This window comes from Oncorhynchus nerka, linkage group LG10 (genome assembly GCF_034236695.1).
Source record: "Oncorhynchus nerka isolate Pitt River linkage group LG10, Oner_Uvic_2.0, whole genome shotgun sequence".
Taxonomy (NCBI): domain Eukaryota; kingdom Metazoa; phylum Chordata; class Actinopteri; order Salmoniformes; family Salmonidae; genus Oncorhynchus; species Oncorhynchus nerka.
In genome coordinates, this window is record NC_088405.1 from 61230287 (window position 1) to 61302375 (window position 72089).

General features: G+C 40.4%; 1 protein-coding gene across 2 annotated transcripts; it reads right to left on the reverse strand.

The window, feature by feature from the left end:
- Positions 1-2802: 2802 nt before the first annotated feature.
- Positions 2803-48329, reverse strand: LOC115135744 (androgen receptor-like). 2 transcript variants are annotated; one of them, XM_029670795.2, is made up of 8 exons: positions 46143-48329; positions 35567-35718; positions 31191-31307; positions 13975-14253; positions 13642-13786; positions 8721-8851; positions 8307-8458; positions 2803-7044 (listed from the first exon to the last, which is right to left on the reverse strand). In XM_029670795.2, exons 1-8 carry the CDS (start codon positions 47567-47569, stop codon positions 6886-6888), a joined length of 2562 nt encoding a protein of 853 aa, XP_029526655.1. In that variant the 5' UTR covers positions 47570-48329; the 3' UTR covers positions 2803-6885. The 2 variants fall into 2 exon arrangements, with proteins under 2 accessions (XP_029526655.1, XP_029526657.1); XM_029670797.2 differs by having other exon boundaries at positions 47943-48328.
- Positions 48330-72089: the final 23760 nt, after the last annotated feature.

A 72089-nucleotide genomic window follows, 5' to 3' on the forward strand; every position in this document is an offset into this window, starting at 1 on the left:
TCTGGTTCTCACAGACCTGTAACTTCTTCTTTAAGAGGCTCCTCTGTCCTCCACTCGTTACCTGTATTAATGGCACCTGTTTGAACTTGTTATCAGTATAAAAGATACATTTCCACAACCTCAAACAGTCACACTCCAAACTTCACGCTTTGGCCAAGACCAAAGAGCTGTCAAAGGACACCAGAAACAAAATTGTAGACCTGCACCAGGATGACTGAATCTGCAATAGGTAAGCAGCTTGGTTTGAAGAAATCAACTGTGGGAGCAATTATTAGGAAATGGAAGACATACAAGACCACTGATAATCTCCCTCGATCTGGGGCTCCACGCAAGATCTCACCCCGTGGCGTCAAAATGATCACAAGAACGGTGAGCAAAAATCCCAGAACCACACGGGGGACCTAGTGAATGACCTGCAGAGAGCTGGGACCAAAGTAACAAAGCCTACCATCAGTAACACACTACGCCGCCAGGGACTCAAATCCTGTAGTGCCAGACGTGTACCCCTGCTTAAGCCAGTACATGTCCAGGCCCGTCTGAAGTTTGCTAGAGAGCATTTGGATGATCCAGAAGAAGATTGGGAGAATGTCATATGGTCAGATGAAACCAAAATATAACTTTTTGGTAAAAACTCAACTCGTCGTGTTTGGAGGACAAAGAATGCTGAGTTGCATCCAAAGAACACCATACCTACTGTGAAGCATGGGGGTGGAAACATCATGCTTTGGGGCTGTTTTTCTGCAAAGGGACCAGGATGACTGTTCCGTGTAAAGGAAAGAATGAATGGGACCATGTATCGTGAGATTTTGAGTGAAAACCTCCTTCCATCAGCAAGGGCATTGAAGATGAAACGTGGCTGGGGTTTTCAGCATGACAATGATCCCAAACACACCGACCGGGCAACGAAGGAGTGGCTTCGTAAGAAGCATTTCAAGGTCCTGGAGTGGCCTAGCCAGTCTCCAGATCTCAACCCCATAGAACATCTTTGGAGGGAGTTGAAAGTCCGTGTTGCCCAGCAACAGCCCCAAAACATCACTGCTCTAGAGGAGATCTGCATGGAGGAATGGGCCAAAATACCAGCAACAGTGTGTGAAAACCTTGTGAAGACTTACAGAAAATGTTTGACCTCTGTCATTGCCAACAAAGGGTATATAACAAAGTATTGAGATAAACTTTTGTTATTGAGCAAATACTTATTTTCCACCATAATTTGCAAATTAATTCATTAAATTTTCTCATTTTGTCCGTCATAGTTAAAGTGTACCTATGATGACAATTACAGGCCTCTCTCATCTTTTTAAGTGGGAGAACTTGCACAATTGGTGGCTGACTAAATACTTTTTTGCCCCACTGTATGTACAGGTGCAGTGATCTGTGAGCTGCTCTGACAGCTGGTGCTTAAAGCTACTGAGGGAGGTAAGAGTCTCCAGCTTCAGAGATTTTTGCAGTTCGTTCCAGTCATTGGCAACAGAGAACTGGAAAGAGAGGTGGCCAAAGGAAGAATTGGCTTTGGGGGTGACCAGTGAGATATACCTGCTGGAGCGCGTGCTAAGGGTGGGTGCTGCTATGGTGACCAGTGAGCTGAGATAAGGCGGGGCTTTACCTAGCAGAGACTTGTAGATGACCTGGAGTCAGTGGGTTTGGCGATGAGTATGAAGCGAGGGCCAGCCAATAAGAGCATACAGGTCGCAGTGGTGAGTATTATATGGGGCTTTGGTGACAAAACGGAAGGCACAGTGATAGACTGCATCCAATTTGTTGAGTAGAGTGTTGGAGGCTATTTTGTAAATGACATCGCCGAAGACGAGGATCGGTAGGATGGTCAGTTTTACGAGGGTATGTTTGGCAGCATGAGTGAAGGATACTTTGTTGTGAAATAGGAAGCCGATTCTAGATTTAATTTTGGATTGGAGATGTTTAATGTGAGTCTGGAAGGACAGTTTACAGTCTAACCAGACACCTAGGTATTTGTAGTTGTCCACATATTCTAAGTCAGAACCGTCCAGAGTAGTGATGCTGGACGTGCGGGCAGGTGCGGGCAGCGAATGTCTGCAACAAGTCCATTTGGTGGAAAAATTTGCATATTTTCTTAATGAGTATTTTAGAATTTTCACATGAAAATCTGTTACCAATTGGATGGAAACCTAGATAATGGTGTTACTCAATTTACAAAATGTGTAATTGGTGTTACCATCATTGATGTTACTCCTCTTACTGGTAGCACAATGTTATCATAATGGTTAAACATTTGAAATCATTAAGCTGCCATATTAGTTGATTTAGTATGGGAAGATGTTCCCAAATGCATTTAAATAAAAAATGCAAGAATGACCTAAATGTCTTTCTGAGAAATGTTTAGGCTAATTACTGCCTGCACATGAAGTGTTTATTGGTGAGGTCGGGTTAAAAAAAAATGATGCAGGCGGGTGCTGGTCAATAGCTAATTTCTCATGACAGAACATAAACATAAATGTTGACATCTGTTGGCGATATTTGCTTAATCTGAGATAGGGGAACAAAAATCTTCTGGTGAAGAGCAGCATCACTAATTATTTTGACGAATCAAGTTAGTGCTTGAAGTGGAGGCGGGATTTTAACCAGAATTGTCATAGTGGTTCTGTAGTGGGGATGGTCTGAATCAGCTGTTTCCATTAGCTCATATTTTCATCCCCCAAAATAAACTGCTAGTAGATCACTAGCTGGTGCACAAGATTTGCTTCTGGCTTCAGAGATTTTAGAAAAATATTAGGAAAGTTAACATAAAATAACTTCAGTATGTAAATAAAGTTCACACACACAATACATTTTTGATTGTTTTTAATAATATGCAAAGGAACACAAACAAACTAAACTCGATTTACACTAAGACTTATCTGACACAATTCATATCAATAGCTGTAGGTGAACAATCAATTTACAGATTATGGGTGGGGGGGGGGATTCTTAAATAATGACACATTCACTAGTAGTCACTTCACATGATAAATTGTAGAAATACTACAAACTTTCAAATATTAGGTAACACCATTTTGATGGTCAGGATTGCCTCAAATATCTTTAAAAAGTTATGCAAGTTTGCAGTTTTTAAAAAAATCTCACAAAACACTGAGTACATCGTCAATACTACAGAAGGTAGGTAAAAAGCATTAACAATTGATTTCCCAATATTTTTTTTAAAATCAGTTACATGTACACAAAGTCATTGTACCATTTACACAAATTCAGGCTAATATGGTTTATAAATACATAGAGCTGTGTCCATTTTGACATTTTAATATACTTGTGATGTAATTTACTCATATATAACATTTACATACCAAGCATTACCACTAATAACAACAGTATGAAAACATCAATTCTAGGAACTGGATTTTTTTTAAATAGATTTTGTCATTATGATTCAATGTTGGTCTACCATGGTACATTTAAAGTAAAGTTTATTATGGCAAATTGTTTATTGCTTGGCAGTGCAATCCTGTTCTCCAAGTCAATCTAAAAAGCATGTGAAAAATGTTTTATATGATAAACAAAGCAGTCATAGCATGACTACTGGGTGTATAAAGAGAAATAGCTTCATCTTTGTGATAATTTCCTTAAATCAGAAACGATTTTACCAACTAATTTACCTCGTCATTTACCTCAGAATTCAAGCTAAGTAATGTGGCCTCATTATGGTAGACACAACTGCTGATCATTTTACTTTACAGAAAATTTAATAATTTACACTTAATCTAAAATAATATATGGTACAAAATCTCTATGCTTTTTAAGGCAAATCTATGGCTTTAATATTGAATTACTACACATAGAAATATTTTTTTCTGATTTAAGGTGTCTGATTTGGGATGTTCTTTTGAGGAAAACCTGTAACGAGCATATTTTATTATCAAGATGATTAACAAAGGAATACGACAATACCAATGTCAAGTATGTGCCCATGGCTTTTACAAATTGTCATCTGATGTATTAAAACATTTTCTTATCAATATTCAAATTAATTGTTTTATTGCTTTTATATAGGCATAGCCAATGTCTCTACGACGAGAAAAGATCAGATGTTTTCAGATGGGCAATTGTAACCTAGGCCCGAAATTCAATTAAATCTGCCATAGCAATATTGATGCAGTATCCTTGTTTACACAACTGCTGTCATGCACACGTGTCTGAAAACTGAAAGCACTACCTGCTGTTTCTACCAAAACCATTTTGCCATTTAGTTTATAACGGAAAAGGTATGTTTAGATTTGTGCTGCTGCTTGAATATTGCAATGTGGTTTCATTGAATTGAGATCCATATTATTGCAGTACATTTATAAGAATTATGGTGGTCAACAAGTAAAGTTCCTCACAACACAAGAACAACAACAACTTGAACTTACATTTGTACAAATGCATTTGATTATGGTCTCAATTGACTAATGGTAATATGCGTTAAAGGATTTAAGTCACAATGTATACAGTTGATTTTTATTTTTATGCACAAGCTATTGAAGAAATATATAACAGCACTATAATTGACTGGTTTTCTGCATGCCCAAGGTAGACTGAAGTTCTAATGCTTCCATTTTTGCATGCGTCACATGCATGTGTCTGAGAATGAGTGCAATTGTTGTGAAGGATGCATGTTATTGCCATTTATGGTGATAAAACAACAACAAAAACTACTGCTGTCAAATTATCTTTTGATTCATCCCTGGATATTTTTATGGTGTCAGGCAAAGATAGGTGCAATCAATCACTGCTTCAAATCTGAGAAGCATGTGTATTGTAACACTAATTGATTACAGTAAGTGCTACCTGTTGTAGGTTTGATGTGGTCTATTTAGGGACAAATATTAACAGTCACTTTTCTTCTATAAAGCACTTTCAACTTGGCCTAGGTTTCAGTCTGGAGTCATATATTCTAATTAAGCAGCTATGGTGTTGTTATAAATGGGTAAACACCTGCAAGTAATTGCATAGTGCTTGTGGCTGTCAAACGTAAAGTGTATTCTGACAACCCATTCTTTCCACAGCCTACAGTATTTAGAGCGTCAAGATGCTTCCCAGCAAACTCCATTTAACATTACTGGTTCAGCCAATGTTGAACCACCATTTGTTCAATCAGATGTCGAGGCCATGAACATGTGATCTTTCTGGAGTTTGCTGTTTTCCAGATATTTGCATGAAGATTTCAGCATTTTAAAAGGCATTTAAATGACATTCTAAATATGATAATGCATTTCACCTAGTCTAAAATATGAAACGGTTTGATTTGATGTAGTAATTTAAGATACATTTGGCATATAAAAGCAAAGTCAGGGACTATCCCGTGCTATCATTGAATCCCATAGTTTAGCACCTGTTGCCATTTTTGTTGAGGTATCTGAACAAAAAGACCACACTCGCCTAGTTTAAACATTGTTTGCATGTCATGGATCTTATAACAGAGCTTTTCTTGATTGTTTTTTTGTTGTTTTTCACTACTTTCTGAAACAAGCAAAAGTACAGATTATTGTATAAAAAGACTTGTTTTGGTATAATAATGGTGTTATGTCAGAATGTTTTGCTAGTGCAGAGAATAAAATGTCCCTGTTTGGCACTTAACTGCAAAACCAGAATGAATCATCAAGAAAAGCCGATGTCTTAATAAGAAATAATGTGAAAAATGCGGTAATATTTGACTTGACTCAATCTAAACTAATGAAATGTCAACCTGCTTTTACAGGTAGAATGGCAGGTTGGAGATTACTCTGAACACAATAACTATCATAGCTGCACTGAACTTGCAAAATGTACACCTGGCATGCATTGTTTTCAATAAAGATTGAAGCATTCTAACATCTACAAACACATGGAGCATGAACCTCCATACATCCTGATGTTGAACTAAATAATGCAAATATTCAGGCCATGTTAAACCTTATAAGAGCATTTTCAGCATTGAGAGATTATGGGTATGCTCCGTTTGACCAAATCATTTGGCCACCTGAAACTACATGAAGAGACTAAATGTGCAGCCAAGTTGTAGCAGGTTTCATACTATATGTTTATAGTATACTTTTAAAGATCCACTGCCACTAAATATATCTGAAAAGTTATTATTTGCAATTATCTCACTCTGTGTGTCTATAATTAGTAAGTCACTTTTGGGTGAATTATTACAACATTTCCCATAATCAGATGAAATTATGACGGTACCATTAGAATATATTGTTTGTTCACTGACTAAATAACTAGCAAGAAAGTTGTAAGTACTGTACAGTAGTGATGTATGCATTGTATATATATATATAAACATATATAGATATATGCAATTTAGCTAGTAAATACAGATAGACTATTGTGTATGTATGTGAATATGCTGTAAACGACTAATTCCACATTCCCTTTGGTAGTTGTTTTTTAAATGAACATAGCACAATCTCATGAAAGTTCCAAAAGTAAAGATATGCATAGATATGTTTAACAATTTCTGCATTTGTTAGTTTTATTATTTAGTTTTATTAGTTTTATTTTCATTCAGTCAATGAATGGTATTCTTCTGTTTCTTACATTTGATGTAACCCCACTGGTCTTGTGTGATATTTGTTCTTGAAATACAGGACAGATAGGGCCGTCAACAAGCTGACACCTTGCAACTCTTGAGATAAATGCTAAAACCTTGCTGCCTATTTGAGAAAATGATCTCAATTATGTCTGATAAGCAGCAAAACTACCGTAATGATGTAATGATTTAAAAATGGTACGTTGAGCTATTCGATAAAAAAGAAAAGGAGCTGAGAGTGAGAGAGAAAACAATGGCAGGGAAAACCTACAGAGCCAAGAGCCTTGGCTCTGTAGGGTTATAGAGTCAGCTTGGATCGGATCAGATATTCTCAGGATGATGGCAAATCCTGCTACTTGCTACTTGTGGAAAAGGATTGGTTTGGCCAAGCCTGCCAGGATCTTTGGCACATGCACTGAGATTATCTCGGCAATCATCTCTGGAAAGCTGACCTTGGTGGGCAGAGACTGGGCCTGGATAAACAGATCAAATGTAAACTGCTGGAGTTTCCTCACGATCTGGTTGTTGGAGAGATGGACAGAGACAATACACAGTTATAATTCTGTCACTTCAAATTAACATTTGGAAACGGCGCCACTCCAAAATGTTTAAGACGTCACCTCATTTCACCTTTATAATTTTGTCCTGGCAGGCTAATGTATTTCGGCAGTTGCGCCTTCATCAGAACATCAAGAGACGTGCCAAAGCCATCGTTTTTATGCAAATGCATAACTGATAATTACAATTGCCTGTTTGAGGGTGGTACATAGTGGTATTCAAGCAATTGTTACTATATATACAAATACATATACAAATACACAGATCAGCACAATAAACTCGACAAATAGCATTTAGGTATTCATGATGACGTAGGAAATTTGAGATATGTTGGCGCAATTAGTTACTTCCTAATGCACAATAAAGCTTACAAAAATAGATGCATTGGGGTATGGAAAATAAACATCTGGATAGAAAGATTGTGATTGAACAAGTTTGGGAAACCCTAGTCTAAACAATGAGTTCTCATTCAGATTATTCTTGTAGACTATATGGCCAAGCTGTCATTTGTATGGTCATGTATATTCTCCTACATTCAGTCGCAATCTTTCTTTCCAGACGTTCATTTTTTATACCCCAAAGCATCTATTATTGTGCACTAGGAAGTAATTAATTGCAAGAAAATATCTCAAATTTCCTACATCATCATGAATACCTAAATGCTATTTGTTGAGTTTATTGTGCTGATCTGTGTATTTGTGCTGTATATTTGTATATGTATTTCTATATATATTGTAACAATTGTTTGTTGACTAATGTTTTGAATACCACTATGCACTGCCCTCACACAGGTACGGCATTTGTAATTATCACCAAAGCACTTGCGTAAAGAACGATGGCTTTGGCACATCTCTTGATGCTCAGATGAAGGCATAACTGCCGAAAACGTGAAATGAGGTGACGTCTCAAAAAAGAGGAATGCCGTCGTTTCCCAATGTTCTTGAACTTGGGATTTCATTTGAAGTCATTGTCGTATATGGCAGAGCACTCAGCGAATAAGGTGAGATAGCACACCTGTTACCCACTCCATTACAATTCTGTCACATTCTCAGTTTTTGTTTAGTTAAACATGACAAATTTAGACTTTTATCACTTAGATAAAATATGTCATTAAATCATGGGTACTGTAATTTAAGATTGTCATTAAGGCTCTTAACTTGATACATTCTAAGATAACAAAATATATCAAATAAAGTTATTGAGGATGCACATTGTCTCTCACCGGTTGGAGGGAATCCATGAGGCGGGTGAGCTGATAGAACCTCTGAGAGCAGTTGGACTTCCTTCCATAGTTAATGACACGATCAAGTTCATTGATGTAGGTCAGCCGCAATTCATCAAAGTACTTCTGACTCTTAAGACCATCGACTGGAACTGCGAAGGAGACAAGCAACGTTATTGTTGTTTTGTCCACAATATTACATTTCTGTTGCTCAACTATTGATAATACACTGTTTGGTTTTGTAAATCAAAGCTTTCTCTGATTGTACTGGATCATTTCGACAGTATTATGAAAATGGCTTAGACTAGGATATCGCTTGCAAATCAATTGAATGAAAAGAGGAAATACACCATGTGAGGCTCTCTACATTATTTTAATGGACCTGCCAACATTGGGCTGGGCAGCAACACTCACTGATGCTGAAGAGGAGCAGGGCCTTCATGCAGAGGAACTCTTCCTGAGTGACTTGCAGCAGGACAAACTGCTGGGAGAGGTGTCTCATCCGTATACAGTGCTCGAACATGCTGGAGATGTGCATCCGATGGCTGGGGACGAGAGAGAATCATATCAAATCAAATTGTATTTGTCACATGTGCAGAATACAACAGGTGTACCGTGAAATGCTTACTTACAGGCCCTTAACCAACAATGCAGTTCAAGAAATAGTTATGAAAAGATTTACTAAATAAACTAAAGTTAAAAAATAATAATAATAATCTAAAAGTAACACAAGAAAATGACATAACGAGGCTATATACAGAGGGTACCGGTATGTGCGGGTGTACAGGTTAGTCGAGGTAATTTGTAAAGTGACTATGCAAAGACAATAAACGGGGGGGTCAATGTAAATAGTCCGGCTGGCCATTTGATTACATGTTCAGCAGTCTAATGGCTTGGGGGTAGAAGCTGTTAAGGAGCCTTTTGGTCCTAGACTTGGCACTCTGGTACTGCATACCATGCGGTAGCAGAGAGAACAGTCTATGACTTGAGTGACTGGAGTCTTTGACAATTTGTTGGGCCTTCCTCTGACACCGCCTAGTATATAGGTCCTGGATGTCAGGAAGCTTGGCCCAAATGATGTACTGGACCATATGCACTACCCTCTGTAGCGCCTTACGGTCAGATGCCGAGCAGTTGCCATACCAGGCGTTGTTGCAACCGGTCAGGATGCTCTCGATGGTGCAGCTGTAGAACCTTTTGAGGATCTGGGGAGCCATGCCAAATCTTTTCAGTCTCCTGGGGGGGGAAAGGTGTTGTCGTTCCCTGTTCACAACTGTCTTGGTGTGTTTGGACCATGATAGTTTGTTGGTGATGTAGACACTAAGGAACTTGAAACTCTCGACCCGCTCCATTTCAGTCCCTTTGATGTTAATTGGTGTGTGTGTGGCCCTCCTTTTCCTATAGTCCATGATGTCTTGCTCACATTGAGGGAGAGGTTGTTGTCCTGGCACCACACTGCCAGGTCTCTGACCTCCTCCCTATAGGCTGTCTCATCGTTGTCGGTGATCAGGCCTAACACTGTTGTGTCGTCAGCAAACTTAATGATTGTGTTGGAGTCATGCTTGGCCACGCAGTCATGGGTGAACAGGGAGTACAGGAGGAGACTAAGCATGCAACCCTGAGGGGCCCCAGTGTTGAGGATCAGCGTGGCAAATGTGTTGTTGCCTACCCTTACCACCTGGGGGCGGCCCGTCAGGAAGTCCAGGATCCAATTGCAGTGGGAGGTGTTTAGTCCCAGGGTCCTTAGCTTAGTGATGAGCTTTGTGGGCACTATGGTGTTGAACGCTGAGCTGTAGTCAATGAACAGCATTCTCACATAGGTGGTCCTTTTGTCCAGGTGGGAAAGGGCATGATGGTGTTGATGTGAGCCATGACCAGCCTTTCAAAGCACTTCATGGCTACCAACGTCAGTCATTTAAGCAGGTTACCTTCGCTTTCTTGGTCACAGGGACTATGTTGGTCTGTTTGAAACATGTAGGTATTATAGACTCGGTCAGGGAGAGGTTGAAAATGTCAGTGAAGACACTTGCCAGTTGGTCCGCGCCTGCTTTGAGTACACATCCTGGTAATCCGTCTAGCCTCGCTGCTTTGTGAATGTTGACCTGTTTAAAGGTCTTTCTCACATCGGCTACGGAGAGCATGATCACAGTCGTCCGGAATAGCTGGTGCTCTCATGCATGCTTCAGTGTTGCTTGCCTCGAAGCTAGCATAAAAGGCTGGTAGACTTGCGTCACTGGGAAGCTCGCAGCTGGGTTTCCCTTTGTAGTCTGTAATTGTTTTTTAAGCCCTGCCACATCCGATGAGCATCAGAGCCAGTGTAGTAGGATTAAATATTAGTCCTGTGTTGACGCTTTGCCTGTTTGATGGTTCGTCTGAGGGCATAGCGGGATGCCATATAAGCATCTGGATTAGTGTCCCGCTCCTTGAAACGGCAGCTATAGTCCTGTAGCGTAGCATCCGTGTCATCTAACCACTTCCGTGTCATCTAACCACTTCTAACCACTTCCATATTGAGTGAGTCACTGGTACTTCCTGCTTTAGTTTTAGCTTGTAAGCGGGAATCAGTAGAATAGACTTATGGTCAGATTTGCCAAATGGAGGGCGGGGAGAGCTTTGTATGCATCTCCATGTGTGGAGTAAAGGTGGTCTAGAGTTTTCTTCTTCTTCTGGTTGCACATGTGACATGCTGGCAGAAATGATGTAAAACATATTTAAGTTTGCCTGCATTAAAGTCCCCGGCCACTAGGAGTGCTGTTTCTGGATGAGCATTTTCTGGTTTGCTTATGATCTTAATACAGCTCATTGAATGCGGTCTTAGTGCCAGCATCGGTTTGTGGTGGTAAATAGATGGCTACGAATAACATAGATAAGAACTCTCTTGGTAGATAGTGTGGTCTACAGCTTATCATGAGGTATTCTACCTCAGGCGACCAATATCTCGAGACTTCTTTAATACTAGACATCACGCACCAGCAGTTATTGACAAATAGACACACACCCTCACCACTCGTCTTACCAGACGTAGCTGCTCTGTCCTGACGATGCAAGGAGCAGCCAGCCGCTCTATATTTTCCGTGTCATCGTTCAGCCGCGTCTCGGTGAAACATAAGATATTACAGTTTTTAATGTCCCGTTGGTAGGATAGCCTTAATCATAGATAATCCAGTTTGTTTTCCAATGATTGCACGTTGGCAAATAATACGTAGGGTAGAGGTGGTTTAACTACTAGTCTGCAAATTCTTACAAGGCACGACAAAGCAGTATATCCTTTGCGTTCGGACTGAATAAAGAAAAATCTGCGTCCAGATCGAGGTGAGTAATCACTGTTCTGATGTCCAGAAGCTCTTTTCGGTCATAAGAGACGGTAGCAGCAACATTATGTACAAAATGAATTATTTATTTCCCCATGCGGGGAAAAAAAGAAAAAAAAATAGCACAGCCCGTAAAACCATCCCATCTGGCACCATTATTGGAAGAGAGGAGGGAGTGGGGCAGTGAGGGTCAGGGTGAGATACAGTATAAAGAGAATGAGCCAATGAAAAATCAGAGTGGGGTTGGGGAGTTTATCGGGAATATATTAAGAGAGGGATAATCTGTGAGCGTGTTGTTGTGAGAGATACAGATAGAGGGAGCAAATAGATGAGAGAGTAAGAGAGTGAGACCTTTATGTGAAACTGTTGCAATGATTACAATTGCCCAGCGGGCAAAGCTGGATGAAATCTGTTTGTAATGATGTCATTTCAACTAGTTTTGCCTGCTGGGTTGAGTGTGGTCTGATAATACAGGATCACAGTGATTGGTACTGAATGCTGCCCAGGATTATTTTCAAACAAACTGAAAATGTGACCTGATTACATGATTTTCAGACATAGTTCACAGGAATAGACGCTAATATACTTAATATATAATATATGCTACATGGATCACTAACCAGTTTTCTATCCAACCTTTTATTGTGAGTAAAGTACATATTGGATAAAAAATGTCATGGCAGGCCTGATGGAAACAGAACATTCTTTGGTAAACTTTCCAAATGTCAACAAAACTCAATACACTAGACAAGGTGGGATCTTTTTGTGTCGGTAAAATTAATTATGCGATAAATGTCGGTGGAAATGCTTTTATGCGCAAATATTGATATAATAATATCATATCAAAGTAAACTTGGGAGTCATGACCATCAACGCTTGGCTGCCATTTGACAAATAAAAATAATCTCGCTCTTTTGTCCATAATAATCTCATGTAAGATATTGATTAGAGTGCACGTGCCAATACCATAATGGTCACACAAAATTTTTGTGAGAAAACCATGAATAGAGTTGAAAATGTGTTGGTATTTTTTATTTGGTACATGGGATTTAACCGCAAAAGCTATTTTTATGTGCACTACGTCATCACGCACAGACTTTTATCTGCAACAAGTCAATCTGATGGAAACACATCTCTGCTGGGAAAATGCGCATATTGATTTTATGCGGATTTTAGAATTTTTTAATGAAAATCTGTCACCAATAGGATGGAAACCTAGCTAATGATAATAAGGGTGCTTTAGTTGTAACATTTACAGTATATTAGCAATAATAAAAATTTTAATTTACCTCATGGCAGGGTAATAATATCTCCACAATGTTCTGCACTGCACCTCAGTAATGGCTATTGTGGCAAAATCCCAGGAACTTTCAATAAATGCCCTGGCTTTCCAGAAATCCTGGTTGGAGGAGGGTTCCCGATTTCCTGCTTATTCCCTCCTAATTCTGGGAATCCTACAACCTTGATTTTGGGAAAACTAGAGAATTGATTGAAAGTTCCCAGAATTATGCAACCCTAGTAATAACACTTTAAATACCATTGAACTACCTTAGTCACTTATGATACTTACGTACTCCGTAATATTCAAATTTGAACTAAATATCACTACTTCTCTTAAAACCTGCACCATAGGTGATGTAATGCTGAAAAAATGGAATCTTCCTCAGGACTTATCATGTGACTAAAGAACACCAAATAAGGAAATTAAATATAAATGTTACTGAAAGCCAGGCTTGTAAGCCCGTGTGCACATGGAATTCTAGACATATCGGTGAGAGAGAGAGACAGAGAGAGCGAGAGGCAAGTAGAGAGAGAGAAAGAGCGAGAGAAAATGAGAGCGACAGGGACAAGGAGCAAGACAGACATAGAGGGAACAAAATTGGCATCTGCCGTACTTATGACAGACAGAAGCCACTGAAGGAAATCTTCACCAACATAATGGGACAACACTGAGTTGTGGCCCTGGGGGTAATAAGATAATATCACAGAAATAATTGAATTCGGTATCACATAGCTGCACATACTCATTGAAAACAAGGTCTGGGGCGAAGTAGAGCATTCTGGCATTGACATTTTTGTAGGACCTCCATCCCAAGCCGAACACCATCACCCCCATCCATGAATGCTGGATTACTGTCATCTGGTCATCCACATGCAGATTCCGAAAACCTAGAAGAAGATGAAAAACCACATGGAAATGGATTATTATCAAAACATGTCTCTGATGAATTCTTAATGCCTTCACTTCCTGCAAATTGCTGCAATGCCATTGCAAACTTGTTATAAATTAAATTATGACATCTTCAAGGACCACATGGAAATATGTTTTGTATGATTCTTCTATTCCAGTACTGTACCTGGCATGCCTTTGGCCCACTTGACCACTTTGACCAGTTGGCGCTCCCCAAGTTCGTTGAGGCTGGTGAGCAGCACTGCAGCTGAGTCCGGCTGGCAATGGTCATGTCCCGCATTAACCACCTCTGGCTCGATGGACTCCAAGATGTTGAGGAACACCAGCTGGGAATGGAAGGTCAGGCCGGACTGGGGAGAGACACACTGGATGGCATCAGTGGGGCCTTGGGTAGGCAGATCCTCCTCCGGGCTCTTCAGCTGTCCAATCTTCTTCAGTTTACGTGCTACATATGGTCAAGAAATGGAACATGGATGAGTAATGGTAGAAGAATAGTGTAATATCTGATGTAGCTGTTAACAATTGCCAAATCCATGATACAACTGTACATAAATGACAGTTCAGATTGTGAGGGAAATTAGCAATATACAGTTGAAGTCGGAAGTTTACATACTCCTTAGCCAAATACATTTAAACTCAGTTTTACACAATTCCTGACATTTAATCAGAGTAAAAATTCTCTGTCTTAGGTCAGGATAGCCACTTTATTTTAAGAATGTGAAATGTCAGAAGAATAGTTGAGAGTATTATTTATTTAAGCTTTTATTTCTTTCATCACATTCCCAGTGGGTCAGAAGTTGACATACACTCAATTAGTATTTGGTAGCATTGCCTTTAAATTGTTTAACTTGGGTCAAACGTTTAGGGTAGCCTTCCACAAGCGTCCCACAATAAGTTGTGTGGATATTGGCCCATTCCTCCTGACAGAGCTGGTGCAACTGAGTCAGGTTTGTAGGCCTCCTTGCTCACACTCTTTTTCAGTTCTGCCCACATATTTTCTATTGGATTGAGGTCAAGGCTTTGCGATGGCCACTCCAATACCTTGACTTTGTTTTGTGTCCTTAAGCAATTTTGCCACAACTTTGGAAGTTTTTCTTAGGTCTTGGCTGATTTCTTTTGATTTTCCCATGATGTCAAGCAGAGGCACTGAGTTTGAAGGTAGGCCTTGAAATACATAAACAGGTACACCTCCAATTGACTCAAATGATGTCAATTAGCCTATCAGAAGTTTCTAAAGCTATGACATCATTTTCTGGAATTTTCCAAGCTGTTTAAAGGCACAGTCAACTTAGTATGTAAACTTCTGACCCACTGGAATTGTGATACAGTGAATTATAAGTGAAATAATCTGTCTGTAAACAATTGTTTGAAAAATGACTTGTGTCAAGCACAAAGTAGATGTCATAACCGACTTGCCAAAACTATAGTTTGTTTACAAGAAATTTGTGGAGTGGTTGAAAAATTCGTTTTAATGACTCCAACCTAAGTGTGTGTAAACTTCCGACTCAAATGTACAACATCTGTAAAGTCCCTCAGTCAAGTATTGCATTTCAAGCACAAATTAAACTACAAAGACCAGCGAGCTTTTCGAAAGCCTCATAAAGAAGTGCAGTGATCAGACATTAAATATCTCTAAAAAGTATGCTTTGGATTATGTTATAAACCACACAGATGCATCAAAGATACAATTGTCCTTCTGAACTGAGCTGCAGGACAGGAATGAAACTGCTCAGGGATATTACCTGTAAAATAGTTAAGAGTTCAAATGCAGTGATGGGAGAAAACTGAGGATGGATCAACAACATTGTATTGACTCCACAAAAATGACTTAAATGGAATGGAAAAGAAAAATACAAATATACAAAATAAAAACCATGCATCTTGTATGCAACAAGGCACTAAAGTAATACTGCAAAAAAAACAAAGGCAAAGGAAGGCAAAGGCAAAGGAACAAAATATTTGGCCTAATGTTTGGGGCAAATCCAACGCATCACTGAGTAACTGCCTCCTTATTTTCAAGCATGGTGGTGGCTGCATCATGGTATGGGTATGCTTGACATCGGCAAAGACTGGGGAGTTTTTTCAGGATAAAAAGAAACCAGACGGAGCTAAGCACACACAAAATCCTAGAGAAAAACCTGCTTCAGTCTGCTTTATAATAGACACTGGGAGAGGAATTCACCTTTCAGCAGGCCAATAACCTACAACACAAGGCCAAATCTACATTGGATTTGCTTACCAAAAAGCCAGTAAATGTTCTTGAGTGGCTGCATGCAAACACAACAACAACTCCACTTTCTGGATCTGGGCCAACCTATTACAATCTTAGAATTGTGGTACACCACCATAGCTTAATATCGCTAAATAACAACATGGGTTGGTTTAATAATTTAAAGGTATCCATGACCATTTCAAACATATTTCCTAAATGTAAGCAAATGAATTGGCTATAACTCATTGATCCTGCTTTGTAACTAGACCTACCCCATCTAATTTACGTGCTAGCTAGCCTGTAAATAAAATAACATAGCTAGCTAGAAAGGGAAGTTTTTATATCTAAATATATAATTTTCCTAAGATATTGTCGCTACACATGCCATAAAATCTGCTAAATATGTTTATGTGACCAATAACATTTGATTTGATTTGTAATTGCTTGACATGACATGTATTTTGGCCAATAGACATGCTCATTGTACACTGAACAAAAATATAAATACAACATGTAACAATGTCAATGATTTTACTGAGTTACAGTTCATAAAAATGTAGCCCCCTGCACCCCTATGATTCAGAGGGGTTGGGTTAAATGCGGAAGACACACTTCAGTTGAATGCATTTAGTTGTACAACTGACTAGATACCCTCTTTCCCTTATAAGTGAGTCAGTCAATTGAAAATAAATTCAGTAGGCCCTTATATATAGATTTCACATGACTGGGCAGTCATGGGTGGGCCTGGGAGTGCATAGGCCCACCCACTTGGGAGCCAGCCCCAGCCAATCAGAAAAAAATGTTTTCCCACAAAGGGGCTTTATTGCAGACAGAAGTACTCCTTAGTTTCATCAGCTGTCTGGGTGGCTGGTCTCAGACAATCCCGTAGTTGAAGAAGCTGGACGTGGAGGTTCTGGGCTGGCGTGGTTACACGTGGTCTGAGGTTGTGAGGCCGGTTGGACATACTGCCAAATTCTCTAAAACGACGTTGTAGGAGGGTTATGGTAGAGAAATGAACATTCAATTATCTGGCAACAGCTCTGGTGGACATTCCTGCAGTCAGCATGCCAATTGCACACTCTTTCAAAACTTGAGACATCTGTGGCATTGCGTTGTATGACAAAACTGCACATTTTAGAGTGGCCTTGTATTGTCCCCTGCACACGGTGCACCTGTGTAATGATCATGCTGTTTAATCATCTTCTTTATATGCCACACCTGTCAGGTGGATGAATTATCTTGGCAAAGGAGAAATGCTCACTAACAGGGATGTAAACAAAGTTATGCACAACATTTTAGAGAAATAAGCTTTTTGTCCGTATGGAACATCTCTGGATCTTTTTTTCAGCTCATGAAACATGGGACCAACACATTACATGTTGCATTTATATTTTTGTTCAGTATAACTTAAAAAGAAAGAAAGAATGTGGTATAATGCAAGGGTGAGAACAGACTGATGCACAGATGAGAGAGATGACGCAGAGGGGTGATACCTGACAAATGCAGGGGTGAAGGTTGAGGAGGAGGGTGCAGAATTGATACTTGACTAGGGGAGGTAGGGCCAGCTCCAGGCATAAACGACATAAGCGGCCACTAGCTTTAAAACTTCAACAATTTCTCTCCACCCCATGGCAAAATGTGTAGAATTGCAGGAAATTAACTTTAAAACAATACGTTTTGGGTTCCAACCAAATCTCACTTAGGGCCCCGAAAAGGCTAGAGCTGGCCCTGAAGGGAGGGGTGAGGGTTGAGTTCGAGGGGTGACACTTGACTAGTGCAGGGTTAAAACTAGACTAGGTGAGGGGTCAGGTCTGAGGAGGAGGAATGATACAATTCCTAATACGTATCGGTTCAATTCTGTTGATTTCACTTTGGCCAATACCCCATTCAAATCCGTGTGGTTCCTCCTTCTGAACAGACCAAATATGCAGCACAACATTTTCAAGATCCTAATACTTATAATAATATGGTAATTTTGCGTTAAAAGAGCAAGGATTTCCTTGTTACTAAAGCCAATTCTAAAATATAGTTTCACCGGGTCATCTAACTCAATGGTGGCACACAGCAACAGGGAGCCAGGGAAGCATGCAATAAACCAAATCTTGAAATATTACTGCAATTTTATTCTCACAATTTCGACTTGATTCTTGAAATGTTGATATTTTTAAGTATTATCCATACAAAACAATATATAATCTAAGTGCATCAGCATTTATTTATTTTCTGCTTAGCCCTAATACTCTTCAGTATAGAACGTATTTTACCACACTGCTGGAGGCTCCTCTCCGTTTCATAAAAAAAAATACGCTGGAGGTGAACAGAGGTCCTGTTTCCCCTAATGCGGATTTGAACTTTAAAGAAATTCAGGTTCAAGAATCACCTGTGGTAGAGGAAGGGAAAACATGAGAATAATTCAAGTTTAAACATAACAAAGTACGACGTACCAAGGGAGAGCATACTCTTGACAGGGGAGACTGTAATAAGATATGTCACACTGTAAGCTATAGTGAAAAGCCTACTTTTTAGTTTAATTATGATATAAGAGAGCTTAGAATTCATTAAATGTGAGTGACGTTATCGTATGGTACTGTGGTACTGCAGCTGCGATGGGGTTATGGTCCATTTCAATTCAGGGCCTTGATCCAACAAAGCTAGTATCCGGAAGGTTCTGTGGCAAAACAGCATTCTTATCTGAAATGTGAAAATTAAGGTCTGGATTATTAGTTGTTTATGTTCCACATTCTGATCTTAAACATCTGCCATTATCTAATCTCATTTCAGGTTACTATGGAAGTGGAGAATGTTTCCATGTAAACAACAATTCCAGTTTTGCAATCATTTTGTGCAATACAACAGGAATAGAGTAAGAGACTAACAGGCTAGAACAGCGTGGTCTTCTAATAGGTACTGCCAAAATACAATCCCATTAAAAATACATTTGACCAGATGGGTCTCATCTGTTAGAGAAGCATGGGATAAATGAAAGGCCATTGTATCTCTTACTCATCAAAATCTAATAATGTTATGTTCTTGTCCTAAATCACGTTGAATAAAATGAAGACCTCTCTCTGATGTACAGAACTCTGCTTTAATTGGCGCAATAATTTGTGTATGCATACGGTACAGTAGTGTACCCACAATCAACAACAAGCACCTAAACTGTGAGTCATTTGGATACAATCCGAAGTGAACTGCTAAAGATACAGACGGGCTAGGCAACGTATCTAAATATTATTTCTTAACTAACAATAAAACTACAACTTTATATACCAGGGAGGATGGAGATGGGAGGCTTTCCTTTCAGCTTCTGGCAGATGTTTGACTGTTGACGCCCTCCACTGAGAAACTGAACAGGTCTTATCCATGCCTTTGAATTGTAGCCTACTGACGTGATACATCTCCTGCCCTAACTAAGTCAATCCGAGTGAAATAATTATCACAAACAATCTGTGCCCTAACCAACAATCCTATGACTACAGTCACAGACTAGACAAGTATATAACCCACCATTCACTCAATCTAATTATTTCTGCCAGATAACACCACCACTCTGAAGTTGCTGAGCTCTAGGTTCACACTGTTATTTCAGCTGCCTCTATATGCTTGGCACCTGTGTAGGAGTGTGAGTGACAGAGAAATGCAAATAGTTGCTTCCTAACTATCTGATCAATAACCTATAGGCATTTCAAATACTCTAACTGAGTGGTAGGATACATTCTCGCTGCTTTTACAAAGTTTTGTTGAAGTCTAAGGTGAGAATAGTTTTCCTGTGCATAGTTACTTCTCGGGTCAGAAGTTTAGTTCAGGATAAGGGATTTGCTTATAAATGGGATCTTCACTCTGCTTCTCCACAGATCCCAGGCTTAAGAAGCCCCTGAAGGAAGGACTATTGATGTCCCTCAACATGTGGCGCATGCATAGTAGCTCTAACCTGGATACAATCATGAGAACTTGAGGCTTCATCTTCTCAGGCTTTGTGTTTGTGGCATTAAAGAGGGGTGTTAGGCTTAAAACGTGCACAGTAATAATAATAACAGTCTTAGACACATTTGTCATGAATTAGAATAAATTAGCAACAATTATAATATTGCTCAGTGTGTGCCTCAACGGGCTTGGCCATCATTATCACCACTGGGTTAAGGCTCTGAGAACAATTTCAGTTCTAGCTTGTCATAACGCTTTTATGAGCCCAGGCCCAGAATAGATCCATCCAGTAATGACATACATGTGAACACCTGTTTAAAACCTTCTCAGAGCCTATTCACATTAAATACATTATTGGAAGCATGGTGGAGAAATTATGGCATATTGATCCCCAAAACATATCATGTACTGCCAATACTTGAGCAATGTTTAATCATAATCTAGCCAAGCCATGCATAGAAACCCAGCCACAGGACAGGAAGAAATGTATCTTGAATATTACCATAATTGTTCCAAATGCTTAAAAGACTACACATGGATGCAATTAGAGCCAAATGTTCCACCAATAAAAAAAAAACATACCAGTTGTGGAAGATACAGTTGAAGTCGGAAGTTTACATACACTCAGGTTGGAGTCATTAAAACTCGTTTTTCAACCACTCCACAAATGTCTTGTTAACAAACTATAGTTTTGGCAAGTCGGTTAGGACATCTACTTTGTGCATGACACAAGTCATTTTTCCAACAATTGTTTACAGACAGATTAGTTCACTTATAATTCACTGTATCACAATTCCAGTGGGTCAGTTTACATACACTAAGTTGACTGTGCCTTTAAATAGCTTGGAAAATTCCAGAAAATTATGTCATGGTTTTAGAAGCCTCTGAAAGGCTAATTGGCATCATTTGAGTCAATTGGACGTGTAACTGTGGATGTATTTCAAGGCCTACCTTCAAACTCAGTGCCTCTTTACTTGACATCATGGGAAAATCAAAAGAAATCAGCCAAGACCTCAGAAAAACAATTGTAGACCTCCACAAGTCTGGTTCATCCTTGGGAGCAATTTCCAAATGCCTGAAGGTACCACGGTCATCTGTACAAACAATAGTATGCAAGTATAAACACCATGGGATCACGCAGCCGTCATACCGCTCAAGGTGACGCGTTCTGTCTCCTAGAGCTGAACGTACTTTGGTGCGAAAAGTGCAAATCAATCCCAGAACAACAGCAAAGAACCTTGTGAAGATGCTGGAGGAAACAGGTACAAAAGTATCTATATCCACAGTAAAACAAGTCCTATATCGACATTACCTGAAAGGCCACTCAGCAAGGAAGAAGCCACTGCTCCAAAAAGGTTTGTAACTGCACATGGAGAAATGTCCTCTGGTCTGATGAAACAAAAATAGAACTGTTTGGCCAAAATGACCATCGTTATGGTTGGAGGAAAAAGGGAGATGCTTGCAAGCTGAAGAACACCATCCCAACCGTGAAGCACGGGGGTGGCAGCATCCTATTGTGGGGGTGCTTTGCAGCAGGAGGGACTGGTGCACTTCACAAAATAGATGGCATCATGAGGTAGGACAATGATGTGGATATATTGAAGCTAGATATATCTCAAGACATCGGTCAGGAAGTTAAAGCTTGGTCGCCAATGGGTCTTCCAAATGGACAATGACCCCAAGCATACTTACAAAGTTGTGGCAAAATGTCTTAAGGACAACAAAGTCAAGGTATTGGAGTGACCATCACAAAGCCCTGACCTCAATCCTATAGAACATTTGTGGGCAGAACTGAAAAAGTGTGTACGAGCAAGGAAGCCTACAAACCTAACTCAGTTACACCAGCTCTGTCGGGAGGAATGGGCCAAAATTCACCCAACTTATTGTGGGAAGCTTGTGAGAAAGGCTACCCGAAACATTTGACCCAAGTTAAACTATTTAAAAGGCAATGAGTTTAAATGTATTTGGCTAAGGTGTATGTAAACTTCAACTGTAACTAGGTGAGCAATGTGAGAGGGAGGCTGGAACCTTGGCTAGCGGATCAATGACCATGGCAACAGTGGGCAGAGCAGGCCATTTGGTAAGGTCAGACAGAGACAGTGGGCACACCATGTCACAGGGATACACCTTGATGACAATATTAGAAGCTTACAAATGCAGCAATCATTTACTGTATTGTTACAGTATTAGTATGGATGTACTTCAACACAGCAAACAAATTATTTCAATGTTTTAGCGTGAGGATTGCTATAGTTTACTTTGTAATGTGTTATGCTGTTTTTGGAAAAGTCGTTTACCGGGGGTATAGTGCAAAGAGGAAAAACAACATTTTAAAATCTAAATGGTGAGTGAAAGCATTTCCTGCCCACTGGAACTCCTGTATGTGACAATAAAACATGTACACTACCGGTCAAAGGTTTTAGAACACCTACTCATTCAAGGCTATTTCTTTATTTTTCTATTTTCTACATTGCAGAATAATAGTGAAGACATCAAAACTATGAAATAACACATATGGAATCATGTAGTAACCAAAAACGTGTTAAACAAATCAATATATATATTTTATATTTGAAATTCCAAATTCAAATAGCTACCCTTTTCCTTGATGACAGCTTCATGAGGTAGTCACCTCGAATGCATTTCAATTAACAGGTGTGCCTTCCTAAAAGTTATTTTGTGGAATTTCTTTCCTTCTTAATGTATTTGAGCCAATCAGTTGTGTTGTGACAAGGTAGGGGTGGTAGCCCTATTTGGTAAAAGACCAAGTCCATATTATGGCAAGAACAGCTCAAATAAGCAAAGAGAAACAACAGTCCATCATTACGTTAAGATATGAAGGTCAGTCAATCCGGAACATTAGAAGAACTTAAAGTTTCTTCAAGTGCAGTCACAAAAACAAGTGCTATGATGAAACTGTCTCTCATGTGGACCACCACAGGAAAGGAAGACCCAGAGTTACCTCTGAAGCAGAGGATAAGTTCATTAGAGTTACCAGCCTCAGAAATTGCAGCCCAAATAAATCCTTCACAGAGTTCAAGTAAACAGACACATCTCAACATCAACTGTTCAGAGGAGACTGTGTGAATCAGGCCTTCATGGTCAAATTGCTGCAAAGAAACCATTACTAAAGAACACCAATTAAGAAGAAAATACTTGTTTGGGCCAAGAAACATGAGCAATGGACAATAGACCAGTCGGAATTTGTCATGTGATCTGGAGTCCAAATTGTAGATTTATGGTTCCAACCGCCGTGTCTTTCTGAGACGCGGTGTTGGTAAACGGATGACCTCCTCATGTGTATATTTCCCACCGTAAAAGCATGGAGGAGGAGGTGTGATGGTGTGGGGGTGCTTTGCTCGTGACACTGTCTTTGATTAACCAACAAGGCTACCACAGCATTCTGCAGCGATACACCATCCCATCTGGTTTGGGTTTAGTGGGACTATCATTTGTTTTTCAACAGGACAATGACCCAACACACCTCCAGGCTGTGTAAGGGCTATTTTATCAAGAAGGACAATGATGGAGTGCTGCATCAGATGACTTGCCCTCCACAATCCCCCGACCTCAACCAAATTGAGATGGTTTGGGATGAGTCGGACCACAGAGTGAAGGAAAAGCAGCCAATAAGTGCTCAGCATATGTGGGAACTCCTTCAAGACTGCTGGAAAGCATTCCAGGTGAAGCTGGTTGAGAGAATGCCAAGACGGTACAAAGCTGTCATCAAGGCAAAGGTTTGAAGAATCTCAGATATAAAATATACTGTATGCTGATTTGTTTAACACTTTTTTGGTTACCACATGATTCCATATGTGTTATTTCATCGTTTTGATGTCTTCACGATTATTCTACAATGTAGAAAATAGTCCCAAAAAATAAATACCCTTGAATCAGTGAGTGTTCTAAAACTTTTTACCGGAAGTGTATATGTATTTTTTAATTTTTTTAACTTTCCTTTTGGTAAGATCATTATGTTGAAAAGTTCCATCTGGCTTTACAGAGATACAGTCATTATTATCTAAAAGGAAACCATACAGGTGTATGCAATTAACATCCAGGTAACCTGGAAGTTAAATCCTGATGGTGCAGAATGAATCACCTGAATTATGGGGTCACCAATGATCTCTTCTAGAACAGGTGCACACATGTACCTTATTATGGACGGGACTGCAGAACTTTGACCAAAATAAAAAATATATACCTTTAATATCTGTCAGTGCAGAGTGGCCCAGTGACTCCATCTTTATAGCTAGCTTATCATGACCACAAATTAATTATGGTCCCATGCACTATGCATGCTTTCATAGTGCTTTTCAAGGTGCTACGTGACAACAATGCATCGTGCAGAGGGGACTACAAATTAAAGTGGCAATACATTTGGTGGTGGACATTCAATAATACCATTTCCTAAATAGAATTAGCTCAAGGAAATGTAGAGTGAACAATCAGTTCACACTTGGATCCCAGTATTATTGTTAATTTATTTCTCAATCTGAGTAATGAACAGTGCCTCAGTAGCTGAATCTTAATATGATGGTAAATCATGACATTCTATTTCAGATGTAATAAGTAAACCTTCCTTTAATTTAGATAAAGAAAAATAATTAAAACATTCCCAAATATATTAAAAATGGTGGTATCTTGGCACTGATCTTTGGATAACACATACAATAGTAAGTAGGTCAGGTTGAGCTGCCCTTAAGATCCACGCCCCCTTCAAACTGATGCCAATACAAACAGAGGCATCCATACAAGACATGACATTAGTTCATTTTCTCTGCAAATAACTTAGTCCTAATTTAGAGGAAAGATAAAAATATACAGTATACTGATTTCCGAAATCTTTACGGAATGACTCAGACGAGCAGAGGATATCTATTAATTAAGATATGCACACATGGTATTTGGAATTATTTCTGATTTGTAGGTATAGAAAAAAAATGTAAAATTGAGCTTTTCCTGGTTTGAATGAGGTTTGAATCATTTATTGTATGGTGGTTTGCGAATATTAATCTGTTTCCACAGACTACAACTTGTGCTTGGCCAACAAGTGTACGTGAATTAAATATAACAATGCTACATAACACAAAATATAACTACATTATGCATAAAATAAGATAATTTAGTTGGAATTGATCCCGATAAAACTAAATATATCATAAACAAACTTGAGTAACTAACAACTGGAATGGCTTAGGTTTAGGCATGCTAGCAAGTAGTTATTGTTCGGGTTTCATGTCTTAACATTACTATGATCTGAATTGTCTAACAGTACAGTTTATATATTTACACATTTTCATGAAGATAATCGGGAACTATTATATGCTGGCAGATAATTAAAATCTTTTGCACTTGCTTGTTACTTTCCTGCACAAAGTTTTGTCAGAGAGTGGGTATACAGTGCATTCAGAAAGTATTCAAACCCCTTGACTTTTCCCACATTTTGTTACGTTACAGGCTTCTCTAAAATGTATTAAATAGATGTTTTCCTTAATGAATCTACACATAATACCCCATAATGACAAAGTTAAAACAGTTTTTTAGAAATGTGTGGAAATGCATTCAAAATAAAAACTCAAATATTACATTTACATAAGTATTCAGACCCTTTATCATTACTTGGTTGAAGAACCTTTGGAAGCAATTACAGCCTCGAGTCTTCTTGGGTATATCGCTACAAGCTTGGCACACCTGTATTTGGGGACTTTCTCCCATTTTCTCGCAAGATCCTTTCAAGCTGTCAGGTTGGATGGGGAGCGTCGCTGCAAAGCTATTTTCAGGTCTCTCCAGACGTGACGCTTGGCATTCAGGCCAAATAATTAAATCTTGGTTTCATCAGACCAGAGAATCTAGTTTCTTATGGTCTAAGAGTCCTTTAGGTGCCTTTTAGCAAACTCCAAGCGGGCTGTCATGTGCCTTTTACAGAGGAGTGGCTTCTGCCTGGCCACTCTACCATAAACGTCTGATTAGTGGAATGCTGCAGAGATGGTTGTCCTTCTGGAAGGTTCTCCCATCTCCACAGAGGAACTCTAGAGTTTTGTCAGAGTGACCGGCCAACTCTAGGAAGAGTCTTGGTGGTTCCAAACTTCTTCAATTTAAGAATGATGGAGGCCACTGTGTTCTTGGGGACCTTCAATGCTGCAGACATTTTTTTGGTACTGTTTCCCAGATCTGTGCCACAACACAATCCTGTCTCTGAGCTCTATGGACAATTCCTACGAGCTCATGGCTCTTCTGACATGCACCGTCAACGGTGGAACCTTATATAGACAGGTGTGTGCCTTTCCAAATAAGGTCAAATCAATTGAATTTACCACAGGTGTCCAATCAAGTTGTGGAAACATCTTATGCAGGGTCAATGGAAACAGGATGCACCTGAACTCAATTTCGAGTCTCATAGCAAAGGGTCTGAATACTTATGTAAATAAATATTTTCTTTGTCAAAAACGTCTAAAGACCTTTTTCGCTTTGTCATTATGGGGTATTGTGTGTAGATTGATGATACTTTTTAAAATGTTAGAATTTTAGAATAACATAACAAAATGTTGAAAAAGTTAAAGGGTCTGAATACTTACCGGATGCACTGTATGAACTCCTCAAAAACATGTTATTAAACATGGGATTTGCCATGCACAAAGGCAAATGCAGAGAGGACTTTTAAAGCTCAAATGGAATTTGGGAAAAGGTTCAAGTTTCAAATCATCATTCTTTTTTTTAGCAAGAGAATGGAGGGTGGGAATCGGGAAACAGGAAGCACCTCTAATATTCCAGGAGTTGGTGTAATTGCCTTCAACTGTTACTGTACCCTACAAGACACAACACATTTAATCCCAGGGTTGATTACTAGGCCTCAGCCGACATAGAAAGTCTATCCTGTAACCATATACATATTTTTTTAGCTGCAAATGGTAAGGTTAGGAGCAGGAAAATGTCACCCAGATTATATTTTCAATGCTTTTTCTATTTCAATATACCTATGCTAAATTAAATAGCTTCAGTGGATCTGTAAAATTAACTGCCATATCAATGTTCTATTTGGAGAAGTAATTACAATTTTGAGAGTAATTACGTAATATGGAATTCTGCATTCCAAAAGAAAACCTCCTTGCAATGATACTTAACTAGTCTCTTCCATTTTGCAGTAAAACAAATTCAACCAATGCATTAGTCCGTAATCAGAGAAGAATCTTTCACATTTGAAGCCCTCGTCTGAGCTTTCAAATTACTGTCACAAACTTACCTGTGCACATAAAAAATCTATGAGAGGAGCGCTTGAGGGGAAGGAAGGCACTTTCTAACTGCAACTGGAATAGAGGTGCCTTTCCCTGACAATCACAGCATCACATCGCATTTTCCCCCATGGGCTTGTCAGCGTCTGGTGGCTAAATTACCAGCATTTCTGCTCCTTTAATTCACATGTCTCATGTCAGCTTTGTGCTTCTCTGTGCAATTTTCACCGTTAACAGAATGAGAAAATGGAAGGGAGTGAAAATTGAACACAAGAACGGAAATTTGTCCAGCACATGTCCATCTTTGAGACCTAATACGACAAACAGCTCTGGGTGACTGTAAGGGAAAGTGAATGAAATAGGTCTAAATTGCCTGGTGGCACAGTCAGAGGCTTGATTAGCAGTAGTATTTCCCTTTGTGATGCAGCGATTCAAGAGAGCTGGCTAAGATGTGTAGTACTGGTTGCAACATTCACAAGAAATCAGGTACTTAGACTGAAAGGGAGCATTGCAGAAAAATCCTCCATGCTGAGTTTAACCCTGTAGTTCAGTTGTATGCCCTAAAATGAGAAATGTGCTCATGCTGTATATACACCGAGTGTACAACACATTAAGAACACCTGCTCTTTCCATGACATAGACTGAACAGGTGAATCCAGTTGAAAGCTATGATCCCTTATTAATGTCACTTGGTAAATCCACTTCAATCAGTGTAGATGAAGGGGAGGAGACAGGTTAAATAATATGTTTTCAGCCTTGAGACAATTGAGATATGGATTGTGAATGTGTGCCATTCAGAGGGTGAATGGGCAAGACAAAATATTTAAGTACATTTTAACTGGGTATGGTAAAAGGTGCCAGGTACACCAGTTTGAGTGTCAAGAATTGCACCGCTGCTGTGTTTTTTCACGCTCAACAGTTTCCTGTGTGTATTAAGAATGGTCCACCACCCAAAGGACATCCAGCCAAATTGACACAACTGTGGGAAGCATTGGAGTCAACATGGGCCAGCATCCCTGTGGAACGCTATTGACACCTTGTAGAGTCTATGTCCCAACAAATTGAGGCAGTTCTGAGGGCACTAGGGCTGTGGCGGTCATGAAATTTTGTCAGCCCATGATTGTCAAGCAAACAACTGCCAGTCTCATGGTAATTGGCCATTGATTAACATAAACACATTTAGCATCTCCTGGCTTCCACGCATAGCCTACAAGCCACTGATGCAGACCTTTGGAACATCTACATTTTAATAAGTCTAATAAATCAATTTAATATAGCCTACACCATCACAATAAGTTAATTATTTATTTTAGACAAGTCTAAAGAAACATGACATGAAGAAAATGTAATATATTTCAGAAGAACAGAATATCTTACTCTGAGCTGTCCTTATGTTAGGCCCTGATCTGGCTATGCCATATGGCTATGGCCTATACTAGTTCATTTAGCAGGCAAGATTTGCTTAGAATTCTGTGGCATTATTTTGTATTATTTTATAGTATGAACTATTCATTTTAACATAGCTGAATGAAATAGAAAGGATGTTTTCTCCAAACGATTTCTGAGGGAGTGTCCACATGCGGCTATTCTGTGTTGAGTGGTTAACAAAGAAACAGGTCCTGCTATATGCTTAATTTAGAGTTATTTATGCAACTTTAGTTGTGATACAAACATGATGCTGCATGATGCGACTAATGATGATTTGAAAAAAGTTGCACGAAAGGCATGAGCTCTGCTTTGTTTCTTGCACAGGCTGCACACACTTCATCAGTCACTCATTCACAAATTGACCAGCACTTGATAAAAGCCTCTAATTTCCCGGCGGCATCCTCCTAAAATCCATGCCTTTTGCAGCCAGCGGCCATTATGCCCTTTGGCTGATTACAATAATTGTAATTCCCTTCTCCCAGCTGCGTCTTCCGAAGCACCTCTCACTCACATGCCTCCCTCAGATATCGCAATTCTTATTAGCCAATGTCCGTCATGTGATTGGGCTCTTCTCAGAGGCATCTATCTCAGCTCTGAAGAAGGCTACAAGTAAAGACAGACACATCGGGGACTCCACTGCGCACTTCCTTCTTATCGAAATCCGAGGCGCATATTTAAGATGTTATAAGAACTGTCCACATTTATTTTTTGTCAGCCAACAAGATGAGTAGGCTAAATGAACAGAAAAAGCACTAGCCTACGTCAATCTACTATCCCCCATAGTACAAAAGTTGACTTATTCTATTGGTCACCTTGTCCTTCTGTGCGATAAATAAATTGTGGGATGCGATAGATCCTAAATTAATACAACCACTTGCATCAAATAACCTTTAAAAAGTCATGAGGCAGGGCCTCCCGCGTGGCGCAGCAGTCTAAAACATTGCAATGGGGTTTGATTCCAATCTGTGTCACAACCAGCTGTGATCGGGAGTCCAATATGGCGGCACACAATTAGCCCAGCGTTGTCCGGGTTTGGCCGGGGAGGTTTACTTAGCTCATCGCGCTCTAGCGACTCCTTGTGGCGAGCCGGGCATCTGTAGGCTGAATTCGGTCATCAGTGGAATGGTGTTTCCTCCATTACATTGGTAAAGCTGGCTTCCGGGTTAAGCGAGCGGGCGTTAAGAAGTGCGGCTTGGCAAGTCATGTTTTGGAGGACGCATGACTCGACCTTCGCCTCTCCCGAGCTTGTTGGGGAGTTGCAGCGATGAGACAAGATCGTAATCAGAGAAAGTGGAATGAGGCTGATGCAACAAATCAGAACGTTTATCTTAAAATGTTGATAAACTATTAGGCTATTTCTTCACATTGTAAGCACAGCAATATGCACACGACCATAGGCTATAAGCATGAATGTTCCAAAATGCAATCAATTAGCGGGAAAACACCATTCTCAAAAGTGACCACAAATGCGATTATGCATGTAATGCTTATTATAAAAGTGCATTTTTATGGTGAAAATGGTCTTCCCCATACTTGAAACTCACACGCCGCCTATGTATGCCAGTTAGGCTCTACACCGGTTTTAAAGCAGATTAATGTGCTTAATTTTAAGAAGTTATTTGGACACGTTAGTTGTGATTACAAACCTTATCAAAACATATAGGCCTATGGGCTAGGCTACATGAGGTGTGAGACTATGATTTGAAAAAAGTTGCAGAAAATAAGCATGCACTGTTTCTTGCTCTATTGCACACAAGCTGGGCATCATTCAAGTGAAATATCATTCACGGGTGATAGGCTAATATTGTTACCCATCAGACTATTATTGATTTAATCTTGTCTTTACATATACTAAATAATATATGTGTGAAATTAGTTTTGATTTAGAATGGACCATTATCATGCAACTATCTCAGAACGTGGGCAGGGATTTTTTTAAATGTCATCTATGCACTTAAATAGCGAATGGAGGACGCTTTTCCCATGGTTCATTTTCATGCCAGCCAGGTAGGCTTTACTCCTGTTGTAAAGCGAAGCTATGTGCTTAATATTAGGAAAGTTGAGAAATAAATATAGTATACCTAGCCTATAGAAAGCTGATTGGATCCTCCTATTTTTAATAGAGGTCTTCAAAACTCTGTTTTCTCACACAATTGCATAGCCTATAGAAATGTTGTGCAACATGAGCTCATGGGCTCTCATGAGGTGTTTGATTTGATTTTTGATTACATTTGCATTGATGTCAGAGTGATTAGAGGGACAATAAAGTCCTGAGCACCAGGCAATTAGCAAGTTTGGTAGGCTACTAATGACCATCAGCAGCATCAGAGCTTGGAGAAGCCTAGTTACTGTTACTAAACGGTCAGATGGAATTTGACTGCGGTCATTACTCGTGACTGCCGGTGTGGTGGTAATACAGTCACCGTAACAGCCCTAGTTGCAACTCAATATAAGGAAGGTATTCTTAATGTTTTGCACATACACACACTTTTGTCCATGATAATCGATCAGTGGGTGGGCGGATGGATCACTAAGTACTTTATATTTCTCATTGACTTAATAAATTGACTTGATAGTTGTATTTACCTCCGAGGGTCATCCCAGCTTCAAAACACTTCCTCAGTCGACATGATGGGCAGTTCTTCCGTCTAAGCTTATCGATGGTGCAGTCGTTTCTGCTGGCACACAGGTATTTCTGTTTACCTAACAAAGACAAACAAAGATAAGAATAAGAGAATACGAAATTCTATTTTGAATGAGGAGGAAAGTTACATCATGGTTGTAACATGGTTGTAAGTCATAAATGATTACCACAGAAACCAATGGTTGGAACCGGTTCAGGAAACAGAAACCGGAAAATAACAACATTTTTTGAGTAACAGAACCCGAACCAAAAACGAAAGTGATCTATACAGTTCTGGAACTGTTATTTTAAAAGCATGGGAACCGGTTAATAACGTTATTTTACATTCCGGGCATTTCTTTCCAGTCCCACAACAAAGCGCCTATGCAAAGACCTCACTCTGTCGCTCAGGAAGTTTTTCCAGCATCTGCTTGCCAGCTGGAAATATTTTACAGTGAATGTGTGTGTGTGTGTGTGTGCTACCTGCCCCTCCCCCTATGAATCATAGGTTACTGTAGCCTACTGACGTTATTCCGAAATTAGATGTTTAATTAGAGAAGAATGGATTGACTTTTTCAATGCTAGTTAATGATACTAACAAAAAGGTTAGACGTATTTTTAATTCTAGCACAGCTCTGCATACAGAAGCTTGTTAACCAGCTAGGTAACGTTTTCTCTGGTCCAATATTAAACCAACTCGGAAGTTCAAAGTCATTCAAAGTTCCTCCAATTCTGTGGGACTAATTCAGATAATGCATGTCATAATAAGATGCCCAGCACTTCAAGGCAAGCTTGAAGCTACGGGATATACACTACTGTGATTATGATCGAAGAGAATACTCTTGGTAGATAATGCGGTCGGCATTTGATTGTAAGGAATTCTATGTCAGGTGAACAAAAGGACTTGAGTTCCAGTAAGTTGTTATGATCACACCACGTCTCGTTAATCATAAGGAATACACCCCCGCCCTTCTTCTTACCAGAGAGATGTTTGTTTCTGTCTGCGCGATGCGTGAAGAAGCCAGGTGGCTGTACCGACTCTGATGACTTATCCCGAGTGAGCCATGTATCCGTGAAACAAAGAACGTTACAATCTCTGATGTCTCTCTGGAAGGCAACCCTTGCTCGGATTTCGTCTACCTTGTTGTCAAGAGACTGGACTGGACATTGGCGAGTAGTATGCTCGGGAGCGGAGCCCGATGTGCATATTTTGGTTAAACTATCCCCAATTCAATGGAATTGCAACTTGAGCCTGCTAACTGAAGAGTGTTAATTCACCTGTTTCCATACATGTTTCATTTTATAACATTTACCTTACAAAGGAGTTGTTTAATCTAACTGCTTAACTATTTATCTGTACATGGAATTGTATTTATTTTTACTCATTTTTTCCTCATCTTTACAGGAAAATGCCACGTGCACTATCTGATGTGTGGAGACATTTCACAGCAGCTAATGTAGAAGGAAAAGCTGTGTACATTTGGAAATACTGTGCCAAATCATGTGTGAAGAATGCCACAAAGATGCAGAATCATCTGGCCAAGTGCACAAAGTTCCCTCAGAGCTCACAACAAGCAACCTCTGACAAAAGTCGCTCTACATCTATTCGAGGTGAAAATTATGAATCAGACACCTTATCAATAGCAACTGCTCATGGTCCTCCTGGAATCAGAAGTGTTTTTGACTCAGTGGAGGTACGTAGTCAGAGAAATGCTGGTGAATGTCTTGCTTGAGCTCTGTATGCAACTGGTTCACCTCTGATGCTCACAGGCAATATGTATTGGAAGATATTTCTGAATGTTCTTCTCCCAGCATACACCCCTCCAACCAGACATGCTTTATCTACTCATTTGCTGGATGCAGAGTTCAACAGAGTTCAAGTGAAGGTCAAGCAAATCATAGAGAAAGCAGACTGTATTGCAATTATCTCTGATGAATGGTTGAATGTTCGTGGGCAAGGAAAAACCCCTCAACCAGTATTCTATAAGAGCACAGACACAAGGGACAACAGACACACCGGTCTCTACATTGCAGATGAGCTGAAGGCAGTCATCAATGACCTTGGACCACAGATGGTATTTGCACTGATGACAGACAATGCTGCGAACATGAAGGCTGCTTGGTCTAAAGTGGAGAGTCCTACCCTCACTTCACCCCCATTGGCTGTGCTGCTCGTGCATTGAATCTGCTCTTCAAGGACATCATGGCACTGAAAACAATGGATACACTTTACAAGAGAGCCAATGAAATGGTTAGGTATGTGAAGGGTCATCAAGTTATAGCAGAACTCTACCTCACCAAGCAAAGTGAGAAGAATAAGAGCACCACATTGAAGCTGCCCAGAAACACCCGTTGGGGTGGTGTTGTCATCATGTTTGACAGTCTCCTGGAGGGGAAGGAGTCTCTCCAAGAAATGGCCATATCACCGTCTGCTGAAATAGACAGCCCCATCAAGAGGATCCTCCTGGATGATGTATTTTGGGAGAGAGTGGTAAGCAGCCTGAAACTCCTGAAACCTATAGCATTAGCTATTGCACGGATTGAGGGAGACAATGCCATCCTGTCTGGTGTTCAGACTCTGCTTTCAGATGTAAGAGAAGAAATCCGTACTGCCCTGTCCACTTCACTGTTGCTCCAAGCAGAGGAAACTGCAGTTTTGAAATACATCAAAAAGCATTAAGACTTCTGCCTGAAGCCCATACACGCCACAGCGTACATGTCGGACCCTAAGTATGCTGGCAAGAGCATCCTGTCTGGTGCTGAGATCAACAAGACCTATGGTGTCATCACTACTGTGTCTCGTCACCTTGGCCTGGATGAGAGCAAGGTTCTTGGCAGTCTGGCGAAGTACACTTCCAAAGCAAGGGCTTTGGGATGGAGATGCAACATGGCAGTCGTGCTAACATATCTCATCAGCCACCTGGTGGAAGGGACTTTGTGGATCGCTTTTTGAGCCTGACAACGAGCCATCCTCAACAAGGTTGGAAAATGACAGTGAAGATGAGGCCTCAGAGTTTGATGTTCAAGAAGTGGACATTAAGGAGGTCCAGGGAGAAGACATGGAAGCCTGAGAGAAAGACCACCAAAGCTTCAGTTTCTAGACGTATCATTTTACAGATGTATGTTTAAAACGTTTTTGGGAGATGCGATAGATCATTGGGGATCATTCAATATTCCCTTTCTTTTGTTGTTCAGTGAAATCATCCCATGTGAAGGATCAACTCATTTAATTAAAGTTCAATTCGTAACTAAATTGTTTTTAAAATTTCTATTGGAAGGATTTAATCATTTGCAAATATGTCTACTTATGATAAGGTAAAAGGTTTATGTTTCTGTCTCCATATGATATGGTAAATATATCCAATGCATAAAACATCTACAATTAAATGGTATTCATATGAATTTGCATATATTTCCATTAATTCCCATATATTCCCACTGAAAGTTTCCACCTCTGAATATTCCTCAAAATGTGCAACCCTAGTAATGATCATGCTATTTAATCAGCTTCTTGATATGCCACACCTGTCAGGTGGATGGATTATTTTGGCAATGGAGAAATGCTCACTAGAAGGGATGTAAACAAATTTGTGCACAACATTTGAGAGAAATAAGCTTTTTGTGCATATGGAACATTTTCTGGGATCTTTTATTTCAGCTCAAGGAACATGTTGCGTTCATATTTTTGTTCAGTGTAGTTTACATGTTGTTAACAATCTAAGCCAACCCTGTCTGTTTTGCCCCATAGTTGCGCAAACGTCGGTTTTGTTGCTAAACAACTAACCCTTTTATGCGCTGGGAGTTTCTGGTGATTGTTTTTTATTGATCTGTGTCAGATCTTGTAGAAACTCTGTTAGGTGCGTGACTGTAATTGCTATTTGAAGTGGGAAACGTAGCATACCTATGTCAGGCCAGATATCTGGATATTCGATTAGCTGTGCCCATCCCTGCTCATAATCATGAGCTTTTACTCAGAAACAGGATTTCATATGTCATATGACTCACAGGTTGATTCACTGAAAAAATGTAATGACTTTCCATATGAGGATTTCCCAGATGGGTAGACGAGGATGAATGTAACTTCTGGCAATTTTGTAAAAAATGTACATAGATTGGTTTTGACATATTCCAAATAAACCATGTCAATACTATGGGTATTGTCCTTTGAAATACATAGAGATTAAGAACTATTTTTCTTACGGCATCATTATATCTAATACATTATTTCCAAAAAGCATGAGAGGTGGATCTGGTTTATGGATCCCATTTCCACCATTGATGCTCTGCTCTTTCTCCTGTGTGGAGAGGTGCAATGGCATATTACTTTATCCAGTCTTACCTTCTGCAGCTCTCTTGAAGAACACTTTGCAGCTGCCACAGGTTAGCGCTCCATAGTGGCAGCCAGATGCTTCATCTGCACAGATCAGACAGGTCCTCTGGGGCGGGAAGAAGAACTCCATGGGGAACATGTGGTCTCTGCCACCCTCAAACCTTTAGGAACATATTAAAGGCTTTTTAGAAACATCACAAACAAACAGTACATAATTACTCAACAGCATCCTTCAATAAGCACATGTGTTCCTATTACCCTCTGCCTCTCTCTTTTGCCACTACATACACTCTGATAAGTTGTGTCCTGACATTTTAACAGAAGTGACCATAACCTAATGCTTGAGGCCTGTAATTTTTCCTTCAGGGGTGAAACCATTGAGAATGGACTAATGGAATATTCAAATTAATCAAAACTACAATAGTGTACCAGCAGAGCTTGATTGTCATGATATGACAAATTGAAAAGCACAGAACAATTGCTAACATTATGAAAGGCACGTCGCTTAAGCAAGTTGTTATTTTGCTAAAAAATAAATAAACATTGTGATATACACCGACTATACAAAACACATACATTCCATGACATAGATTGACTAGGTGAGTACAGGTGAAAGCTATGATCCCTTATTTATGTCACTTGTTAAATCCACTTCAATCAGTGTAGATGAAGGGGAGGAGACAGGTTAAAGAAGGATTTTAAGCCTTGAGACAATTGAGACCTGGATTGTATATGTGTGCCATTCAGAGGGTGAATGGACAAAACGAAATATTTAAGCGCCTTTGAACTGGGTATGGTAGTAGGTGCCAAGTGCACCGGTTTGATTGATTCACACTCAACAGTTTCTCATGTGTATCAAGAATGGTCCACCACCCAAAGGACATCCAGCCAACTTGACACAACTGTGGGAAGCATTGGAGTCAACATGGGCCAGCATCCCTATGGAACGCTTTGACACCTTGTAAAGTCCATGCCAACAAATTGAGGCTGTTCCGAGGGCAACGGGGGGAGGGGTGCAACTCAATATTAGGAAGGTGTTCCTAATGTTTGGTATCTCAGTGTATACACCACTGACACTTAACACCCCACACAAAAGCTGAAATCCAATCTGGACCATGGTCCCTGATCAAAATTAAACGTGATTTCCTCTGGCTGGCATTCTATACGACTCCTCACATTGAGGCCTTATGTGCAATACTACTGCCATCAAGTGTATACCCTATTTGTGTGGTTCTTTATAATTAGTGAAAAGTTCATTTGATTCACAGATCCAGATTATTTAAGCATTTTCACTTTTCTCCCTCAGATTCACAGTTTCTGAGTGAGATCCTCATCGGGTGAACCAGACTGGGTAAGAATGTATCTGATTTCTAATCAGAGCTGGGCAGAGGGTGTGATGACTTGAGAGTGTGGGAAAGGTGGGAACAGCAGTGCCAGGGCCAAGGGGGGCAAGAGGGGTGCTCTACTGCAGCTGTCAGCACAGGAAGAGATTGGACAGTGTGTACAGACATAACTATACCTCAATGACGTATAGCGTTAGGTGTCAAGGCTCTATGTAAAAAACACAAGGACAAAGCTTATAACCAAGCAGCAACAGTCCTCTCTACAGTATCAGCAGTAGGCTAAATGCCCACTGGCTCTTGGTCAGAATCTAGAGCCAGAAAAGCCAGCTGTTAGAGAATAAAGCACAAAGCTCAGTTTCAGTGCCTTAATATGATGAGTATAATTCTGTTCTGATGACCTGGTCTGATGTTACTGGGAGATTGAAGTAATTCAGTGTTTCCCATATATTCACTAAGCAGCAGCGCACCACTAAATTGTTCCTAAAGCCAGACAGGAAGTATGTAGAAAAGATCATTAAACTATATATTTTAAAATATTATAATCTTTGAGAACTAGAAATCACCCAAATAAAGCTAGACACTAAGGGAGAATTGAACATCCTAAAAATAATGTATTTAAGAGTATTTTTTGTCATGGCTGGATTACTGATGGGGCACACAGGGCACATGCCCAGGGGGTCCCGATTGGTTTTGTTATACTATTTGAGCATAAGAACACAGAATTAGCCACAGCAAAACGCATGGGATTGCATGACATTTGTTTTCCTGGAAATTAGCCACACACACACCCCTTCCATGATCATTGACAAAACTAGGGGAAATACTGGTTAATTAATCCATAGATATTGAGAGTGACTGATCTGGTTAATCATAAAATCAGTGATAAATGTAGGTACTTCAAATGTGTGATGAAATTATTAATGTAATCAATGCAAGGATATAAATGTTACTCTATGCTGCTCTTATCCATTTTAGCTATAAACCTTTAAGGAAATAATTGGAATTGTTGGAAATCCAAAATGAGGATATGTGATGATGATAATACTTCTGAACATTATATAGTTGATGGCATATCCTGTGGATGTCAACATGGCGTAAGAATATGAATGTAAACTGGGGCATGGCATGGCAAAGCAGGGGGGAAACGGAAAAGGTTAGAAAAGTGGAATTCCTTTCACCCAGACTGGTTCTGACTATTTTGACAACACAGAAAAATCTCCACATATAAATTGTATTATTAAAATCATTGAGGATAACAAACAAAAAGTCCAACTTTTATATTGTATTCCTTCAGAAATTACTGTTCACTCTGTCACAGACCTGCCATGTACCCACAGAATTTTGCAGATGTTCTGTGTACCCACCCCATCTAACCCAGACATCTAACATTTCCCCCGATGAAATGTAGCCTAAGTGAATGACTACTCAACATGAGCAAAATAAGCTATTCTGTATTTTATGTAAGCTTATTGGCTGGAGTAGAGGAGGGCTGATATGAAGAATGTAGCCCATAAGCCAATTGGAGCTACTGTAATAGCCATATGGTTTGTAAGTTCCAGATCTGATATAAATCTTGCATCATAACACTTAGACATTTCAGACTGTGGAATCCAGATAATACACTGTGAGTGGTGTGTGGCTGACATATGAATCGTCATTAGCACAGCACTTGCACGCTTAAGGTGCAATTTGGAGAGTAATTTAGAATCTCAGGTAAATTCACCATGAGTGGATCGGATGGTTAGGTCATCAACATCAGCAGTGGCCTACTGAGCATTAGTGCATCCAGCCCTTTGTTCTCAAAAAGAGCACATGTGCGCACATGCCTTCTAAGTCAGTGGCATATACACTGAGTATACCAAACATTAGGAACACCTTCCTAATATTTAGTTGCACCCCCCATTTTGCCCTCAGAACAGCCTCAATTCGTCTGGGCATGGACTCTACAAGGTGTCAAAAGCGTTGTTGACTCCAATGCCTCCCACAGTTGTGTCAAGTTAGCTGGATGTCCTTTGGGTGGTGGACCATTCTTGACACACATGGCAAACTGTTGAGCATGAAAAACCCATTAGCGTTACAGTTCTTGACACAAACCGGTGTGCCTGACACCTACTACCATACCCCGTTCAAAGGCGCTTAAATCTTTTGTCTTGACTGGCACACTTACTCAATCCATGTCTCAATTGTCTCAAGGCTTAAAAATCCTTCTTTAACCTATCTCCTCCCCTTCATCTATATTGATTGAAGTAGATTTAACAAGTGACATAAATAAGGGATCATAGCTTAACCTGGACTCACCTGGTCAGTCTATGTCATGGAAAGAACAGGTGTTGTAGTTATTTTTCAATGTAACTACAAACTCAAACCCTCACCCTGAAATGTTAAGTAAATACGGTCAATGTAATGTGGTGGTAACTATTTGTACTTTTATTTTAAACCTGAAACTTACAGTGTAAAGAACTATACCGCATGTGTGATATTGGGTGGAAACATGGTTGCTGCTATAATGTGGAAAATGTAGAACAACTTCATCTTCATTAATAGTGAAAAATATGCAAATAGGCATGGTGATGACAGCTAAAGGTAAGTAGCAGCCCAAAAATACAAGTGTTAGGTGCCAGTGACTGCTGAGTAAGGCAAAAATCTATTTTCACACCAAACAGAGCATAATTGCTGCAACAGAAATGGACAACTTAATTGACCCTTTGCCTAACAAGCATTTTTGAGGTCTATCTTGTTTTTCAACACTTCCATGTTCCTATTTACTCACTGTACTGACCTTTTTGGAACTACAGTATCTATTCTCATTTGAGAATATACATTATATATATTATTACTGGCCAAATTTAACATTTACAGTGCATATAGAAAGTCTATATTTTTTAAACTTTTTTCCACATTTTGTTGTGTTACAAAGTGAGATTGAAATAGATTTAATTGTCATTTTTGTGTCATTGATCCACACAAAATACTCCATAATGTCAAAGTGAAAAAATAATTATACAAATGAAATAACTACCATATAGTCCCTGCATAAGTATTCATCCCCTTTGTTGAGGCAAGCCTAAAAGAGTTCAGAAGTCAAATTTGGCTTAACAAATGATATTTTGTTATATATCAAGTTAAATTGAATGATGGCCCCTTCCTCTGTTCCACATACTGTACCTAAAATATCTGTAAGGTCCCTCAGTCAAGTATTGAATTTCACGCACAGATTAAACTAAAAGACTAGGGAGCTTTTTAAAGCCTCATAAAGAAGGACAGTGATTGATAGATGGGTAAAAATAACAAATCAGACATTGAATATCTCTTTAAGCATGGTCAAGTAAAAAACTGTATATGGATGGACGATGTATCAAACCACCCAGACACATCAGAGATGCAGTCTTCCTTCTGAACTGAGCTAAAGGACAGGAAGGAAACTGCTTAGGGATGTCACCATGAGGCCATTGGTGATTTTAAAACAGCGACAGAGTTCAATGGCTATGATGGGTGGATCAACAACATTGTCGTGACTCCACAATAATGGCCTAAATGACAGAGTGAAAAGACGAACACAAATATACAGAATAAAAATTCCAAGACATGCATATGTATGCAACAAGGCACTAAACTAATATTGCAACAAACACGGCAAAGAAATACACTTTTTGGCTTAAATGCAATGCCTTATGTTTGGGGCAAATCCAACAACACATCACAGCATGGTGGTGGCTCCATCATGGGAATGGTATGCTTGACATCTGCAAAGACTGGGGAGTTTTTCAGGATGAAAAGAAACGGGCTGGAGCTAAGTACAGGAAAAATCCTAGAGGAATCCTAACCTGATTCAGCATGACAACACCTTTTCCCCTCAGGAGACTGAAAAGACTTTCAAGTTTCAAGTTCCTTAGTGTCTACATCACCAACAAACTATCATGGTCCAAACACACCAAGACAGTTGTGAACAGGGAACGACAACACCTTTCCCCCCCCAGGAGACTGAAAAGATTTGGCATGGCTCCCCAGATTCTCAAAAAGTTCTACAGCTGCACTGTCGAGAGCATCCTGACCAGTTGCATCACTGCCTGGTATGGCAACTGCTCAGCATCTGACCATAAGGCGCTATAGAGGGTAATGCGTATGGCCCAGTACATCACTGGGGCCAAGCTTCCTGACATCCAGGACCTATATACTAGGCGGTGTGAGAGGAAGGCCCAAAAATGGTCAAAGACTCCAGTCACCAAAGTCATAGACTGACCCCCAAGCCATAAGACTGCTGAACAACTAATCAAAATGGCCAACCGGATGGCCGAAAGTTTGATTTGATTTGATAATAACCTACAACACAAAGCCAAATCGACACTGGAGTTGCTTATCAAAAAGGGAGTGAATGTTCCTGAGTGGCCAAGTTACAGTTTAGACTTAAATCTGCTTGAAAATATATTGCAAGACTTGTAAATTACAGTCTAGTCATTATCCCCAAAACCCTGACAGAGCTTGAAAAATTGGGGAAAGAATCATGGGCAAATATTGCACAATACGGGTATGCAAAGCTCTAATGAGACTTACTGATGAAGACTCAAAGCTGTAATCAAGGTATATTAATGTTTATTTTTTAATGAATCTTAAACAAATTTTTGTATGTTTCTTCCACTGACATTAGTATATTTTGTGTAGAACGTTGACAAAAAAATAACAATTAAATCCATTTTAATCCTACTTGTACTTGTAACAAAATGTGAAGAAATCCAAGAGGGGTGTAGACTTTCTATAGGCACTGTACCATCTATGTAACGTGGTTGGTGAAACACTACTTGACCAAAAGTATGTGGACACCTGCTTGTGGAACATCTCATTTCAAAATGATGGGCATTAATATGGAGTTGGTCGCCCCTTTGCAGCTATAACAGCCTCCACATTTCTGGGAAGGCTTTCTACTAGATGTTGGAACATTACTGCGGGGACTTGATTCCATTTAGCCACAAGAGCATTAGTGAGGTCGGGGCACTGATGTTTGCCGATTAGGCCTGGCTCACAGTCGACATTCCAATTCGTCCCAAAGGTGTTCAATGGGGTTGAGGTCAGGGCTTTTTGCAGGCCAGTCAAGTTCTTCCACACTATTCTCGACAAATCATTTCTGTATGGACCTCGCTTTGTGCATTGTCATGCTGAAACAGGAAAGGGCCTTCCCCAAACTGTTGCCACAAAGTTGGAAGCATAGAATCATCTAGAATGTCATTGTATGCTGTAGCATTAAGATTTCCCATCACTGAAACTGAGGGGTCTAGCCCGAACCATGAAAAACAGCCTCAGACCATTATTCCTCCTCCACCAAACTTTACAGTTGGCACTACGCATTGGGGCAGGTAGCATTCTCCTGGCATCCGCCAAACACAGATTCGGACTGCCAGATGGTGAAGTGTGATTCATCACTCCAGAGAACATGTTTCCATGGCTCCGGGGAGCTTTACACCACTCTAGCCGATGCTTGGCATTGCGCATGGTGATCTTGGGCTTGTGTGAGGCTGCTCGGCAATGGAAACCCATTAAATGAAGCTCCCGACGAACAGATCTTGTTCTGACCGTGCTTCCAGAGGCAGTTTGTAGCTCGTTAATGAGTGTTGCAACTGAGGACAGAGGGTTTTATTACGCGCTACGCGCTTCAGCACTCGGCGGTCCCATTCTGTGAGTTTGTGTGGACTACCACTTTGCGGCTGAGCCGTTGTTGCTCCTAGACGTTTCCACTTCACAATAACAACTTTTACATTTGACTGGGGCAGATCTAGCAGGGCAGAAACTTGACTTGTTGGAAAGGTGGCATCCTATGATGATGACAAGTTGAAAGTCACTGAGCTTTTCAGTAAGGCCATTCTACTGTCAATGTTTGTCTATGGAGATTACATGGCTATGTGCTCGATTTTATACACCTGTCAGCAATGGGTGTGACTGAAATAGCTGAATCCACTAATTTTAAGGGGTGTCCATATACTTTTGTAAATATAGTGTAGTTCCAGTCTATTAAAATAATATATACCCTTGGATCATACAGTACATTGCTTATAAAACCATCCAACCGAGGAAGCTATTACAATGGGGAAAGGGGGATACCAAGTCAGTTGCGCAACTGAATGCATTCAACCGAAATGTGTCTTCTGCATTTAACCCAACCCCTCTGAATCAGAAAGATGCGGGAGCTGCCATAATTGACATCATTGGCGCCCGGGCAGCACTTGTTGTTGGGGGTTAACTGCCTCGCTCATGGACAGAATGGCAGATTTTCACATCTTCCTGGCCTGGTGATTCAAACCAGCGCGCATTCGGTTACTGGCCCAACGCTCTTAACCGCTAGGCTACCTGCCGCCCGCACACAAGAACATCATGTGTAATTGAAAATACATGGTCTGGTTGTACCTTCACAGTAACAAGCTGGCTATATTTCTAGGACCGTATACACACAATGTACACCAGAAGGGGGGAGGGTTACTGTTTATATGGACAAAAATACCACTCTTAAAAGCACTCAATGTGATGTATTAGGTCTATGTTTGGTTGAATTGTAGTTACTGCTGTTATACTGCAGCTCAGAACAATGTAAGTGTCAATGCCACACTGTGAAGCATTTTCTGACAGAGACAATACTATTTTGTCTATGGGGGGTAATTCAATAAACAATGAAATTCACATGGGAACTCAAGCTAGGGATGAGTTATAATGGGCCTATTAGACCATGTTAAAACGTATAGAGATGAGCTCTTCAAGAGAGACAAAGGGATTCTAAAATAAGGCCATGTGTATGAATAATGTTGGGCTGCTGTCAAACGGACAGTAAAGTACGTCACCATAGTTACCTTATATAGAACTATCTCTATCTCATGACATTAATCAAAGTAGTCCTAAATGTACATATTTGTGACAATGTGGAAATGAGAAATACACGCAAACCTGCAAATCGGATGCTATTGCTACCCATTACAATACATGCAATTGTTTGATTATAATTCCAATACCACTTCAATATCTTAGAAACATCTTGTAAATGCAAGTAGCAAATTAGAAAACTACAGGGCAAAATTAATCAACAAGTAAGGGCACCAAAGATACACTATTATCCTGAAATTAGAGAAATAATTCTCCCTTTAACAGATATTATAGAGATGCTTCTTTGTCTTCTGGTTGAACATAATTGCTGTATTGCTGAGTTTCAACCCACATCTAAAAATGATGTCTTAATATCTTCATGATAATTTCTCATGCTTAAAAATGGCACATACAATTACTATTTTACTTTAACAAGCTTTACAGAAGGAATGGATGTGTCCAACTGTATTATTATGTGATCACTGTATATTGTGTAATCACATTTGAACCCCAAATCAGTCGGATTTAGAGAAAGATTTCTCACAGGGCAGGAAGGAAGAAATTTGTTTGAGATATTTCCTGAATATAAATTAATAGAGGTCCGCGTCTCATGTGATCATGTTAGTAAACAGTTTATACTGTAAACATGATTTTATAGCATTTCTTGTTCTGAATTATATGGGAGTTGAGAACATCTGTAGCTATTTTTGGAGTGAAATGAAAAACATTGTGACTGGACCGATAACAGATTCTCCCTCCATTCAGTGTTAGGGTATGTGATGTCTTGTGTGTAAGATAAGAAAGTCTGTTCATTGAATTGTTACTGACCCTTAGAAGTCAATCTTCACAGAGCATCTAGTCTGTATATAATGTCTTCCTCATACTCTGTAGGCTACATGATAAGTTCTTGAAACATTACAGTTCCCCTTTAAAGTTGAGATTGATTTTACTACCTCTCTGGGCAGATTTCTGAGCACATACAGTACTGTTGAATGAAAATTATGTACACCATATACATTACACTGTACAGTTACAGCTCTCATTTAGCAACCTTTCCTCAGAAATAAAGAGCAGGAAGTTAAATGAGTGTGTCAACCTCCAGGTGAGAGCAACAAGAATATTTAGCAACATTTGCTCAGATATTTGCTGAAAAATTTGCTCAGAAAGGAAGTAAAAATGTCTGTTTTCTGGTAATTTGAGATTCCTGCTTCTCAAACTTCAACAATATGCAAAACCAGATATTGAATAGTAAAAACTGGGATTCTAGTATTGCGCAATGATCCTGATCACGGAACTTCAGACCATGCTTGGTCCAATAAGGGCTCTCTTTCGCGTCATTTTATCCCATCCTACTACAACTACACCAAGCCACTGTGAGTAAAACATTAAGACAACTAGCATTTGCTCAAGGACCGTACTCAGTGTAATATAGACAACTACAAATGCAATGCTTGCTTTGCAGAGATTTTGCATGATATTAGTTGCACATTCTACATGCAGGTTGACCAAATTTATGTTGGAAGTTCGTTTTCAAAGTAGCCTAACAAATGTATTATTTTACTGTTGAGAACTGTTCCATGGATCTGTACACAACAAATACTTAAAAATCATGTGGCTTGTGGCTTTGTGTCCAATTAAATCAGAGGACAAAGATATATACACACACAACATCATTTACATAAGTTCTAATGAAGCCTAGAACGTCCTGTTTAAAAAAGCAAAACAGACGAGCACTCTGGGCATACACTATTCAGAGCTTATAACTATAGATGCTCAAAGTAGGCTACAAAGTTAGGCTGATAACATCTTTATTTGCTGTAATGACAATGAGCAAGTGCCTAACAAATGACCTTGTTTGCATTGTCTGCAAAGTCCCTGAGAGAAAGACATGTGCATCAATGGGAAACCCCAAAGCTGACTGGAGTGTGATCAGGAAGATATGGAGGTGGAACTTTGCAATTCCTCTATGTTTAAAAAATCTGAACTGGTCAAATGTGGTCTTTTTTCTGTTCCTTCAACACTATTCACAGCTATCCTTTTCAGAATCAATAGTGGTCTAACTCATGTTACTACTGATGTCATTGTTACTACTGATGTACATTCATGAAGATAATACAATACAGCACTATATAATTTGCAATATAACCATTTGACAATGGGGTCGTTGATTTTGTTTTTGATCAAATATATCATAAATATAACAGTAGTCTACTATAGAGTAAGTACATTGTGATAGTCTGTTGGAAGAGGGGATGAAGAATTATGCAGCCCATAACTTAAAACTTGACAGGTGAAAGATTGCTTTGTTACACTGCATTTAAACATGTAGGTTAATTACCCCTTAATAAGGCCACTGTAATGTAAAGTGTTTGTGAATTTGTGAGTTTTAATAACCTTCTTACCTGGCATCTGTGTAAGAGACATCCAGCCAGTCACCGACCTCATTCTTTAAGTACGGGGAGTTGGGATAGGGCATCCTCCCTAGCATCCCGCCCGGGTACCACTGCTCAGAAGTTGGCCGCTCTCTGCGCACCAGACCACCACCCCGCTCATATTCATAAGGGTTACAAATGAACCCGGAGTCTGGTCCCGCACTGTATGGATTCATACCCTGCCTCGGTCCATATTGTGTGTTGTCATTGTCATTATACCCGTTGTACTGAGAGCCCCATGACGTTCCGGCAGGTTCATTACTAATGGCCTCATATTTTATCTTGACACTGTACTGTTGTTGTAAGTAGTCAGCATATTTGTCCTCCATTGTTTCTCCAGTTTCACAGACATGAGCTGGGATGACATGAGACAAGATTCTGTCTGGGTCAGTTTGACTGAAGTGTGCCAAGTGTGCTGGCAACAGTGGGTCAAAATGACAAGATGCAGAGCGTGCTCTTGTACTCAGAGAATTCTCTGTTTCTTTTGAAGTCGGGTCATCACTCTTTTCATTCAGTCTAAATTCCTGTTCACCTGTGGATGGATGTCTGGAGCTAAGGTGCTCCATGGTCGCCACTTCTTCTGTAAGGTCATTTGCTGGGGAACTTTTAAACATCTCAACTCGTGTATCACTTTGTAGTGGCCTGGCATTGCGCTCACTAGGGCATTTGTATTCTGTAATGGAGACGTTTTCTTCAGCTCCAGAACAATTCAATAGAGGCACCTGAAACAAATAGTTGCCTTGACTTTGGTCATTTGCACTGGATGGTGCGTAATTAGGTCCCAGGTCATTCATCTCATTCAAGTCCATGGTCAATCCCAGCGACACAGAGACAGCGTTGCAGAGCTCCCTCGCCGTTTCTGATATGGTTGTGCAGGCAGAATTGGAACAACTGTTCGCCACACGGGCGTAACTGTTAGGACTTAACTCCACTCCGTGATGGGGCACAGCTGGTTGACAGCACTGTTGTTTAGTGTTGCAGGCTAACGGTCCAGGGCGACCGGATCCGTATCCATTCGCGTTTGGATAGTCTAATTCGTTCACAGAGGAAAACCCGGTTTTGTTTCCTGTTGAGCTTTTGGCAAAATGGATACGTCTTGCATCCGATTCGAGTGTCCTGGAAAAACTAATGCTGTCATCTTCCCTCACTTCAATGTCAGAATTGCGAGCCGTCCCTGACGATATTTCTTTTCGGGGTGATTGCCGGTTAGTTTGGCGCATCTCCCAGGGGTGTTTATTCTGCATGAAACTGTACGAACTAGAAAAGTCCAAGGTTTCGGTGACAGTAGTGTTACTAGGCAGTGTAGCTTTCACGTTGTGGAAAACGTTTTGGAAAGGTCCGCGAAAAACTATGTTTGGGGAGTCACAAACTCCTCCTAATCCAACTGGAATCTCCATAGTCCAAAAAAAGGCGTTTACGCTGATAGGCCGTCAGAGTTGAAAAAATGTTTAAGAAAACGGAATTGATCAAGTAGGCCACATTAATAAGAATTTAAAGTCATAGCCCTATTCCAGTTAACAAAACAATGAGGCAATAATTAGACTGAGCCTAAAAAAAAATAGGATTGCCCTATTGCGTAATTGAACAGTTTTTTGTCAGAAGTTTGTAGCCTAAACCACACACTATTTACCCAGTTTATATAAAAACGTTTATGAAAACGAATATGTCGTTATTTCATGAATAAAAGACTTGATTAACATTTTGCTCACGGATCCATACATTTTGACATATAGCCAGCAGAAATATCCTTCATGACAGATTTGCGCTCACCATTCATGAAGGCGAAAATGAAACTGCCTGAAGTGATGAGTTCTGTCGATGGACTATAATCGTGTTTTTTCTTCCTCTTGAGAGACTGTGCAATGGTAAAAATTGTCTGTGTCCAATATGGCAAATGCGTTGCCGGAGAGAAGCGCTGCCTGTTTCACCTATGAAACTCCTCCAGTTGGCCTATCCTAACGTTTAATATTCATTTAAAGGTTATAGCCTACAAACGAGTGAAGCACCTACAAAAGTTATCAAACAACTGAACACCCCGATAGAACAGTTGAATGCTTGGTTTTAAGAATGTTTGGTTTGCTGCAAATTTGTGTATGGACGAAGTTCGCTTCCAAAGTCCTTGAGTTCCTTTTTGCCGTCAGCCTTTGAGTTTGGCAACATTCCCTAGTGACGAAATAATACATTCCTTGGATTAAGGCCAGTAGGCATACATAGAGTCATTCAAAATATATCGATAGGAGTAGGCTAGACAGTCAATGTGAATATTAAATATGAAAATCATGCAATTACTTACTTAGATACGGTTGAAATCGGGACCAACCCACAGTAGCCTAAAACAAAAAGGTTAGAGTTGGCTGAGTCGGTGTCGTGGACATGCAGTGGCAGAGCACAGGTCTAATTTTGCCATTATGCATGATGATACATCACTGCTCATCATGCAATGCTTGTAGCTACTAAAAATACATGGCGTTTACAACTGCCACCACCACAGGCTTACATCGCTGACACAGTTATCCAAAACAACTTTCAACCACTCTCCTTAGGCAGTAGCAGGTTGCTCACAAGAGCAACATAAGCAACAGCATTAGTGCCACCTGGGATAAGACTCCATCCAACTGGAACATAACTGGTCCAACATGCTCACGCAAAAGGTTTTCCCTAAATGCAGAGTGCATGGGCCAATATATGTCTTTACTAAAACATAGATTGTTGTATAACAAAACATTTAATAATTCCTTATCAAACATCATAATGATTTACCTATATGAACACCCTTTGATTATGTAATGTAATAACTATGTAAATGTCATCTAATGTGTCAAAAAACACAAGAGAAATGAGCACACACAACAAATATTAAAAGAACATTCTTGCAAAGGTTAATTTCATTGATAGTGTAGGCCTAATAGATACAAAATGCAGGACCTCCAGACAAGAGAGGATGGTTTGGGAGTAAATACTTCTATTACGCCCATAGAACACAAATAATGATATACCACATTAGTCCATGGGCCAGCAGAAATATTTGGCCAAAATCAATTGAATCAAGTTGTAGAAAAATCTCAAGGATGATCAATGGAAACAGGATGCACCTGAGCTCAATTTCGAGTCTCATAGCAAATGGTCTGAATACCTTTATTGATACATTTGCAAACATTTCTAAAAACCAGTTTTTGTCATTATGGGGTAATGTCATACTTTGTGCAATTTTTCCAACAATTGTTTACAGACAGATTATTTCACTTAATCACAATTCCAGTGGGTCAGAAGTTTACATACACTAAGTTGACTGTGCCTTTAAACAGCTTAGAAAATACCAGAAATGATGTTATGGCTTAAGAAGCCATGACTAATTAACATAATTTGAGTCAGTTGGAGGTGTACCTGTGGATGTATTTCAATGCATACCTTCAAACTCAGTGCCTCTTTGCTTGATATCATGGAAAAATCTAATGAAATCAGCCAAAACCTCAGAAAAAAATTGGAGACCTCCACATGTCTGGTTCATCCTTGGGAGCAATTTGAAAACGCCTGAATATACCACGTTCATCTGTACAAACAATAGTACACAAGTATAAACACCATTGACCCAGGCAGCTGTCATACCACTCAGGAAGGGGATGTGTTCTGTCTCCTAGAGATGAAAAGTGCTAATAAATCCCAGAACAACAACAAAGGACCTTGTGAAGATGCTGGAGGAAATGGGTACAAAAGCATCTATTTCCAAAGTAAAACGAGTCCTATATCAACATAACCTGAAAGGCCACTCAGCAAGGAAGAAGCCACTGCTCCAAAACCGTCATAAATTAGACAGATTACGGTTTTCAACTGCACATAGGGACAAAGATGGTACTTTTTGGAGAAATGTTCCCTGGTCTGATGAAACAAAAACAGAACTGTTTGGCCATAATGACCATTGTTATGTTTGGAGGAAAAAGGGGGATGCTTGCAAGCCGAAGAACACCATCCCAACCGTGAAGCACGGGGGTGGCAGCATCATGTTGTGGGGTGCTTTGCTGCAGGAGGGACTGGTGCACTTCACAAAATAGATGGCATCATGAGGTAGGACAATGATGTGGATATATTGAAGCAACATCTCAAGACAGTCAATCAGGAAGTTAAAGCTTGGTCGCAAATGGCTCTTCCATATGGACAATGACCCCAAGCATACTTCCAAAGTTGTGGCAAAATGGCTTAAGGACAACAAAGTCAAGGTATTGGAGTGGCCATCACAAAGACCTCAATCATATAGAACATTTTTGGGCAGAACTGAAAAGGCGTGTGCGAGCAAGGAGGCCTAAAAACCTGACTCAGTTACACCAGCTCTGTCAGGAGGAATGGGCCAAAATTCCCCCAACTTATTGTGGGACGTTTGACCCAAGTTAAAGAATTTAAAGGCAATGCTACCAAATACTAATAGAGTGTATGCAAACTTCTTACCTACTGGGAATGTGATGAAAGAAATAAAAGCTGAAATAAATCATTCTCTCTACTATTAGTCTGACATTTCACATTCTTAAAATAAAGTAGTGATCCTAACTGACCTAAGACATGGAATTTTTACTAGGGTTAGATGTCATTAATTGTGAAAAACTGAGTTTAAATGCATTTGGCTAAGGTGTATGTTAACCTCCAACTTTAATTGTATAACTGACATACTTAGGCCATCATTTTGGGTTGGGTTTCCTTGTTGCAACACACATTTTAAGCCATTATCGGTCTTATTACACCCTTATTACACACTTATTATTTATTCAGTTATGGACATGGAAAATCAATGCAGTTCCTTCCCATTGAAATTAATGGTAGCTTGAAAATAGGCTGTTGGGACTGATTATTGACAAAATCTATGATGACTCTATATAGCTAAAAGTTCTAGGGTCTCCCAAATGGGTCTCCTTGTTCTGTAAAAATTGGTGTATTTAACAGGGTACCATGTGATAATAGAGCACAACCCAATACTGCCCACAATGGCGCAATATATCCCAAAATGCATGCATGTATGACCTTTGACACCCCAAGGTGGGCCCATAGATGTCATTACCATTCCAGTTGTTTCATACCTTAATGTCTTGCATGCATCTTATGAAGTTCTTAACTTATCAAATAGCCTTAGCTTGAGAAAAGCGGACAAGTATGTGAAATTTAGCCCTCTGGTCAGTGCACTACATTTACCAGCAAACGGAGCGAACTGAGTTCATTGTCTAAATTCTGAATATTTACACAAGTACTAAAATATGTAACATTATATTTATCAACTCCATTAACTTTCTATACAACATCACAACCCCACCCATCCATAGACGCGGGAAGCAATTTTGGGGTAGGGGGAGGGGAGGGCTGGACAAATCTTTTTTCCCATGCTTCGCTGCAGATGGCTATATCGGTTCGCTAATACAGGACTATTAAAGGCCAGTATTATCTTTTTTTTATTTTTTATTAATATTTGTTATTTATTTTCTGATTTTTCAGGGGGTGTTGCAGAACCCTCAGCACCCCTACTTCCCGCAGCTATGCACCCATCTATTCTAGGCTAGGTCAAAATCTCTAATGATCTTTCTGATTATTTGTCCTATGTATGTACTGTATAAGGATAATGTAACCTTAAACTAACATATTTCTCAACATAATCACAACCTGCCATTGGATTCAAATGATTATTATTTTTTAAATGGCATGTCAAGTTATAGACAAATACTCTATGGATAATTATATTTATTATATACAATTCTTTCTATTCAGCAATTCAAAAATAACAATTTTGAAATGTGTATCTTGTAGTTTTTGCTATTGGATTAAATGGAAGTTAAAATGTCTAAATGATGAGCCTATCATGAATATTGGGAGCTAAACTAAATGTTCTTATGGTGTTTCAAGGACAATTTTGATTTTGCCTGAATGACTCTGGGGTGAAAGATGTTTGAATGCACAATCAAAATATTCTGAACATGGACATTGCATGTGTTATCAGTTTAGAGTTTTGGACTTAGAGTTTAGAACATATATAATTTACATCTGAACATTTTGCAAAAGTGATTGAAAGAATAACTGTCATTAGATAATATTGCTCCAGTTTATACCTAAACTGACTGTTCAAATATGTATAGTCCTCTACCATTTCTTGCCTGAGAGGTAAGAACAGGGAGTTCTATTATGTGCAAAATATAAAACATTCAGGCAATAACCCAACAGGGAGTACTGATTAAATCAGTGAATAAAGAAGAGCTTTCATCTATGAATTACAATTATATGATTGAAAAACTATTAAAATAATCATGTTTTGTTTCTCCAGCTGAGTCCATGGACAATCCAGACCACCCTGAAACATACACAATATAACCAGCTACAATGCATGCACTATAATTTGTAATTAATAATATGATTGACTTCAAATAACTATATTTCATCATTTCTGCTGTATGATGTCCACAGCTTTGTCCCGACACCATATGTAGAATTTGTTTATTGAGATGTTCTGAATTTTGTGCCGGTACATGTACATTATTTTCTATTTAAAAGTCCTCTTTTCACAAAAGTCCCCTTTTCATATACTGTGAATAATTCAAATCAACTGTGGTATTCTCACACAAGTCATTGAAAAATACCATCCCACGCATAGTATACTAGCTCCTGTATCATTCCGTGTATTATGTTCTAAAAGGCTATATACACGGTTGATGTTCTTTGTCAATTTAACCCAGTAAGTACACATGGATTATGGATTGATTCTGGTAAGTATTGGTAAATATGGATAATAAAAAATTTAATAAAAAAGGTATTTGATAGTGGTAGGTATCTCAAAATATAGCGCATCATGGTAATTGGTGAATAGAGTATAGCTAGCTATAATTCAAACGGTTCGGCTGATTATTTGAAAGGAAGAGCAAAGGCTAAAGGAGAAATATTACCATATTTATTGTCTATAGGAAAGTCATTCATTTTGTTAGGACGAAGTGGCCAGGGAAAAAGAGTGAGATGGAAATCAATTTAAAATCTTAAGAAATTAAAATGGTGTCATCATCCTAATCAAAAACAATTTAGATCTTGAGGTGCAATCAATTAAAATATATCCTCAAGGAAGATTGTGGTATCCAAGATGGCGTAGCAGTCAGACGTCTTTGTCTTTGTCTTGTCTCGTCCCATGTGTATATATATTTTTCTTCGCATTCTTTTTAATATTTTCCCTAAACCTCAACTTCAAAATACTCTCCTGCAACCCGCCTCACCCAATGTGGTGTGGATCTGTTATTTTTCCCGTAAATTATTTATATTTACCTCCGAACTGGAATACCTCAACTGAAGCTAGCTAACTAGCTACCAGCTATCAATCAGCTAACCACTGCTAGCGGTCATCGGCTAACCTTTAGCTCGGAAAGCTCTCGTCAGTTCATACAACGCACTTCAAAACAGAGCATAACGGACCTATTTTTCTCTCCATATCCCTGAATTCATACCACAAAATCTGAACCTTTTCATCTGGATCATCACAGCTAGCTAACCGCAACCCGGGTTGACTACTCCTGGTTAACATTTCCATCCCGGAGCTAGCACCAACTAGCCTGGGCCTAGCCCATGCTAGACCCATGTCCCGGTTCACTCCTGGGCTACAATATCCGGACCCCTTCTACTGCCGGTACGGGGCACGTAACCCCACCGATCCTCTATGACTGGAATACCGACATAATCTGCCCGAGGATTCCAATCGGCCCCTCAGGCGCGACGCCCGCTGAAGGTCCATTCTACTAACCTGCTAGCTACCTAGAGCTACTTGGAACCCTACTAACTCCACGACTGGTCTATCAACGTCACCATACGAAGAGGCAAAAACAGACTTACCCCCATCGCGACGTCCCCCAAAGGCTAACTTGCTAGCCCCGGTCTACTAACTGCTACCTTGCCTGCCCCGGTCTGCTAACTGCTAGCTTGTTTAGCCCCGGCCTACTAACTGTTAACGTGTTAGCATCGGCCTGCTAACTGTCTGAATCGCCGTGTCCCCCAGTCATCCCAACCACTCACTGGACCCATATGTTCACTTGGCTACGCATGCCTCTCTCTAATATCAATATGCCTCGTACATTACTGTCCTGGTTAGTGATTCCTGTCTTATTTCACTGTAGAGCCTCTAGCCCTGCTCAATATGCCTTAACCAACCATGTTGTCCCACCTCCTACATATGCAATGACATCACCTGGTTTAAACGTCATTACTCTCATCATTACTCAATTTCTAGGTTTACCTCCAATGTACTCACATCCTACCTGTACACTATGCCTTGAATCTATGCTATCGTGCCCAGAAACCTGCTCCTTTTACTCTCTGTTCCGAACATGCTAGACGGCCAGTTCTTATAGCATTTAGCCGTACCTTTATCCTATTTCTCCTCTGTTCCTCTGGTGAAGTAGAGGTTAATCCAGGTCCTGCAGTGCCTAGCTCCACTCCCACTCTCCAGGTGCTCTCATTTGTTGACTTCTGTAACCGTAAAATCCTTGGTTTCATGAATGTTAATATTAGAAGCCTACTCCCTAAGTTTGTTTTACTCACTGATTTAGCACACTCTGCTAACCCGGATGTCTTAGCCGTGTCTGAATCCTGGCTTAGGAAAACCACCAAAAACCCTGAAATCTCCATCGCTAACTATAACATTTTCCGCCAATATAGAACTGCCAAAGGGGGCATGTGTTGCAATCTACTGCAAAGATAGCCTGCAGAGTTCTGTATTACTATCTAAGTCTGTACCCAAACAATTCGAGCTTCTACTTTCCAGAAACAAGTCTCTCACTGTTGCCGCTTGTATAGACCTCCCTCTGCCCCCAGCTGTGCCCTCGATACCATATGTGAATTGATTGCCCCCCATCTATCTTCTGAGCTCGTGCTACTAGGTAACCTAAACTGGAACATGCTTAACACCCCGGCCATCCTACAATCCAAGCTTGATGCCCTCAATCTCACACAAATTATCAATGAACCTACCAGGTACAACTCCAAATCCGTAAACACGGGCACCCTCACAGATGTCATCCTAACTAACTCGCCCTCCAAATAGACCTCTGCTGTTTTCAATCAAGATCTCAGCGATCACTGCCTCATTGCCTGCATCCGTAATGGGTCTGCGACCAAACGACCACCCCTCATCACTGTCAAACGCTCCCTGAAACACTTCTGCGAGCAGGCCTTTCTAATCGACATGGCTGGGGTATCCTGGAATGACATTGACCTCATCCCATCAGTAGATGATGCCTGGCTATTCTTTAAAAGTGCCTTCCTCACCATCTTAGATAAGCATGCCCCATTCAAAAAATGTAGAACTAGGAATAGATATAGTCCTTGGTTCACTCCAGACCTGTCTGCCCTTGACCAGCACAAAAACATCCTGTGGCGTTCTGTATTAGCATCGAACAGCCCCCGTGATATGAAACTTTTCAGGGAAGTTAGGAATCAATATACACAGACAGTTAGGAATGCTAAGGCTAGCTTTTTCAAACAGAAATTTGCATCCTGTAGTACTAACTCAAAAAAGTTATGGGACACTGTAAAGTCCATGGAGAATAAGCTCTGGGACACAAGTTCTGGGACACTGTAAAGTCCTCCCAGCTGCTGACTGCTCTGAGGCTAGGAAACACTGTCACCACTGATAAATCCACTATAATTGAGAATTTCAATAAGCATTTCTCTACGGCTGGCAATGCTTTCCAACTGGCTACCCCTACCCCGGTCAACTGCCCGACACCTTCCACAGCAACCCGCCAAAGCCCCCACCATTTCTCCTTTACCCAAATCCAGATATGTTCCGAAAGAGCTGCAAAATCTGGACCCCTACAATAAAATCAGCCGGGCTAGACAATCTGGACCCTCTCTTTCTAAAATGATCTGCCGAAATTGTTGCAACCCCTATTACTAGCCTGTTCAACCTCTTTCGTATCGTCTGAAATTCCCAAAGATTGGAAAGCTGCCGCGGTCATCCCCCTCTTCAAAGGGGGAGACACTCTAGACCCAAACTGCTACAGACCTATGTCTATCCTACCCTGTCTTTCTAAGGTCTTTGAAAGACAGGTTATCAAACAGATTACTGACCATTTCGAATCACACCATACCTTCTCCGCTATGCAATCTGGTTTCAGAGCTGGTCATGGGTGCACCTCAGCCACGCTCAAGGTCCTAAACGATATCATAACCGCCATCAATAAGAGACATTACTGTGCAGCCGTATTCATCGACTCGACAGCCTTGGTTTCTCGAATGATTGCTGGTTTACCAACTACTTCTCTGATAGAGTTCAGTGTGTCAAATCGGAGGGCCTGTTGTCCGGACCTTTGGCAGTCTCTATGGGGGTGCCACAGGGTTCAATCATCAGGCCGACTCTCTTCTCTGTATACATCAATGGTGTTGCTCTTGCTGCTGGTGTTTCTATGATACACCTCGACGCAGACGACACCATTCTGTATACTTCTGGCCCCTCTTTGGACACTGTCTTAACTAACCACCAGACGAGCTTCAATGCCATACTACTCTCCTTCTGTGGCCTCCAACTGCTCTTAAATGCAAGTAAAACGAAATGCATGATATTCAACCAATCACTGCCCGCACCTGTTTGCCCGTCCAGCATCACTACTCTGGATAAATACAAATGCCTAGGGTGTCTGGTTAGACTGTAAACTCTCCTTCCAGACTCACATTAAGCATCTCCAATCCAAACTTAAATCTAGAATTGTCTTCCTGTATCGCAACAAAGCATCTCATGCTGCCAAACATACCCTCATAAAACTGACCATCCTACCAATCCTCGACTTTGGTGATGTCATCTATAAAATTGCCTCCAACACTCTCCTCAACAAACTGGATGCAGTCTATCACAGTGCCATTCGTTTTGTCACCAAAGCCCCATACTCTACCCACCATTGCGACCTGTAAGCTCTCGTTGGTTGGCCCTCGAAAAACTCGTTTTTCAACCACTCCACAAATTTCCTGTTAAGGAACAAGACCTCAGAAAAGTCAGAAGACCTCAACAAGTCTGGTTCATCCTTGTGAGCAATTTCCAAATGCCTGAAGGTACCACGTTCCTCTGTACAAACAATAGTACGCAAGTATAAACACCATGGGACCACTCAGCCATCATACCGCTCAGAAATGAGACGCGTTCTGTCTCCTAAAGATGAACATACTTTGGTGCGAAAAGTGCAAATCAATCCCAGAACAACAGCAAAGGACCTTGTGAAGATGCTGGAGGAAACAGGTACAAAAGTATCTATATCCACATTAAAACTAGTAATATATTGACATAACCGACATAACCGCTCAGCAAGGAAGAAGCCACTGCTCCAAAACAGCCATAAAAAAGCCAGACTATGGTTTGCAACTGCACATGGGAACAAAGATGGTACTTTTTGGAGAAATGTCCTCTGGTCTGATGAAACAAAAACAGAACTGTTTGGCCATAATGACCATCGTTATGTTTGGAGGAAAAGGGGGAGGCTTGCAAGCTGAAGAACATCGTCCCAACCGTGAAGCACGGGGGTGGCAGCATCATGTTTTGGGGGTGCTTTGCTGCAGGAGGGCCTGGTGCACTTCACAAAATAGATGGCTCATGAGGTAGGGAAATTATGTGGATATATTGAAGCAACATCTCAAGACATCAGTCAGGAAGTTAAAGCTTGGTCGCAAATGGGTCTTCCCCAAGCATACTTCCAAAGTTGTAGCAAAAATTGCTTAAGGACAACAAAGTCAAGGTATTGGAGTGGCCATCACAAAGCCCTGACCTCAGTTTTGTGGGCAGAACTGAAAAACTGTGTGCGAGCAAGGAGGCCTACAAACCTGACTCAGTTACACCAGCTCTGTCAGGAGGAATGGGCCAAAATTCACCCGACTTATTGTGGAAAGCTTGTGGAAGGCTACCCGAAACGTTTGACCCAAGTTAAAGAATTTAAATGCAATGCTACCAAATACTAATTGAGTGTATGTAAACTTCTGACCCACTGGGAATGTGATGAAAGAAATAAAAGCTGAAATAAATCATTCTCTCTATTATTATTCTGACATTTCCCATTCTTAAAATAAAGTAGTGATGTATGTACAGTTGAAGTTGGAAGTTTACATAAACTGAGTTTTAATGTATGGTAATTGGTTTTAATGTCTTAGGTCAGTTATTTTAAGAATGTGAAGCAGGAGCTGAGGGACAGTACAAAGCCCAATTTCTTAAAAAGCCTTCAATGTATTGATGCTCAAATATCGGTCAAATGTATTGCTCATAGAAATTAAAAAGTTATTCATTTTTGATTTCAAGGTTGGTTCTCTTTGGGTGTGGCATATTGATTGGAATTACCCTTGTTGATCAGGAGGTGTTGCTCCCCTTGTCCTCGTTAGTCAGAAGCTATTTCACCTGTGCTGGCACAGCTGATTTAAGGGCTGCTGGCCTTGTGCTTCTGTTGGAAAAAGAGATGTTAAAAGGGGTACAACTGTTTAGCTTTCCCGTTTTAGGTTGTTGAACAGAGCCTTTGCATTTGTGTTTTCCCTTGTTTGAGATTTCTCCACTTTTGTTTTCACTCCCTATCCTAAATTGGTGTGCTTTTTTTATGTTATCTGATATCAGGCAAATTCAGTGGGTATCCATGGTGTGGATCTGTTAAGACCCAACTGGAGTTGCTTGGCCAGCACTCAGTAGAACCCCTCCATGGATGCCTTTAATAACCCATTTTAAAACCCCAGCTGTTTTGATTTGGTTGCGACTAGCTCATTTGCTAGTCGCTCAAGTCACTTTGAAGCAGTGGAAAGTTGCAGAGTAAATAAAGCCATGGACTTTGAAGTGAAAGCATTTAAAGAAAATCCCAATTGGGAAGTACTAGACCTATGTACCAAGGCATCCACATTGCTAAGCATTTTGACATCAGTATAGCACCTTCCCAGTCAAAAGCAATAGCTGTTTTGTTGGAGAAGGGACTCCTGTCAGAGTGAGGATGATGAAAAGGTTGCTACAGGCAGTGGGGTGAGTCCTGTAGACCTGCAAATGTGGGAGGCAAAACTAAATGCAAAATGATAACAGAAATTACAACTCAAGCATAAGGAAAGAGAGTGGGGACAGAAATTAGAGCTTGATCTGGCCATTCGTTTAATTTAAAACAGAAAAAAAATGAGAGGCACCAAAGCAGCACTAGAACTGGAAGCACTCCGGCCATGATGCACCCTCAACAGAGTTCGACCTTTTTCGAAAAGCCGGCTTGTACTGCCTTTCAATGAAAAGGAGGTGGACATGTATTTTGCTCTGTTTGAGCGGATAGCCACATACCTAAAATTGCCGCAAAATATCTGGTCACTTTTCCTCCAAAGTGTTCTTGTGGGAAAAGCTCAGAAAGTGTATTCTGCTTTGTCTCATGATCATAATTCAGATTATGACACTGTTAAAGCTGCTATCCTTTGGGTTTGGGCCCAGAGGGATACAGACAACAAATTGTGAAAGAATCATAAAGCCATCTTGAATTCGCATGGGAGCAGCATGCCTATCGGGCAAACTCTGCGAGTTCATGCTTGAGCATGGCATTACACAACAAGGCAACAGTCCGTGGAGTTTGCCCCGTATATTAGTAACTAAGCCAGATGGGTATTTGCAATTTGTTCTGATTTTCGCACACTTGATGCCGTTACTAAGTCAAACTTGTACCCTTTGCCCAGGGTCGACGATTGTGTGATCCATGTTGGTGCTGATATGTTGGTGCTGCTAAATACATTAGCGAGTTCGATCTGCTGAAGGGATATTGGCAGGTCCCTCTGAGCACGCCAAAGAACTGTCTGTTTTTGTCAGTCCTGACAGTTTGTTTTCCTACCTTCGACTTCCGTTCGGTTTACGAAATGCCAGATCCACATTTCAAAAGCTCATGCACATCATACTACATGGTCTACACGCGTATTTGGACGATGTGGTGGTATTTAGCTCCACCTGGCAAGGACATTTTCAGAACATTAGGAATCTGTTTGAACTATTTGCATCTTCCAACGTGACAGTTAACCTGTCAATTAGTGAAATCGGCCAAGCAACATTGAAGCATCTCCGGAAAGTGCGGGGGCAAGGAAAAGTTAGACCGGTCCGGGCAAAAGTGGAGGCCATCAATAACCTTCTTGTGCCAACTTCTTGCCAGGAGCTGCACCGATTCTTTTGGATGGCCTCCAAAGGCAATTCACCCTACTAGGCATTTTGCAAAAACTTTGCCCAGGTTGTTGCCCTGCTTACATATTTGACCAGTCCCAAAATTATTTCCTTTGGAGCCCTGACTTTCAAGAGGCAGAAGACAGACTCTTAGTCTCCTCACCGGTGCATCAATTTCCATTGTCCGTTCTCTTTGTACAGTACACAGATGACATTGGACAGATGCCCAGGACAGTTGTTGCTCAATATGTGATAATGTGACTAGAATGACATTGTAAACAGCCAATTTTCCGGGACATAGACATGTCTTATATGGGCAGAAAGCTTAACTTATTGTTGATCTAACTGCAGTGTCTAATTTACAGTAGCTATTACAGCAAAAAAATACCATGCTATTGTTTGAGGATAGTGCACAAAAACAAAACACTTATCACGGCAACTGGTTTGATATATTCACATCTGAAGGTAAATAATGTACTTACATTCAGTAATCTTGCTCTGATTTGTCATCCTGAGGGTTCCAGACATAAAATGTACCTTAGTTTTGTTGGATAAAATCAATTTGTATATTAAAATGTAGGAACTGGGTTATACAGTTTGACCCCACTGCCATCTCTGGCTCCACACCCAACCCATCTGGCCATCTGGCCGTGTGTATGGTTAGTGTATGTTCTGTAGGAAAGCTGATGATCTATCATGTATGACATTCCTGGGAGAGTGTAAACTTTAATGTTTTATTACCATAGCATTTTTGTATGTTCTTTATAGGTATGTACTTGAAAACGTATAAATTGACCAATTCGGCACATTTGACCAAACTCCGGGCAGATTTGATACAAAATATTGTGTAGTGATGTAATTCTTCACTGGATCAGTCTGAAACTTTGCACACACTGCCGCCATCTTGTGGACAACCTCTAAATTACACCTAGAATCCTACACCAATGTCCGGCCTTTCTCTTGCATTTCAAAAATGATGCAAACATCCGTTTTGAGAAAACATGTTTTTTTGTTTGTGTCATCTTTTACCAGATCTAATGTGTTCTATTCGCCTACATTAATTTCACATTTCCACAAACTTCAAAGTGTTTTCTTTCAAATGATATCAAGAGGAGCAGGTGCTCGAACATCCAGTGGGGTACCTTTCGAAGAAGTTGGCCTCCTATCATAAACACTACTCCACCATCGAGAAAGGCTTTAATCTGGACTCTATAGCACTTTGAGGTGCATGTGTTGAGTCTCTACCCCTCTAGTGGTCTATACTGCTCATAACCCTCTCATTTTCCTGCAAAATAAGAGCTCCACAAATAGGTGAGTCCTTCACTGGAGTCTTATATTGCAGGAGTTTCCCCTTGAAATCAGACATGTTCATGGTAACGATAAATTGGTGGTGGACTGTCTTTCAAGAGTGGGCAGTCAATAAGATATCTGTGTTCTGTGTTTCACCAGTGTGTAGACCTGGCGCACATTTTGTTTTGACTGCACGTTTTGCCATATTGGGATGTAAGAGATTTTCCCTCTGTTTTTAAAAATGCAGATTGTTAGGTGGCTACTTTTATTTTCTAAATTATAAAATATATATATATTTTAAATTCTATGATAAAGAAAAATAGAAAAGAAGTGGCTGTTTGGACTTGTATGGTAGACAGCCAATAAACACCATGTTTTTACTGGGGTAGAGACACATTTATGTTGATCATGTTGTGATAGGGGAGTTGTTTACTTGTTATCCAACAAGGACATGGAATTTGTCACAATTTCACCTTACAGTGAAATGCTTACTTACAAGCCCTTAACCAACAATGCAGTTTTTAGAAAAATAAGTGTTAAGTACTTACTAAAATAAACTGAAAAAAATGTCAAATGTCAAATGTAAACAGAAAAATAACAAATCATTAAAGAGCAACAATAAAATAACAGTAGTGAGGCTATATACAGACGGTACCGGTACAGAGTTGATGTGCAGGGGTACAGGTTAGTGGAGGTAATATGTTTTATGTAGGTTGAGGTAAAGTGACAATGCATAGATAATAACAGAGTAGCAGCAGCGTAAAAGTGGGGGGTGCAAATAGTCCGGGTAGACATTTGATTAGCTGTTCAGGAGTCTTATGGCTTGGGAGTAGAAGCTGTTAAGAACCCTTTTGGACCTAGACTTGGCGCTCTGGTACCGCTTGCAGTCTATGACTAGGGTGGCTCTCTCTCTCGCTAGCTCTCTCTTTCTCTCTCTTTCTCTCTTTCTTTCTCTCTCTTTCTCTCACACTCTCTCTTTCTCTCTTTCTCTCTCTTTCTCTCTTTCTTTCTTTCTCTCTTTCGCTCTCTCTCTAACTCTCCGTGTGTGTGTCTGCCTAACTGCGGTCTAGTTGGCACTCGCTCTTCTAAATCCTGTCCAGTTGGAACAGGTTAGCGTGAATACTGGTCTTTTGGTTTTGGGAGTAGAAGCTGTTAAGAACCCTTTTGGACCTAGACTTGGAGCTCCGGTACCGCTTGCAGTCTATGACTAGGGTGGCTGGAATCTATGAAAACAAAACCTTCTCTGTTTCCGGTCACTGGCCTTTTTGGAGTGTTTTTGGAAGATTTCCTAGTTTGATGGGAGACACTAGCCAGTTAGTTTATTGGCTCAGTCTCTCTCTCACTCTCTCTCTCACACTCTCTCTCTCACACTCTCTCTCTCACACTCTCTCTCGCTCGCTCTCTCTTTCTCTGTGTGTGTGTCTGCCTAACTGCGGTCTAGTTGGCACCCGCTCTTCCAAATCCTGTCCAGTTGGAACAGGTTAGCGTGAATACTGGTCTTTTGGTTTTGGGAGTAGAAGATGTTAAGAACCCTTTTGGACCTAGACTTGGAGCTCCGGTACCGCTTGCAGTCTATGACTAGGGTGGCTGGAGACTTTGGCAATTTTTAGGGCCTTCCTTTGACACCGCCTGGTATTGAGTTCCTGAATGGCAGGAAGCTTGGCCCAGTGATGTACAGGGCCGAACATACTACCCTCTGTAGTGTCATGCGGTCAAAAGGATGGTAGTGCGTCAGGATGCTCTCGATGGTGTAGCTGTAGAACTGTAGAACTTGAGGATTTTAGGACCTATGCCAAATATTTTCAGTCTCCTGAGCGGGAATAGGCATTGTCATGCCCTCTTCACAACTTCCTTGGTGTATTTGGACTATGATAGTTTGTTGGTGATGTGGACATCAAGGAACTTGAAGCTCTCAACCTGCTTCACTACCGCCCGTCGATCAGAATGGGGTCGTGCTCGGTCCTCCTTTTCCTGGAGTCCACAATCATCTCCTTTGTCTTCATCATGATGAGGGAGAGGTTGCTATTCTGGCACCACACGGCCAGGTCTCTGACCTCGTCCCTATAGGCTGTCTCATCGTTGTCGGTGATCAGGCCTACCTCTGTTGTGTCGTCGGCAAACTTAAGGATGGTGTTGGAGTCGTGCCTGACCATGCAGTCATGGGTGAACAGGGAGTACAGGAGGGGACTTAACACGCACCCCTGAGAGTCCCCCGTGTTGAGGATCAGCGCGGCAGATGTGTTGTTACCTACCCTTACCACCTGGAGGCGGCCCGTCAGGAAGTCCAGGATCCAGTTGCAGAGGGAGGTATTTAGTCCCAGGGTACATAGCTTAGTGATGAGCTTTGTAGGCGCTATGGTGCTGAACGCTGAGCTGTAGTCAATGAATAGCATTCTCACATAGGTGTTCCTTTTGTCCAGGTGGGAAAGGGCAGTGTTGAGTGCAATAGAGATTGCATCATCTGTGGATCTGTTGGGGCAGTATGCAAATTGGAGTGGGTCTAGGGTTTCTGGGATAATGGTGTTGATTTGAGCCATGACCAGCCTTTCAATGCACTTCATGGCAACAGATGTGAGTGCTTCGGGTCGGTAGTCATTTAGGCAGGTTACCTTAGTGTTCTTGGGCACAGGGACTATGGTGGTCTGCTTGAAACATGTTGGCATTAGAGACTCGGGTCAGGGACAGGTTGAAAATGTAATTAAAGACACTTGCCAGTTGGTCATCGCATGCTCGGAGTACATGTCCATCCATCTGGCACTGCGACCTTGTGAATGTTGACCTGTTTAAAGGTCTTGCTCACATCGGCTACGGAGAGCGGGACCTCACAGTCGTCCAGGAACAGATGATGTTCTCATGCATGCTTTAATGTTGCTTGCCTCGAAGGGAGCATAGAAGTAATTTAGCTCGTCTGGTAGGCTTGAGTCACTGGGCAGCTCGTGACTGTCCTTCATCTGTAGCCCCCATACTGCAGAATGAGCAATGTCGATGTGTATCACGAGTGGGGTAAATTTCTCAAAACCAAGTGAAATTGCAAAAAAAAGTGTCTCTAGCATGACATTTCGATTTTTTAAAATATAAATTGGTTAGAATCCCGCTCCTTGAAAGCGGTAGCTCTACTCTTTAGCTCAGTGTGGATGTTGCCTGTAATCCATGGCTTCTGATTGGGGTATGTACATACGGTCACTGTGGGGACGACGTCATCGATGCACTTATTGTTGAAGCCTGTGACTGGTGTACTCATCAATGCATTCGGGAGAATTTCAGTCTGTGTATTTCAGTCTGTGCTAGCAAAACAGTTCTGTAGCTTAGCATCTGCGTCATATGACCACTTCCGTATTGAGCGAGTCACTGGTACTTCCTGCTTTAGTTTTTGTTTGTAAGCAGGAATCAGGAGGATAGAGTTATGGTCAGATTTGCCAAATGGAGGGTGAGGGAGAGCTTTGTACACATCTTGGTTTGTGGAGTAAAGGTGGTCTAGAGTTTTTCCTTCTTCTTCTGGTTGCACATATAACATGCTGGTAGAAATGAGGTAAAACGGATTTAAGTTTCCCTGCATTAAAGTCCCCGGCCACTAGGAGCACCGCCTCTGGATGAGCATTTTCTTGTTTGCTTTTGGCAGTATACAACTCATTGAGTGTGTGCGGTCTTAGTGCCAGCAATGGTTTCTGGTGGAATGTAAGACCGCTACAAAAATTATAGATAAACTTTCTTGGTAAATCGTGTGGTCTACAGCTTATCATGAGATACTCTACCTCAGGCGAGCAAAACCTTGAGACGTCCTTAATATTAGATTTCATGCACCAGCTGTTATTTACAAATAGACCCAGACTGCCACCCCTTGTTTTAGCGGAGGCAGCTGTATGTTATCCATGTTGTCGTTCAGCCACAACTCCGTGAAACATAAGATATTACAGTTTTTAATGTCCCGTTGGTAGGATAGTCTTGATCAGAGCTCCTCCATTTTATTATCCAATGATTGCACGTTTGCTCATATGAATGATGGTAGAGGCGGATTATGCACTCGCTGAAGATGTACAAGCTCACCACAATCCATAGACATCCTTCTCTTTATAGCGTCTTTTGTGAGTACACATTGATTATCATGATATGAACATTTACATGTTGTCATTTAGTCAACATTTTTACTTTTACTAGAATTAGAAGATAGTTATTTATGATTGGATTAGCCATCCATTCAAATTAATGGTGTTTAGCCAGGAAGTTGAGTTTCCAAATAAAATTAATGCAGTTGTGCTAGCTTGTATGATTATGAGTGTGCATGAATACAAATATGTTTTTACTTACCTCTGGTTGATTTTCATTCAATACACTTCTCTCTGAGTTGTCTGCTTGTCTTAATTGTGAAATGTTTCCACTTTAAGAAAAGTAGATTACTTTGTTATATTGCACTGCAATAAACTTGAAAGTATTTGGCATTTACCTAGTAAAAGAAACAGCTTCATTTTACAGCCTTCATACCCGTACCTACCCTATAAGTGTAATGGTGGCATCATGTACACTGAACAAAAATATAAAACACAACATGCAATAATTTCTAAGATTTTGCTGAGTTACAGTTCATTTAAGGAAATCAGTCTATCAAAATAAAAGAATTTCTATCGATTTCACATGACTTGGTCACCGATACCTTTAAAAAAAAGGTAGGGGTGTGGATCAGAAAACCAGTCCACCATTTGACCACCATTTGCCTCATGCAGAGAGACATCTCCTTCGCATAAAGTTAATCAGGCTGTTGATTGTTGCCTGTGGAAATGTGTCCCACTCCTCTTCAATGGCTGTGGGAAGTTGCTGGATATTGGCAGGAACTGGAACACTTTCGTACACGTCGATTCAGAGCATCCCAAACTTGCTCAATGGGTGACATGTCTGATGAGTATCCAGGCCATGGAAGAACTGGGACATTTTCAGGAATTGTGTACAGATCCTTGCGACATGGGGCTGTGCATTATCATGCTGAAACACGAGGTGATGGTGGCGGATGAATGGCATTGACAACGGTCCTCAGGATCTCATCGCAGTATCTTTGTCATACAAATTGCCATCGATAAAATGCAATTGTAATTGTTGACCTTACCTTCTGCCTACCAATACCATAACCCACAGCCACCATAGGGCACTCTGTTCACAATGTTGACATCAGCAAACTGCCATCTGCCCAGTACAGTTGAAACCACGATTAATCTGTGAAAATCACACTTCTCCAGCTTGCCAGTAGCCATCAAAGGTGAACATTTGCCCAATGAAGTCGGTTGCGATGCCGATCTGCCGTCAGGTCAAGACCCTGGTGAGAATGACAAGCACACAGATGCGCTTCCCTGAGACGGTTTCTGACAGTTTGTGCAGAAATTCTTCAGTTGAGAAAACCCACTGTTTTATCAGATGTTTGAGTAGCTGGTCTCAGACCAGATGAAGAAGCCAGATGTGGAGGTCCTGGGCTAGCGTGGTTACACGTGATCTGCGGTTGTGAGGCTGGTTGGACGTACTGCCAAATTCTCTAAGACTATTGGTAGAGAAATTAATATTCAACTCTCTGGCAACTCTGGTGGACATTCCTGCAGTCAGCATGCCAATTGCATGCTCCCTCAAAACTTGAGACATATCTGGCATTGTGTTGTGTGACTTATCTGCACTTTTTAGAGTGGCCTTTTATTGTCCCCAGCACAAGGTGCACCTGTGCAATGATAATGCTGTTTCATCAGCTTGTTGATATGCTACACCTGTCAGGTGGATGGATTATCTTTGGCAAAGGAGGGGATGTAAACACATTTGTGCACAAAATTTGAGCAAAATAAGCTTGCATTTCTGGGATCTTGTATTTTAGCTCATGAAACATGGGACCCACACTTTACATGTTGCATTTATATTTGTGTGGCAAGCAACAAATGATGCAAGCAATGCTATCTGATATAATTGCAATTCTACATATCTGCACATTCATTTCAAAGCTGATCTATCCCCTACATATTTATTTTTTTAAAGGACTGAAGATGTACTTTTTCAGGTGCTTTTCCCCTAGGTGGATAACCCCAACTGTTCCAATGCCAAATGTTTGATGCACTTAAAGTCATAAATATATCAGATTGTCTGTGATCTCACATCGCAAGTCATTATATATTTTCTGCTCAACTTCAGATCAGTTCTGCTCATAGAGTGAGCATCATTGGGAAACTCTTCTTACATCACTCTGACCATCATAGTTAAAGCATTGTTTCATTTCTGTTACATTCAAAATGTAAGTCAAATTGACCCAGAACTTCAAATGTGTCACTTTAACTGTTTTCGTACAGGTTATATATACAGTGCATTCGGAAAGTATTCAGACCACTTGACTTTTCCCACATGTTGTTACATTACAGCCTTATTCAAAAATGTATTCAAATGTATTTTCCCTCAATCTACACACAATACCCCAAAATGACAAAACAAAAACAGGTTTTAAGAAATTGTAAATGTATATAAATAACCCCGGAAATATTACAGACCATTTACTCAGTACTTTGTTGACACACCTTTGGCAAAGATTACAGCCTCGAGTCTTCTTGGGTATGACGCTACAAACTCTGAGATTTTGGTGGTTCCAAATTTATTCCATTTAAGAATAATGGAGGTCACTGTGTTTTTTTGGGGACCTTCAATGCTGTAGACATTTTTTGGTACCCTTCCTCAGATCTGTGCCTCGACAAAATTCTGTCTCAGAGCTCTACGGACAGTTCCTTTAACCTCATGGCTTGGTTTTTGCTTTGAAATGCACTGACAATCAATTTAACTTACCTCAGGTGGATTCCAATCAAGTTGTAGAAACACCTCAAGGATGGTCAATGGAAATGGGATACACCTGAGCTCAATTTCGAGTCTCATAGCAAAGGGTCTGAATATAAATAAGGTATTCCTGTTTTATATTTTGAATACATTTGAAAAAAAAAAAAAAAATAATAAGTTTTTGCTTTGTCGTTATGTTTTGACTTGTTTAACACTTTTTGGATACTACATGTGTGTGTTACATATGTGTTATTTCGTAGTTTTGACGTCTTCACTATTATTCTACAAAGTAGAAAATAGTACAAATAAAGAAAAACCCTTGAATAAGTAGGTATTTCAAAACTTTTGACTGGTATTGTGTATATACATTTGAAGTCCGGAGTTTACATATGCCTTAGCCAAATACATTTAAACTCAGTTTTTCACAATTCCTGACATTTAATCCTAGTAAAAATTCCTTGTCTTAGGTTAGTTAGGATCACCACTTTATTTTAAGAATGTAAAATGTCAGAATAATAGTAGAGATAATGATGTATTTCAGCAATTTTTTCTTTCATCACATTCCCAGTGGGTCAGAAGTTTACATACACTCAATTAGTATTTGGTAGCATTGCCTTTAAATGATTGAACTTGGATCAAACGTTTAGGGTAGCCTTCCACAAGCTTCCCTCAATAAGGTGGGTGTATTTTGGCCCATTCCTCCTGACAGAGCTGGCTGTAACAGCCAGGTTTGTAGGCCTCCTTGCTCGCACACAATTTGTTTGTTCTGCCCACAAATTTTCCATAGGATTGAGGTCAGGGCTTTGTGATGGCCAATCCAATACCTTGACTTTGTTGTCCTTAAGCCATTTTGCCACAACTTTGGAAGTATGCTTGGGGTCATTGTCCATTTGGAAGACCCATTTGCGACCAAGCTTTAACTTTAACTGATGTCTTGAGATGTTGCTTCAATATATCCACATAATTTCCCTACCTTATGATGGCATCTATTTTGTGATGTGCACCAGTCCCTCCTGCAGCAAAGCACCCCCACAACATGATGCTGCCACCTCCGTGCTTCACGGTTGGGATGGTGTTCTTTGGCTTGCAAGCCTCCCCCTTTTTCCTCAAAACATAATGCTCATTATGGTCAAACATTTCTATTTTTGTTTCATCAGACCAAAGGACATTTCTCCAAAAAGTACAATCTTTGTCCCCATGTGCAGTTGCAAACTGTAGTCTGTCTTTTTTATGGCGGTTTTTGAGCAGTGGCTTCTTCTTTGCTGAGTGGCCTTTCAGGTTTTGTCGATATAGGACTAGTTATACTTGCGTACTATTGTTTGTACAGATGAACGCATTACATTCAGGCGTTTGGAAATTGTTCCCAAGGATAAACCGGACATGTAGAGGTCTACAAATGTTTTTCTGAGGTCTTGGCTTATTTCTTTTGATTTTCCTGTGATGTCAAGCAAAGAGGCACTGAGTTTGAAGGTAGGCCTTGAAATACATCCACATGTACACCTCCAACTGACTGAAATTATGTTAATTAGCCTATCAGAAGCTTCTAAAGCCAAGACAATTTCTGGTATTTTTTAAGCTTTTTTAAGGCAGTCAACTTAGTGTATGTAAACTTCTGACCCACTGGATACAGTGTGATACAGTGAATTATAAGTGAAATAATCTGTCTGTAAAGAATTGTTGGAAAAATGACTTGTGTCATGCACAAAGTAGATGTCCTAACTGACTTGTCAAACCTATAGTTTGTTAATTAACAAGACATTTGTGGAGTGGTTGAACAACAAGTTTTAATGAGTCCAACCTAAGTGTATGTACACTTCCGACTTCAACTGTATAAACTCAGCAAAAAAATGAAACGTCCCTTTTTCAGGACCCTGTCTGTTGTGTATTGATATTCTAGTATTGATATTCCCCCACACACACACACACACACACACACACACACACACACTCCCGTCTCATGTCCTGTCCTTATATTAGTTGTATAAGTAATACAGTGTGCTATACAACAAAACTGGTGACGAGGAAGAAACGTTCTCACGTTTGTGCTCATCATCTTTGACAGAAAGTCTGAGTTGAATTCGTTATTTTTTTCGCCTTAGAAAGACGCAAACAAAACGTGGAGCTAGCCAGTCGAGTGATGCTAGCTAGCCTTTGATGTCACGGCATCACAGGCCTCGAGGGATAGGAAGAGTTTCGCTGCGGGAGAAAGTGAAGTCAGCGTGAGCTAAAAGAAGAAGAAAAAAGGTTCTGAAAGTAAGGGACCATCTGAAAAGTGTGAGAAATAAAAATAAACCGAAAATGTTTGCATTGATTGGAAATATAGGAACATTTGATGAATCTGTGGAACATTGGAGTTCTTACACAGAACGTTTTGAGTACTTTGTGTCTGCAAATGGAATAAAAGCAGAAGTCGTTGTGTCAACATTTTTGACTGTTATGGGAGGAAAAACATTCAATCTACTGCGCAGCCTAGTAACGCCTGAAAAACCTGGTGATAAATCATATGATGAAATTGTAGCTACCTTAAAAGGACATTATTCTCCAAAACCACTGATAATCGCAGAGAGATTCCAGTTTCATAAGAGAAATCAAGAGGAGTGGGAATCAATCTCACAGTTCGTGGCTGTATTGAAACAGTTATCTGAACACTGTGAATTTGGGCGATCAATGAGTGACACTATACGTGATAGGTTAGTGTGTGGCATGCGCAGCGAGGCAATTCAGAAACGCCTTTTGACTGAGAGTAACTTAACATTGCAGAGAGCAATAGAAGTGAGTACGTCAATGGAAATGGCAAATAAAGATGCACAACAGCTAAGTGCATCGACCAAAGTGCATAAGGTGTCTACGTGGTTAAAAAGCAAGGCAGGAGGTGGCAAGCCATGCTATCGCTGTGGGAAACCAGGTCACCAAGCAGAGGAGTGTTGGTGCAAAGACTTAGACTGCAGAAGTTGTGGGAAAAAGGGACAAATCAAACATGCATGTAAAAACAAAAAGATAAAATCAAACAAAAGTACTGAACAAAGGAAAAGCAAAAAAGAAAGTGCATAAAATGGAGCACACAGAGGATAAACAAAGTGATACCCTGTCTGAAGGGGAAGAATCTTTGCATGTTATGTCCATTTCAGACAATGGATATGGCTACTGGGTGACACCGCTACTGGATGGAAACGCAGTACAGATGCAAGTTGACACTGGAGCAGCCATATCTTTTCTGTCTGAGGCTGTATACAAGGAGAAATTACATCACCTCACACTACAGCCCACAAAGACGACGCTGAAAACATACACCGGTGAGTTTGTCCAGTGAGAGGAAGCTTGATTGTTACGGTGGAGCTCAAACAGAAGGTAAAGCTACCACTCTACATTGTGAAAGGCAACCATCCAGCATTGCTAGGACGCACATGGCTGGAAATTATCAAACTAAAATGGCAGGAATTTCACATGGTTGCAAAAGAGGACACAAACCTACAAGGGATATTGAGGAAACACACGGATGTGTTCAAAGGAGAACTTGGCAGTATGAAGGACATAACAGTTAAACATAACAGTTAAACTGACCATGAAACCGCAAGCCAAAATGCTTCAAAGCTAGACCTGCCCCATACGCCATAAAACCAAAAGTTGAAATGGAGCTAAACAGACTAGTCGAGAGTGGAGTATTGGATCAGTGAATGTTAGTGAATGGGCTACACCCATTGTTCCAGTCATAAAAA

Bases quoted from the DNA above. Each gene is read 5' to 3' on its own strand.
- LOC115135744 (XM_029670795.2), bottom strand. From the start codon at position 47,569: ATGGAGATTCCAGTTGGATTAGGAGGAGTTTGTGACTCCCCAAACATA. The intron at 14,254-31,190 runs GTAAATACAACT...GACCATATGTAG, and splicing joins AGCTGGGATGACCCTCGGAG to CACGTAAACTGAAGAAGATT. The intron at 13,787-13,974 runs GTACAGTACTGG...ATCTTCTTCTAG, and splicing joins GTGGGCCAAAGGCATGCCAG to GTTTTCGGAATCTGCATGTG.